At 43.5% G+C, this 72,089-nt stretch overlaps 2 protein-coding genes across 2 annotated transcripts; one reads left to right on the top strand and one right to left on the bottom strand.

Moving 5' to 3' along the window:
* Window positions 1–20,274: 20,274 nt before the first annotated feature.
* Window positions 20,275–53,686, bottom strand: LOC109896207 (protein prenyltransferase alpha subunit repeat-containing protein 1). Its single transcript, XM_020490505.2, has 7 exons — window positions 53,584–53,686; window positions 48,956–49,125; window positions 46,610–46,676; window positions 39,095–39,199; window positions 32,390–32,630; window positions 25,086–25,456; window positions 20,275–23,437 (listed from the first exon to the last, which is right to left on the bottom strand). The coding sequence occupies exons 1-7, from the start codon at window positions 53,667–53,669 to the stop codon at window positions 23,047–23,049; spliced, it is 1,431 nt and encodes a 476-aa protein (XP_020346094.2). The 5' UTR covers window positions 53,670–53,686; the 3' UTR covers window positions 20,275–23,046.
* Window positions 53,687–53,752: 66 nt separating this feature from the next.
* LOC109895179 (protein C9orf135) lies at window positions 53,753–64,830 on the top strand. The gene is made up of 6 exons (XM_020488832.2): window positions 53,753–54,156; window positions 54,252–54,363; window positions 54,596–54,729; window positions 57,716–57,787; window positions 63,296–63,356; window positions 64,453–64,830. The coding sequence occupies exons 1-6, from the start codon at window positions 54,107–54,109 to the stop codon at window positions 64,636–64,638; spliced, it is 615 nt and encodes a 204-aa protein (XP_020344421.1). The 5' UTR covers window positions 53,753–54,106; the 3' UTR covers window positions 64,639–64,830.
* The last annotated feature ends 7,259 nt before the right edge of the window (window positions 64,831–72,089 follow it).

Genomic DNA, 72,089 nt, shown 5'->3' with positions numbered 1-72,089 from the left:
TTTAGGAGGGGCTGCCCTGGGGGAAAAAACAACTCGTTGTTGCCATCAAGTTACGAGATGTAGCATATCCCATGGCACCTGAAGCAAAGCCAACGTGTTATATCCGAACTGTCATGCAGACACTTATTATCTGTATTGATAAACAGAGAATAGAATCACAACGAATGCACTTGGTGCGCAACTCAAAGCATCATCTCCGCAATAACGTCACTATGTTTAATCTCCTGAAAGTTAGAAAATAATCTCGTCCGTAAATCAATTGTTATATTTTATTCTATATACTATTTTCTGTTGTTGTAAAATGATCGAATCCGATCAATGCGTTCTGAACACCTGCCAATGATCGGGCCCAGAACAGATTCTAGAATATATTCTATCCCATAGAACGTTTCATGTTATTTAATGTCATGTTTTCCTTCCGATACATTCTAACTAACTATTTTTATATTTCTTATCTGGAACAGTATAATCTCCTGCTGGCCATGACAAACTCAGCAGCAAGATCACGGACTAGGTTGTCCTGGCCCCTCCTCAAGTGGCATTCGATTAGAGTCTATCTCTGCTACTGTTCATTCAACAAAACACTCGTATAGAAAAGTCTCCTTGTTCATAACACCATAATATAGCATGAACGCGCAGCGGTGCGTTCAAAATCAATCAACGCAATTCATCTCACCTCAGGTGTTTCAATATCGGTGTTTCTACTAGAGTGCGGTGAGTCTTCCATGCAATTCCACCGTCTGTCGTTTCGTTCCCCACCTCTCCCTCTCGCTCTACCCGGCTGGGCTAGTCAGCTGTCGGTTGGTCTGTGTGTGCTGTGCGCGCGCTGCCTCAGCCCTTCCTTCCCAGCCACCGGGCGTGACATCAGAGGGGGATTACAAACAATGCCTGCAAAAAGCATCTTTAAATGGGGGGGGGGGGGGTTGTATCCAGCACTGGCCGGCTGCTCCAGCTGTCTTGAACGGGTTCTATTGTCTTCAACTCGACTTCACACATAAAACCCCTAGTCTGTTTAATCTATCCATGCTATTCTGGATGCCAGTTCAATTTGACCCCATTCTTCTTATAGACGAAGCTCTCTAAATCCATGTCATTTCTGTACTAAATGATGGGGAAACAATGGGATTCCATTTATCATTGGTATAAAGTACTTATGTAAAAGTACTTTAAAGTACTACTTACAGTTGAAGTCAGAAGTTTACATACACCTGAGTTTAATACATGTAGAATCTATCTCTGCAACTGTTCGTTCTACAAAACACTCGTATAGAAAAGTGAGTCAGTTAGGATCACCACTTTATTTTAAGAATGTGAAATGTCAGAATAATAGCAGAGAGAATGATTTATTTCAGCTTTTATTTCTTTCGTCACATTCCCAGTGGGTCAGAAGTTTACATACACTCAATTAATATTTGGTAGCATTGCCTTTAAATTGTTTAACTTGGGTCAAACATTTCAGGTAGCCTTCCACAAGATTCCCACAATGAGTTGGGTGAATTTTGGCCCATTCCTCCTGACAGAGCTGGTGTGACTTTGTTGTCCATAAGCCATTTGCCACAACTTTGGAAGTATGCTTGGGGTCAATGTCCATTTGGAAGACCCATGACCTGACTGATGTCTTGAGATGTTGCTTCAATATATCCACATAATTTTCCTTTCCTTATGATGCCATCTATTTTGTGAAGTGCACCAGTCCCTTCTGCAGAAAAGCACCCCGACAACATGATGCTGCTACCCCTGTGCTTCACGGTTGGGATGGTGTTCTTCGGCTTGTAAGCATCCCCCTTTTTCCTCCAAACATAATGATGGTCATTATGGCCAAACAGTTCTTTTTTTGTCAGACCAGAGGACATTTTTCAAAAAAGTACGATCTTTATCTGAGGTCTTGGCTGATTGATTTTCCCATGATATTAAGCGAAGAGGCACTGAGTTTGAAGATAGGCCTTAAAATACATCCTCAGGTACACCTCCAATTGACTCAAATTATGTCAATTTGCCCATCAGAAGCTTCTAAAGCCATGACATCATTTTCTGGAATTTTCCAATCTGTTTAAAGGCACAGTCAACTTAGTGTATGTAAACTTCTGACCCACTGGAATTGTGATACAGTGAATTCTAAGTAAAATAATCTGTCTGTAAACAATTGTTGGAAAAATTACTTGTGTCATGCACAAAGTAGATGTCCTAACCGACTTGCCAAAACTATAGTTTGTTAACAAGACATTTGTGGAGTGGTTGAGAAACCAGTTTTAATGACTTCAACTGTAAGTTGTTTTTGGGGGTATCTGTACTGTACTTTACTATTTAGATTTTTGACAACTATAATTTTTACTTAACTACATTCCTAAAGAAAATAATGCTCCATATATTTTCCCTTACACACAAAAATAGTTGTTTTCAATGCTTAACAGGACAGGAACTTATCAAGAGAACATCCCTGGTCATCCCTACTGCCGCTGACCTGGCAGACTCACTAAACAGAGAACATCCCTGGTCATCCCCACTGCCTCTGATCTGGCAGACTCATTAAACAGAGAACATCCCTGGTCATCCCTACTGCCTCTGATCTGGCAGACTCACTAAACAGAGAACATCCCTGGTCATCCCTACTGCCGCTGATCTGGCAGACTCATTAAACAGAGAACATCCCTGGTCATCCCTACTGCCTCTGATCTGGCAGACTCATTAAACAGAGAACATCCCTGGTCATCCCTACTGCCTCTGACCTGGCAGACTCACTAAACAGAGAACATCCCTGGTCATCCCTACTGCGTCTGATCTGGAGGACTCACTAAACAGAGAACATCCCTGGTCATCCCTACTGCCTCTGACCTGGCAGACTCACTAAACAGAGAACATCCATGGTCATCCCTACTGCCTCTGACCTGGCAGACTCACTTAACAGAGAACATCCATGGTCATCCCTACTGCCTCTGACCTGGCAGACTCACTAAACAGAGAACATCCATGGTCATCCCTACTGCCTCTGACCTGGCAGACTCACTAAACAGAGAACATCCATGATCATCCCTACTGCCTCTGACCTGGCAGACTCACTAAACAGAGAACATCCCTGGTCATCCCTCCTGCCTCTGACCTGGCAGACTCACTAAACAGAGAACATCCCTGGTCATCCCTCCTGCCTCTGACCTGGCAGACTCACTAAACAGAGAACATCCCTGGTCATCCCTCCTGCCTCTGACCTGGCAGACTCACTAAACAGAGAACATCCATGATCATCCCTACTGCCTCTGATCTGGCAGACTCACTAAACAGAGAACATCCATGATCATCCCTCCTGCCTCTGACCTGGCAGACTCACTAAACAGAGAACATCCATGATCATCCCTACTGCCTCTGATCTGGCAGACTCACTAAACAGAGAACATCCATGGTCATCCCTACTGCCTCTGACCTGGCAGACTCACTAAACACACATGCTTCCTTTGTAAATGGTTTGTTGGGAGTGTGCCCTTGGCTATCCGGTACATGAAAAAATAAAAAAAATAATAATTGTGCTTTCTGGTTTTCTTAATATAAGGACTTTGAAATTATTAATACTTTTACGTTTGATACTTGGGTGTATTTTAGCAATTCATTTTACTCAAGTAGTATTTTACTGGGTGACTTTCACTTTTACTTTAGTCATTTTATATTAAGGTATCTTTACTTTTACTCGAGTATGACAATTGGGTACTTAAATCCTGTGATTAACTCAATTAAAATGTTTCATCATTTGACAGCCCTATTTATTATATCCACGGCATTTGGAAAGTATTCAGACCCCTTGACTTTTTCCAAACTATTGTTATGTTAGGGCCTTATTCTAAAATTGATTACATTGTTTTTTCACCACACAATACCCCATAATGATAAAGCAAAAACAGTTTAGATTTTTTTTTGCAAATGTGTTAAAAATACAAAACTGAAGCATCACATTTACATACATATTCAGACCCTTTACTCAATACTTTGTTGAAGTACCTTTGGCAGTGATTACAGCATCGAGTCTTCTTGGGTATGACGCTACAAACTTGGCACATCTGTATTTGGGGACTTTCTCTTTTTCTTCTCTGCAGATCCTCTCAAGCTCTGTCAGGTTGGAAGACGAGCGTCGCTGCACAGCTATTTTCAGGACTCTCCAGAGATGTTCGATCAGGTTCAAGTCCTGGCTTGGCGGCGCCACTCAAGGACATTCAGAGACTTGTCCCGAAGCCACTCCTGCATTGTCTTGGCTCTGCGATTAGGGTCGTTGTCCTGTTGGAAGATGAACCTTCGCCCCAGTCTGAGGTCCTGAGCGCTCTGGAGCAGATTTATATCAAGGATCTCTCTGTACTTTGCTCCGTTCATCTTTCCATCAATCCTGACTAGTCTCCCTGTCCCTGCCGCTGAAAAACATCCCACAGCATGATGCCACCACCATGCTTTACCGTAGGGATGGTGCCAGGTTTCCTCCAGACGTGACGCTTAGTATTCATGGCCAAAGAGTACAATCTTGGTTTCATCAGACCAGAGAAGCTTGTTTCTCATGGTCCGACAGTCTTTAGGAGACTTTAGGCAAACTCCAAGCGGGCTGTCATGTGCCTTTTACTGAGGAGTGTCTTCCGTCTGGCCACTCTACCATAAAAGCCTGATTGATGGAGTGCTGCAGAGATGGTTGTCCTTCTGGAAGGTTCTCCCATTTCCACAGAGGAACTCTGGAGCTCTGTCAGAGTGACCATCGGGTTCTTGGTCACCTCCCTGTCCAAGGCACTTCTCGATTGTTCAGTTTGGCCGGGCGGCCAGCTCTAGGAAGAGTCTTGATGGTTCCAAACTTTTTCTATGGAGACCACTGTGTTCTTGGGGACCTTAAATGCTGCAAATATTTTGGTACCCTTCCCCAGATCTGTGCCTTGACACAATCCTGTCTCTGAGCTCAACAGACAATTCCTTAGACCTCATGGCTTGGTTTTTGCTCTGACATACACTGTCAACTGTGGGATCTTTACATAGACAGGTGTGTTCCTTTCCAAATCATGTCCAAATAATTGAATGTACCACAGGTGGACTCCAATCAGTTTGTAGAAACATCTCAAGGATGATCAATGGAAACAGGATGCACCTGAGCTCAATTTCAAGTCTCACCGCAAAGGGTCTGATGTAAATAAGGTATGTTTCAAATATAATAAAATACATTTGCAAGCATTTATAAAAACCTCTTTTCGCTTTGTCACTAAAGGGTATTGTGTGGACAAATGGAAGGGGTGTGAATACTTTCCGAATGCACTGAATGTCCTATTACCTGTTTATTCCCCATTTTCCCACCTCTCAGAGTTCCTGTAGATGGTCAGTACCTGTTCTTATTGATGACACTATGTAATTAGATACGGTATTCTCTGTTATTCTACGGTAGTGACATAGTTCTATATTCCAAATGAGCTTTATTATGCTTGGTTAGCAGATGACAAAAACTAGTTATGTGGAGACAGGACACAGAATTCTATTGCTCTATAAATAAATACAACATTAATCAAAGATGGGAGGGGTGTGTACTATGATCATTTTACAATATAAATTAGGAAAAAAGTCATTAAACTCCCAACAAAATAACAAAAAATAACAGAACCTACATAATATAAAGCTCATTGAATCTTTGTAAAAAAAATAGTGTTTCTGCGTAGATGTATAATTGTTATCATATTCTAACGTTTGTGTTCTAATGTCTGCAAATAAATACGCTATATAAATAAATAAATAAATAAATAAATACGCGATAACAACAAACCCCCGTGGTAGTTAGAGGAAGGATATGCTTGTATTCATTCACTCACAACATGGTGACAATGGCAGAACATCTGGACAGATCAGATTAAACTAAAAAATATATATTTTTTAGATTTGATTGTTTCAGACAAATACGTTTCCTCATTCGGGACACAGTGATGTAAAAATGAGCAGTAGAATCTCTTACATAATGCTTAGGTTGTCGTGGCCAAAAGTTTTGAGAATGATAAAAATATAAATTTCCACAAAGTTTGCTGCTTCAGTGTCTTTAGATATTTTTGTCAGATGTTACTATGGAATACTGATGTATAATTACAAGCATTTCATAAGTGTCAAAGGCTTTTATTGACAATAACATGAAGTTGATGCAAAGAGTCAATATTTGCAGTGTTGACCCTTCTTTTTCAAGACCTCTGCAATCCGCCCTGGTATGCAGTCAATTAACTTTTCTTTATTAATGGCTGTGTGTGTCACGTTCTGACCTTTATTTCCTTTGTTTTGTATTTAGTTAGTATGGTCAGGGCGTGAGTTGGGTGGGCAGTCTATGTTTGATGTTCTATGATTTGGGGTTTTCTATGTTTCGGCCTAGTATGGTTCTCAATCAGAGGCAGGTGTCATTAGTTGTCTCTGATTGAGAATCATACTTAGGTAGCCTGGGTGTCACTGTGTGTTTGTGGGTGATTGTTCCTGTCTTTGTGTTTTGCACCAGATAGGGCTGTTGAGGGTTTTCACACGTTTCTTGTTTTGTTGTATCAGTTGTTCATGAGTAAATTTTCATATTAAAAGAACCATGGACACTTACCATGCCGCATATTGGTCCTCTGATCCGTTTCGCCTCTCCTCTTCGGAAGAAGAGGAGGAAATCCCTTACAGTGTTGTTAGGCAAAATTGTGAGTGAGCCCACCCCCTTGGCTGAGAAGCAACCCCAGACATGAATGGTCTCAGGATGCTTTACTGTTGGCATGACACAGGACTGATGGTAGCGCTCACCTTGTCTTCTCCGGACAAGCTTTTTTCTGGATGCCCCAAACAATCGGAAAGGGGATTCATCAGAGAAAATGACTTTACCCCAGTCCTCAGCAGTCCAATCCCTGTACCTTTTGCAGAATATCAGTCTGTCCCTGATGTTTTTCCTAGAGAGAAGTGGCTTCTTTGCTGCTCTTCTTGACACCAGGCCATCCTCCAAACGTCTTCGCTTCACTGTGCGTGCAGATGCACTGCTGTCATTCCTGAGCAAGCTCTGTACTGGTGGTGCCACAATCCCGCACCTGAATCAACTTTAGGAGACGGTCTTGGTGCTTGCTGGACTTTCTTGGGCACCCTGAAGCCTTCTTCACAACAATTGAACAACTCTCCTTGAAGTTCTTGATGATCCGATAAATTGTTGATTTAGGTGAAATCTTACTGGCAGCAACATCCTTGCCTGTGAAGCCCTTTTTGTGCAAAGCAATGATGACGGCACGTGTTTCCTTGCAGGTAACCATGGTTGACAGAGGAAGAACAATGATTCCAAGCACCACCCTCCTTTTGAAGCTTCCAGTCTGTTATTCGAACTCAATCAGCATGACAGAGTGATCTCCAGCCTTGTACTCGTCAACACTCACACCTGTGTTAACGAGAGAATCACTGACATGATGTCAGCTGGTCCTTTTGTGGCAGGGCTGAAATGCAGTGGAAATGTTTTGGGGGGATTTAGTTCATCTGCATGGCAAAGAGGGACTTTGCAATTAATTGCAATTCATCTGATCACTCTTCATAACATTCTGGAGCATATGCAAATTGCCATCATACAAACTGAGTGTCACGTTCTGACCTTTATTTCCTTTGTTTTGTCTTTATTTAGTATGGTCAGGGCGTGAGTTGGGGTGGGCAGTCTGTGTGTTTTTCTATGTTGGGGTTTTGAGTTCAGCCTAGTATGGTTCTCAATCAGAGGCAGGTGTCGTTAGTTGTCTCTGATTGAGAATCATACTTAGGTAGCCTGGGTTTCACTTTTGAGTTGTGAGTGTTTGTTTCCGTGGGAGTGTTTGTCGCCACACGGTACTGTTTCGGTTTTGTAGATTTCACGTTATCATTTATTGTTTTTGTTCGAGTGTTCATTTGTCTTTATTAAATACATTATGGACACTTACCACGCTGCACCTTGGTCCTCCTCTCCTTCTCGCTACTCCTCCTCAGAAGAGGAGGAAAAATGCTGTTACACTGAGGCTTTGTGAAAATGTATATTTGTGTCATTCTCAATACTTTTGGCCTCGACATCGTCTTCATTCTTCAAAACAAAAGGTAACATTGTAATAGGAGTTAAATGGAAGCTCTTGTATGTAAAAAGGTTGAACTAAAAACAAGAAGTGCGCTTTCGCCATATAATGAGAACACCTAGCAACCGAAAGGTTATGCGTTGGAATCTCATCACGGACAACTTTAGAAGCGTTTCAACAACTTACTACTTTGCCACTACTTCCCCTTCCCTTAACCCTTCAACCTAACTCCTAAAACGTAACCCCCTATCCCCTAGCCTAGCTAATGTTAGCCAACTAGATACAATTCAAAACATATCATATGCTTTGCAAATTCGTAACATACAATACAAATTGTAATTCGTAACATATCATACAAAATGGGTGATGGACAACCACAAATTAATACATACCATACTAAATGGAGTGTCTCGGATTTACGTACAAATAGGAAATGCTTTAAGACCAGGTTGATGTCTAGCTGTGCATCTTGGGAGAGTTTAACAGTTGCAAGGTGATTGTTATGTAGTGCTACTAACTCTGAAGAGCCTGCCCCTTCCTGATCCTATGAGGTGCTACTCTCTGAAGAGCCTGCCCCTTTCTGATCCTATGAGGTGCTACTAACTCTGAAGAGCCTGTCTCTTCCTGATCCTATGAGGTGCTACTAACTCTGAAGAGCCTGTCTCTTCCTGAACCTATGAGGTGCTACTCTCTGAAGAGCCTCTCTTCCTGATCCTATGAGGTGCTACTAACTCTGTAGAGCCTGTCTCTTCCTGATCCTATGAGGTGCTACTCTCTGAAGAGCCTGTCTCTTCCTGATCCTATGAGGTGCTACTAACTCTGTAGAGCCTGTCTCTTCCTGATCCTATGAGGTGCTACTCTCTGAAGAACCTGTCTCTTCCTGATCCTATGAGGTGCTACTCTGAGGAGCCTGTCTCTAGCACTAATCCTTCCTTACACTCAAAACAACAGTTTGGTTTTGATCATGTTGAGCTCTGTCACATTTTGTTATCCGGTAGCCGTGAAGAGAACACTGTACTTCCATACCAACTGCCAAGCTCACGCCAGCTCTCTCTGTACCCTGTCTTTGTGTCTGCTTGTGTTGACATTACCTGCCTCGGCCCCATACCGGTGCCTGTTTGGTCAGGAAGACAGTTCTGATCACATCACAGATTCACACAACAGTATTGTTATTTATTTAACTAGACATGTCCGTTAAGAACAAATTCTTATTTACAATGAAGGCCTACCCCGGCCAAACCCAGACGACGCTGGGCTAATTGCGCGCCACCATATGGGACTCCCAATTACGGCCGGATGTGTTTCAGCCTGGATTCGAACCAGCCATTGCAGTAACGCCACTGGCACTGAGATGCAGTGCCTTAGAACGCTACACCACCCAGGAGCCCTGACAGTATCCTGGGCCCATGTCCATAAAGCTTCTCAGTGTAGGAGTGCTGATCTAGGATCAAGTCCCTCCTGTCCATTCAATCTTATTCATTACGATCAAAAAGGCCAAACTGATCCTAGAGCAGAACTCCTACTCTTGAGATTCTTTGTGAATACTGGCCCCGTTGTTTTAAGTAGCACCTCCACAAGAGGGCTCAGACACCTACAGGAACACAGGGCTGTCTCTCTCTCTCTCCTACAAATGGTCTTCCAATCCACTCTATAACCCCTCCCTACCTGGCTGCCCTCTGGGTGAGTCCACTGCTTATGTGTATTTGAGTATCTGTTACTTCAAATACTTTATCAGTACTTTCAAATACACAGTCCGAAACATGTACTTTTATTTGAGTATTCCAATGGTTATTTGTAAAAAACAAATAGTTTAACAGACTCAAAAATAATGCCATGCATTTAACCCAGGTATTTTAAAATAGTATTTGAAAATACTGTCAAATACTTTCCAAGTGTATTTCCAAATACGTAAAAAAATATTCAACTAATTGTCTTTGCAAATAAAATATATTTGCATACTTACTTCAGAATGTACAGTACCAGTCTAAAGTTTGGACACACCTCATTCCAGGGTTTTTCTTTATTTGGACTATTTTCTACATTGTAGAATAATAGTGAAGACATTAAAACTATGAAATAACACATATGGAATCATGTAGTAACCAATATGAATTAAACCATTCATCACATCTCTCCCTTTAATAAAACATTCCCAAACGGTTTATCAATGGTATGTTTACAATCAATCCCTGTCTACTGCTATTACATAATGTAGCTTTCAAGAGGACCGTTTACAACCTTTACTGTGAGTCTAACCCATAAAGTAACGTCTGATCTTCTCAAAACTATACCTGTAACTATAATGTTAAACACCACAGTTTCATTTTAAACTGAACTGTTCCGTGTTTGGCCAATCAACAAGCAAGCTCATAAACAGAACAAACAACAGTCAATGTCTCTTTCAGCCGCCATCTTTCTTTTTAAAGTTGTACAAGTCCAGTCTCTCTACTGGCTCTCTCAGTGGTCCTGAACGTGTGACATTAGTCCCTATTCTTGTGACATTAGACCTTATTCCTGTGACATTAGTCCCTATTCCTGTGACATTAGTCCCTATTCCTGTGACATTAGACCCTATTCCTGTGACATTAGTCCCTAGTCCCTATTCCTGTGACATTAGTCCCTATTCCTGTGACATTAGTCCCTATTCCTGTTTGTGGAAGAGGCACTTCCCTGTGAGGAGAAACAGTTGGTCTCACCGCTGACTCACCAGACACCTCAGAGGTCATGGACACGGTCTCTGTGACCTGGTCTGGTGTCGTTCTACTTGGCACTAGCTGTAGATGACGCAAGTTCCTTCTGAACTGCCCCCCTTGGGCAGTTTCCACCCGGTATGAAGCTGGGGCCTTGAACAACAGCTGGTGTCGTCCAGTGTTTTTTGTCCATCAAGTTTTTTTAAAATGCCTAGGTAAATAAAGAACAAATTCTTATTTTCAATGACGGCCTAGTAACAGTGGGTTAACTGCCTGTTCAGGGGCAGAACGACAGATTTGTACCTTGTCAGCTCGGGGATTTGAACTTGCAACCTTCCGGTTACTAGTCCAACACTCTAACCACTAGGTTTCATGAGCACCGTGTCCCCAGGGCTCAGTGATGGAAGATGTCTGACTCCATTCCTGCGGTTGTAGTAAAACATCTGTTTTGCAGGAGCGTCTACCGGTTTGACCTCCTCCTGATCAGGACAGTTTGGTTTCAGGAAGGGAGGGTTTGTCCTTTCTCCCCATCAGTAGATCGCTAATCAAGCTCTCAGGGACTCCGAACCTAGCAAAGGCTGCTTTGAGCTTGGCTATGACCTGGCTACTAGTCCTGGTTGGAAGGTGGAGGATTTCTAGGAATCTAGAATAGTTGTCTGACACTGGGTAGCTTTGCTTTTCGTAACTCACACAGATCTATTGCTATTTTCTGACATGATCTGGAAGAAGGCTCACTAGGCATTAATGACTCTTTTCTCGGTGTGCTCCTAGTTTCACAGAAAAATGCACACATTTGCACCTGTGAGATTTAAGGCCACCACACTGACTGGTTAGCTCTCTCCCTGCACTTAACCAGCCCTTGGTGTCCATCATGAATCCTATGTAGGAATGACTATACGGTTTCCCTTGATCACTAGTCCATGTGTCTCTGGTTGTTCCCCTCTCACCTGATAAAAGTCTCATCGATTCAGGGATTCTCGAAGTACTCAGGCCACCCATTTCTGAAGAACCACAGAGCTGACTACAGCTGTGGGTCGGATTCTGTGTTCGGTCTGATGTCCTCCATTCTCCGTGTGGGGGAGCAGGTAGATTACTTACAACTGATGTCACGTCACTGTGGGATTCTGCTGTACTCTCGTGGTTTCTCAGTGGACCCCTGGACAGAGCAGCAGCTGTCTTTCCTGGTGCGTACTCTGCGATTCCTCTAACACAATCTCATTTAGAGTCTTTGACACCTGATAGGAACATAGTCCACGTCCTTGCTAATGAGGGGCACAAGAGGTTTGTGGTCGTGACCAGCCTGAAGCTGTCTAGTCCATAGAGGTACATCTCAAAGCGTTCACAAGCCCATAAGCTTGCTAAAACACTTTTTCAATCTGAGCGTACCTCGTCTCTGCATCACTCAGATGCCTGCGGGTCAGGCCTGACACCGTTTGAATCAATGATGTGCCCTAGGAAGCGAAGCTGGCTTTGTTTGAGCCTACACTTGTAGAGCTTGATCCCACTTCTGACACCATTTAACGACCTTGTTTGTATCTAATATATACAATACTTTTATCTGTAGGTTCTTTTCATGTGACTGAATGCTAAGTAGCCATGATTCCCACTTCCCTCATGATCTAGCGCAAGTAACAATATGAATTAAGACCAATTCATCACAATGTCCGTTCAGTCTATTGGTTAGGTTTCCAGTGACGATCCCCCTCGCGCAGTCTTTTTGTTCTGTATCTTTGCTAGGTTCGACCCAGTCATTCGTTCTAAATGTGCCGTTGCCATGCTGCCTGGCAATGTTCTTATCCTTTGCTTGTCCAGTCACCGTACAGCTGGAATAACAAAGTAGCGACGTTTAATTTTCGTTTGACTTGTTTTTCTATTTACATTTCTTTGTATAATCCATAAAAATGATGCCAAATGATGGCTGAGAAAAGATGTCCGTCTCGTCCAGACACGTTCATTCTCAATAGGACAGTGGAGATAGACATAAATGTTTCTACAAACCAAATGTTAGGCTAGAAGCAGGGGGAGATAATGTCTAGATGCCTTTTTACACTTGGAGATCAAGTTAATGAATTGGCTGGCTGAGCTGAGGGATTTCTCAGATGGAACAGGAAAAAAAATTCCTATTTTTTGCGTTATAGCCGTGCTAAACAGGTTTTTTAGTATGGCTTACACAATGCTTGTTTTGACCAACCCGTTGTAAGAATCAGATTTTAGGACTTTGTGGCTGCACCAGTTAGTGACCACTATACAGAGCTGACTCCAGAACATTCATGGTGATACCTGATACTACTGCACTGTATAATAACCACTTTGACAAATGAGCTGGTGTGACTCAGGTGACTCAGGGGCAGATCACCAATCAGATCATAAGCGGAAGGTTTAAGAGATGTTAAAGTAGGTTAACCATTCCCTTTAATAAGAGAGACACAGGTGGTGAACTATCCCATTTAAAGATAACCAGTTTATAATAGCAATAAGGCACCTCGGGGGTTTGAGGTATATGGCCAATATACCACAGCTAAGGGCTGTGTCCAGGCACTCTGCTTTGCGTCGTGCATTAAGAACAACCCTTAGCCGTGGCATATTGGCCATATACCACACACCCCCGTGCCTTGTTGCTTAAATAATCCCTTAACCTTATGTGCTGAACTGCGTGTTACGTACGCCTCTAGGAAGAGGGAACGCAATACCCTGCTACAACTCAACTCCCCGTGGAGTGAAAGAGTTACGGGACTGTAGGTGCGAGTAAGAATGACAAAAACGCAGAGAATTACCGTTTACAAGGAATGTATTCCGTCACACAGTAATTTGGAGGAAATGGGGCTGGACGGAACCAAAGAAAAGAAAGTAAGTATCAAAGCCCCCTCTCCTACCTTACCTGCCTACCCACTACTTACCTAACTAGCACCACCTGGTGCACTGACCAAAATACAGGGGTGGTCCGCCCAGGTCTTACCTAGTGTGCATAGACAGAGTATATACTATGGGTATATGTATGCCCGCAGGCCTCTTGCCTAAGTACTCCCTAGGTGCCTTCCCCTTCCCCCCTGGAAACAAAAACAGAATAACAAAAACAATTTAAAGAATCAAAACCACTACATCCTATTGGCACACACTTACCTCAGAAGCAGTGGCTATACAACACTTAACAAAACTCTGAGCAACAACTAACACAGAATTTACCCATCAGCTCTATTCTCTGCAACAACCAAGACAGGACGTCAAATAAGGTCCGAGCAACAACCCACACATGACATACCAATCAGCTCCCCAGCAACAATCAACACAGGACACACTCATCTCCCTTCAGAGCAACAGAACACTGGCTTATATTGCTTCAGAAGGAGTCTGTAATTGAAGACAGATGCGTCCTCTGACGAGAGGACGGGGTCAGCTCCAATTTGCCATGGAGTCGACCAATCAGCTGCTTGGGGGATTCCAGGAAGCCATTTATCTGAAACACACATATACAAAACCACAACACAGGAACTGGGGAACGTAACACACCCACTACAAAAAATGCAAACATACAGTTTGCAATAACAAAACCCAGTTCAAGTCTCTTTTCCTCTGACAACCCTAAGAGTTTTCATGAAATCCGAATCTTTTTACTGTCACCAAAAGGGTCACGTGATTGCGGACTGTACAGTTTTGAAAAATAAACTGAAACAGTCCCTGTCACCGTCCCCTAAAATGAAAAGTGTGGGTTTAGTCAAGTCTTTGGCTCATCTGTTGGACTGAGTTATTGATTCAACATTTGAGAAACCGGATCCTATCTATGCTCCGTTTATCTCTGCTGGTTGTGTTTCCTTAACTGGGGAACAAGCTGATCAAAAGCCTATAACAAGTCTTACGAGACACCTGGGTGGCGCAGTCAGTAATTGTTACTGATGTTTTACCCTGGTCTCCTGAAACGTATTGTGGCTCGCATGTCATATTACAGGGGATAGAGACAAAAACAGTACCTGTACCATTACACTGGGTCCACTTAGTGTCAGACTTGGTATCAGGACGTTTCCGTGTTGGTGTAGTGTCTACACTGCAAGTAAAAGGAGTCACCTTGTACTAGGGAACGATATCGCTGGTGGTAACGTGACTCCTGTGTTAGAGGTTGTTTGACAACCCAGAAATCAAAACTAGAGATGAGGAATTGGTTTAAGCATTTTTCCTGCTTGTGTGTTGAGGGCACCATCTCGCAAGCTAGGAGATGTGGTGGATTTGTCTACTTCCATTTTTGAGAATGTTGAGGTAGAAGACAATGCACCGAGTATTCCTTCTGCAATGCCGACCGTTTTTACCCCCGTAAAAACTAAGGCAGGGGAAAGCGAAATCGCGCCCCAATTACATGACATTGTTTTGTTTGTCACCCCTGAGAAGGTGATTGAATGTCAAAAAGGAGACACCAGTCTTCAAGTGTTTTGCTTCGGTAATTTCCATTGAGGAAGCAGGAGTTTTGATGTGTAAATGGGAAGCTCATGACACCGTTACTGACTGGAGTGAAGTGTGTCAAGTGGTTGTTCCTACACCGTTCCGACAGCAGGTGCTGAGTCCTTCAAAAAATAATTCTGGCCAGGTTTGAAGTCCGACGTGGTCCGATTGTGTTAAACATGTCACGTATGTCAACTCACTGGGAAAGTGAATCAAACAGTCAACTCACTGGGAAAGTGAATCAAACAGTCAACTCACTGGGAAAGTGAATCAAACAGTCAACTCACTGGGAAAGTGAATCAAACAGTCAACTCACTGGGAAAGTGAATCAAACAGTTCCTCGAGCGCCGCTCTGCCCGATTCCTGTGGTGGGGGAACTGTTTGAAAGAGTGATAATCGATTGTGTAGGTCCGTTGCCGAAAACCAGGTCAGGCAGCTCATGACACCGTTACTGACTGGAGTGAAGTGTGTCAAGTGGTTGTTCCTACACCGTTCCGACAGCAGGTGCGGAGTCCTTCAAAAAAGAATTCTGGCCAGGTTTGAAGTCCGACGTGGTCCGATTGTGTTAAATATGTCACGTATGTCAACTCACTGGGAAAGTGAATCAAACAGTCAACTCACTGGGAAAGTGAATCAAACAGTCAACTCACTGGGAAAGTGAATCAAACAGTTCCTCGAGCGCCGCTCTGCCCGATTCCTGTGGTGGGGGAACTGTTTGAAAGAGTAATCGATTGTGTAGGTCCGTTGCTGAAAACCAGGTCAGGTAACCAGGTCTTACTAACAATAATGTGCAGTGCTACTCGATACCCAGAGGCTATCCCCCTCCGTACTATAATGGCTAAGACTGTGGTGAAGGCACTCAAAGTTATTCTCTACGTTTGGACTCCCTAAAGTAATACAAACTGATCAGGGATCCAACTTGATGTCAAAACTGTTCTCATGTGTTAAAGACGCTGTGTATTTCCCATCAGGTCTCCAGTCCGTATCATCCGGAGAGTCAAGGGGCTCTTGAACGCTGGCATCAGATACTGAAGGCGATGCTGCGCAAGTATTGCATGGATACCAGTACCGATTGGGATGGGGGGGTGCCCTTTGTCCTATTTGCTATTAGGGAAACAATACACAAGTCCTTAGGGTTCAGCCCTGCTGACCTTGTGTTTGGACACACCCCACGGGGTCCGCTGAACATTTTGAAGGAGCATATCTCATCTCCTACACCCAGTAGCACCCTAAAAATATGTTGGATTATGTCAGTAAGATACGGGAGACTGCACACCGCATGTACGTTAGCCCAAAAGTCTCTCTCCTCGTCTCAAAAACGCATGAAGTTGCATTACGATAAATAGTTTTCTCAATGTTTTAGGACGTTCAAAGTCGCACGTCCATCTTGGAACATGACGTGGATGTGGGGGAACGCGGCTCCTATACGTCAGCATCCGTTAATGCTAAGAAAAGGGAGGTAGCTTATTTATTACAGAATGACATGGCAAAACCCAGTAACTGCTCTTGGAGTTCCCCGTGTATTCTTGTTCCTAAGCCTGGTGGTACGGCTCGCTTATGTACGGACTATCGTCACGTAAATGCAGTTACAAAGTCTGATTATTTTCCTCTACCTCGCTTAGATGACGGAATTGATAGAATTGGCTCTGCTGCTTACAGCAGCAGTAAGTTAGATTTGCTAAAAGGTTATTGGCAGGTGTCTCTGACCTCTCGAGCTTTGGACATCTCGGCTTTCGTTACGCCTGATAACTTCGTACAATACACTGTGATGCCCTTTGGAATGTGTAATGCACCTGCTACTTTTCAGCGCCTAGTTAACATTGTGTTCGCGGATGTGCCAAATTGTACTGCTTACCTTGACGATGTGGTGATTCATTCGTCTACTTGGTCTGATCATCTCTCCACCTTGAAAAGCGTGTTTCAGTGGTTGGAGAATGCTTCTTTAATTTGGCCAAGTGTGAGTTTGGGAAGGCTACTGTGACTGACTTCGGGAAACAAGTGGGACGAGGTCAAGTGCGCCCAGTAACTGGCAAAGTGGAAGCAATTGTTGCTTTTCCTGCTCCCACGACTCGCCGCCAGTGGCGCAGATTCCTGGGGATGGTAGGGTACTATCAAATGTCTTATATTAAGTAAAGCAGACGGCATCAATTTCTTCATTTAAAAATGTACGGATAGCAAGGGGCACAACTCCAACACTTACAAAAGATGCATGTGTGTTAAATGAGCCAGAACATAGGCAGAAGGGATGACCACATGTTCTCTTGATAATTGCGTGAATTATGGGTTGTCAGGGAAACTTTTATGGAGTTAAAAAGTACAATATTTTCTTTAGGAATGCAGTGAGGTAAAAGTTGTCAAAAATGTGAATAGTAAAGTACATAAACACATTTTCAGCAAACTTAACATATGTAAATGTTTGTATGACCAAAAGATTCAACAACAGACATAAACTGAACAAGTTCCACAGACATGTGACCAACAGAAATTGAATAATGTGTCCCTGAACAAAGGGGGGGTAAAAATAAAAAGTAAGTCAGTATCAGGTGTGGCCACCAGCTGCATTAAGTACTGCAGTGCATCGCCTAATGGACTGCACCAGATTTGCCAGTTCTTGCTATGAAATGTTACCCCACTCCTGGATATTTCTGCGGGGAATGGCCCAAGCCCTCACCCTACGATCCAACAGGTCCCAGACGTGCTCAATGAGATTGAGATCCGGCCCCTTCGCTGGCCATGGCAGAACACTGACATTCCTGTCTTGCAGGAAATCACGCACAGAACGAACAGTATGGCTGGTGGCATTGTCATGCTGGAGGGTCATGTCAGAATGAGCCTGCAGAAAGGGTACCACATGAGGGAGGAGGATATATTCCCTGTAACGCACAGCATTGAGATTGCCTGCAATGACAACAAACTCAGTCCGATGATGCTGTGACATACCACCCCAGACCATGACGGACCCTCCACCTCCAAATCGATCCCGCTCCAGAGTACAGGCCTCGGTTTAACGCTCATTCCTTCGATGATAAACGCAAATCCGACCATCACCCCTGGTGAGACAAAACCGCGACTCGTCAGTGAAGAGCACTTTTTGCCAGTCCTGTCTGGTCCAGCGACGGTGGGTTTGTACCCATGGGCGACGTTGTTGCCGGTGATGTCTGGTGAGGACCTGCCTTACAACAGGCCTACAAGCCCTCAGTCCAGTTGTTACACATAGTCTGCCACTGCGAGGACGATCAGCTGTCCGCTCTGTCTGCCTGTAGCGCTGTCTTAGGCGCTACACAGTACGGACATTGTAATTTATTGCCCTGGCCACCTCATGCCTCCTTGCAGCATGCCTAAGGCACGTTCACGCAGATGAGCAGGGACCCTGGGAATCTTTCTTTTTGGTGTTTTTCAGAGTCAGTAGAAAGGCCTCTTTAGTGTCCTAACTTTTCATAACTGTGATCTTAATTGCCTATAGCTTAGGTATGATCATTTTCTTGTCCCTAAGAAGCTTAATCAATTGGGGCGATGTTTGAGCCGGAGCACAGCCTGGGGAGCACACTATCCTAGTCTACCGGTCATTCCATAATCCGATTATAAAATATATTTCAGTGTAAATTCATTGGGTATAGGCTATTCACTGCAATATTAGGCCTTATTTTCAGCTAATGAATTATGGGTTGCATACGCTTCTACAACTTAGGCTAGCAACACCGTTCTTCACGTTTCTCTTTGCGCAATTACGCACCTGGCCTCTGCTGCCTCTCAGCTCCAGCTATTCCTCTGAGCTTGTGGAGTCCCAGGAAAAGCTACACTACAATAGCTTGTGTACAATTAATTTGAGCATTTTATCTACTAGCCTATCAAGGAGAGATTCCAGAGACAGCGAGAGCGTGCGATCAAGATACACAAAAGTCCTGTCCTCGGAACCAGAAGTATGTGGACATCTGCTCGTGGAAAAATCTCATTCCAAAATCATGGGCATTAATATGGAGTGGTTCCCCCCCACCCCCCGCTATAACAGCCTCCACTCTTCTGGGAAGGCTTTCCACTAGATGTCACCACAGCAATGATCCAACTTGCTTCCATTCAGCTACAAGAGCATTAGTGAGGTCGGCGTTCCAATTCATCCCAAAGGTGTTTGATGGGGTTGAGGTCAGGGCTCTGTGCAGGCCGGTCAAGTTCTTCTACACAGATCGAAAACCATTTCCGTATGGACCTTGCCGGGGCGGCAGGGTAGCCTAGTGGTTAGAGCGTTGGACTAGTAACCGGAAGGTTGCAAGTTCAAACCCCCGAGCTGACAAGGTACAAATCTGTCGTTCTGCCCCTGAACAGGCAGTTAACCCACTGTTCCTAGGCCGTCATTGAAAATAAGAATTTGTTCTTAACTGACTGTAAAGTTTGGTGGATGAATAATGGTCTGGGGCTGTTTTTCATGCTTCGGGCCACGCCCCTTAGTTCCAGTGAAGGGGAATCTTAATGCAACAGCATAGCTAAATAAAGGTAAAAATAAATAAATAAATTGTGCACGGGGACATTGTCATGCTGAAAAACAGGAAAGGGCCTTCCCTAAACTTTTGCCACAAAGTTGGAAGCTCAGAATCATCTAGAATGTCATTGTATGCTGTTGCATTAAGATTCCCCTTCACTGGAACTAAGGGGCGTGGCCCGAAGCATGAAAAACAGCCCCAGACCATTATTCATCCACCAAACTTTACAGTTGGAACTATGCATTGGGCCTGGCATCCGCCAAACCCAAATTAGTGTGTAGCCCAAACTGCGTGGACGCTGCAGATTTTCGGGATGTCTCCTGGTCTGTAAAAAAAACGCTGTAGCTTGGCCACCTTCCACCGCAGAAGTCCGACATTGGTGGATGGATTTTGACAGGGATGTAAAAAAATAAATAATGGCATAATATGCCTCAAGTGGAGAAATGCATTTGTTTTATGCCCAGCTCACGAGACCCCTTGATGAGGCCCGAGGCAGTTACCTCTTCTACCTAATGGTAAGTCCGCCAGTGCAAACAGGCTGGTCATAAATTCTATTATGCTTTGACTCAGTCGTTCATTCTATTCATTCCACTTTGCTATGTTAAACAAATCAATGGCATGTAGCTAGCTAGCAGAGGTTCAATGACGACAAGAGACAAGAACTTCAATAAATAATGATTTTAATAAATATTTTATAAATAGGCAACAACCAGCTGATTGTCGAGTCAATAAGATATTTATGGGATAGCTAGGCTAACGTTACTTCTCCTTATGGGATAGCTAGGCTAACGTTACTTCTCCTTATGGGATAGCTAGGCTAACGTTACTTCTCCTTATGGGATAGCTAGGCTAACGTTACTTCTCCTTATGGGATAGCTAGGCTAACGTTACTTCTCCTTATGGGATAGCTAAGCTAACGTTACTTCTCCTTATGGGATAGCTAGGCTAACGTTACTTCTCCTTATGGGATAGCTAGGCTAACGTTACTTCTCCTTATGGGATAGCTAAGCTAACGTTACTTCTCCTTATGGGATAGCTAGGCTAACGTTACTTCTCCTTTGTTAGCCAACAAAAGCTAACACAGTCACATCAAGCAGCTGAAATGATAAACTATGTGCACTTTCATTGGTTTCAACTTTGTTTATATTGGCATATCTTTGGATATATTAATTTTAAATAGTCATGATAAATTAATTTGCCCTGGATCAGAGAAGCTGTCAGTCTCGTCACGTTCATATATGCGTGACATGGTGGAGATCACAAAAAAACTGCAACATGTTGCACAAGTCAGATAGTCACACAGCGAGACTTAGCTATTACCCCGCTGTACCCAAACCAATGCTAGGCTAGTAGCATGGGGAAATATTGTCTAGACGCTTTTTTCGAAGGTTGATTGACTGGCTGGGCTGACCATGTAATAGAAACCATTATGATCTAAGGGCCAAACTGATCCTATATAAGGACTCGTAATATAACACTTTGTGAATACAATCCCAGGTATCATTGACTCGGTACCCTGTATATAGCCTCGTTACTGTTATTTTGTGTTACTTGTATTTTTTACTTTAGTTTATTTGGTAAATATTTTCTTAACTCTTTCTTGAACTGCACTGTTGGTTAAGGGCTTGTAAAGTAAGCATTTCACAGTAAGGTCTAAACCTGTTGTATTCGGCGCATGTGACTGATAAAGTTTGATTTGATCACTAAGAGTAAGTACCACTAACAGGGTGAAACAGAACAGACAGAAACAAAGCAGCAACCACTCCTGGAGAGTCAATAGGGTGCCTCCAAATGACACCCTATTCTCTATATAGTGCACTACTTTTAACCAGAGCCCTATGGGTAGTAGTGCACGAAGAAGGGAATAGGGTGCCATTTGGGACACAGCACAATGAAGATCAAACCTATAAGGGCAATTCCACAGCAGCAGGAGTGTGAAATGTATTTTTTTGGGTATCTCAGATTGGTCTCACATAGGACCTCCACTGGGAGGAAGTATGGTTATTAACATGCCTTTTTAAAACATTTGTATCACAACCCCTTTTTTTTTTTTTTTTTTTAAATCAGGATGAAATTTAATTGAATAAGGCCCTTTTTTAGACTTCTACATGCCTCCTGTAAGAACCTTATGATCTGTGAACCGTACACGATACAGACATCTTGGTGTCGTTATAGTCCTTCGTGTTCTGAAATACACATTTTCACATTCATTTATTCAACATAAAAAAATATTAATCTCAACTACCCTTATTGATTTTTCAACAATAAAAAAATTACAATATACTCTTCAAACGTCACATTTCCAGAGTTGGATCTCTGATACTTTTAATAATAAGACCCATTTTACACAGAAATTGACATTGGTTCATGAACCAATCCCAGCCCTTCAGCAAGTCACCAGCAGAGGGCGTTCCCTTTGAATCCATTTCCCATTCAATGTGCTGGTGGTGATAATACCATTGCTAAATTTGAAGGTATGATCAGAGAGCCCACTCTGGAAATGTGATGTACTAGTAGAGTATATTGTTCCAAACAAGTCTTAAAATGAACTAAAAGGGGGTAGTTAATGTTGAATAAATGAATGTGAAAATTGTATTTTAGAATCTAGTCATACTCTATATTTTAGAGCACACTATAAGGTTTATTAGGATGACACCAAGATGGCTAACTTGTACGGTTCACGGATCATAGGGTCTTAGAGTTTGGTTGGTTCATGATTGTGCTCTGTCTTAAGGTTTTATAGTTGTACGGTTGTCCGTAGCGACACATCAGTAATGGCTTGACTAGTTTTTCCTTCCTTGTTTTTGTATGTTGACAATTCATTATTTGCTGCACTGCTCATCTCAAAGTATGTCAGCAGAACTGACTAGAAAAATGACAAGATTAGTGATGGATAACCATGGCAGCTTCACATAGGCTATTCTTCTACAGTTAGTGGGAGAACAAAAGGAATGACACGATGAATGAAACCGAGACATAGATCTCATAAGTGAAACAACTAAAAGGACTGACAGAATGGTTGTTCTAGTCCCTAACATTGAGAGAGAGACCTGAACTACAAACAGATAAACAGGCCAAGGTGACACACTGTACTATTCCAGAGAATAGCCCTTCTCAGATATCCATTCCCAGACAAAGCTCTGCGGATGAATCAGAGTCCAGGCATTTTTGGGAGGGGCCACAAATGACTTGACCTATCAGAGACCCCCAGCCCCCTTCACGAGTATTGAAGAATAGGATGAATTGACCAGGCCCTAGACGCTGATCTAGGGACAGTTCTTAGTAGTTCTCGCCCTAATGGTTAAGGTTAGGGGTTGTGTAAGGGTGAGAGGATGCTAGATCTGTGCAGGTGGGCAACTTCTAACCGCTGCCCATCTCCGGTGGAACAGGAAGTATAGCCTCTCACTGACCAATGACAGAGTTAGTCTATATATCTCACTGACCAATAACAGAGTCCAACCACTTCCTGTATGCGAGGGCGAAGCGTCCCTGCTCAGGGGAGCGGCAGCTGTCCAGGACACTGGCTACGAAGCTGTGCTCTGAGGGCAAAGCAGGGGGGCAGGGGCCAGGGGGACCCCTCTTCAGGCGCTTGGTGTCACGGGGGTCCGGGACCCCAACCCCGTCCACTTCCATGGCATCCTGACCCTCCTGAGCCTGTCCATTCCTGCGCTGCACCCTGTCTAGACCCACACCTCCAGGGCAGGCCGTGTGAGGGTGGCTGCTCAGCCCAGCATCGGTGTGGTTCGGTTGGGGAGACTCGCTGCCGAAGCCCTGGCCGTAGTGGTGGTCCCTCCTCCAGTGGTGCCAGAGGTAGAAGACGTGTCGCCTTGAGAAGATAGTTGTTATGAAATACTGCATGAGCATTAGACTGGAATCATGTCAATGTGAACGAGTACGCTACACTGCAAAGCCTTTAGGGTGCTTTATTATTTATTTATCTGTACGGAATGAGAAGCTAAAAAAATAAATAAGCACTTGATGTTTTTAAAGGGGGAAAAGATACAAAACTATGTAGGCTAAAAAATAATATCCTTATAAGGTATTTGAGGAAGAGCACAACTGTTGTGACGTAAAAAAAAAAAAAAACTAATCTACTTTTCGACAATCATCTTTAAAACCTAAGATATATCTATCTATACGTGTCTCACACATTCAACAAGGATGTGAACACTGTTGCCATGGCACCACTCACTTCTCCCTATCAGAAAAAAGCTGGTCAGGATAAACACTTGACTGTGCAGCTGGTCTTTAGCCTCGGGGCAAAACATCTCCCTCCCTCCCTCCCTCCTCTCCCTCCCTCCCTCCCTCCCTCCTCTCCCTTGCTCTCTCCCTTTGTTTTCCCCCTCTAGAAGGAAGAATGTTCCACAGCAAAACAACATCAATGTCATGATAACCCCCAACACATCTACTCCTGAGAACATTGTCATGGTCTAACAGATTATAAACTGGGTGGTTCAAGCCCTGAATGCTGATTGGCTGACAGCCGTGGTATATCAGACCGTATACCACGGGTATGACAAAACATTTACTTTTAACTGCTCTAATTAGGTTGGTAACCAGTTTTATAATAGCAATAGGGCACCTCTGGAGCTTGTGGTATATGGCCAATATACCACGGCTCAGGGCTGTATCCAGGCACTCCGCGTTGCGTCCTGCCTAAGAACAGCCCTTACCTGTGGTATATTGGCCATATACCATACCCCCTCGCACCTTATTGCTTAAATAAACATGATTGTCGTAATAAAGCATTTGCCAACAATATGGAAGGTAGAGAGACAAACTCTGTACAGTATCTATGACTAAGGCTATGGCTGGAGTTAGGCCACACCCTAGATAAAGAGACATGGAGTTCCTGTATGCTCTTACCTGTGACGCCAGAGCATGTCAATATAAAATGTGTTCTGTGATTGGCTAACATTGTAGTCCCAGGTTGAGTGACAGTAATATCTAAAAGACACTAATAACTAACCCAAGATTGGTGTCGTATTGGTGTCGTTTCCAATGGATAGAAATTAAGCATAGATCATAGACCAAGAAAGGAGACGGGCACAGCCAATCACGAGCGAGTGAGATCCAATTGGCCTGTTTTAGCATTTGCACATTTCCATTAGGCAAAGTCTACTCTGAAGTGTGTGTGGGGAAATAACTCAATTCACCCTCGCACTCCTTCTAAACAATGCAATTCCTTCAAACTTGTAAAAAGGGGCATTTTCCAAAGTGCACTGTTTGTAACAGATTATAGTTTTGGGAACAGAAAATGGTATTGATATCAAATGTTTCATTGATGACAATTTGCAGAATGTCGGACAGGTTTTATCTAGCTCCATTTTATCCCACTTCCCGCCACTGGACTTCCTCTCATGACCATATTTGGTGGTGAGTGGAAGTTCTAAACGCATGCTTCAGATTTATGCCCCGTGACATGTCTGGGTTTCCCTTTTGGTCTGTGGTAATATTGTCCTGTAGGCTCGTACCTGTGACACCAGAGTGTCTCGTGTCCCGGGAAGGACTTGATGAGGTCAGTACATAGTTCCACCTCCTGGTGGAAGAGCTGGGGCAATGCCGGCACCAAGGCCAGGTCCTCTGGGGAGGGGGGAGAGGGGCAGGGGCCTGCTGCTGTGGCCTCTCCGTTGGCCTGGTGGTGGGGGTTGGCTTTGTGGGGGCTGTGGCTAGGGTTAGAGCTGGGCTGAGGATGGTAGTGCTGGGGAGAAGAGGAGGAGGACAGGGACTGGCTGAGCTCCCTGACCAGGGCCTTGAGCAGGAACTGGCGGTAGTGGAAGCCACTGTGGTCCGACACGTGCATGGAGACCCACTGACGCATAGAGGAGAGCTCATCATGGAGGACCTGGAAGGAGGAGACAGGTCTTACAGCGCTAACCAGTGTAGCCTAGTGGTTAGAGCATTGGACTAGTAACCGAAAGGTTACAAGTTCAAATCCCCGAGCTGACAAAAGGTACAAAATCTGTCGTTCTGCCCTTGAACAGGCAGTTAACCCACTGTTCCGTCATTGAAAATAAGAATTTGTTCTTAACTGACTTGCCTAGTAAAATAAAGGTTAAAAAAAAAAATATATATATATGCATAACCATTAATCACATGGTATGTTCATCATCATGGGTGATTTCATTCACCAGTTTCATTCACATGGGAGTTTTTTTTACAAGCGAAGGGCACAGCATTATTCTGGAGCAGAATACAATAGCAAATTCACAGAGAAGAGAAGGAAATTAAAGATTACGTTTGACGATATTTGGATGAAACCAGATCAAAGTATGATGACAAAATTATAAAAAATGTATGTTGGTTCTAAACTGATAAAGTTGATCATATAGTTACACACACACACATCTTCCCCCCCTTAACTCTCATTTTAATACACCAATGGTAACATGATATTCTATTACCTAGTTTAAATACCGCTTTGTAACCAACATCGGACATGGGCCTGGGCTGTGGCGTTACATTATGTCAGCCAGTTATTGTAATGCAAATAACTGCCGGTTTCACAGTAACTGACCGTTATTTAACATAAACATGTTTAGCATTTGCGTGCCTTGGAAAATACACATAAAATTCTATATGATATCCACCGTTACAATAAATCCATTATTTTAGGCAGAAACATTATGATATGAAGAAAATGCACTTCAGAAGAACAGAATATTATAAATAAAATAGAAAGGATATTTTTTCCCCATTCTGGAGCGAGTTATATATATGATGTGGCTGTATTTTTGTAAAATATTTTTAAAATTATTCTCCCCAATTTCGTGGTATCCAATTGGTAGTAGTTAGTCTTGTATCATCGCTGCAACTCCTGTACGGACTCGGGAGAGGCGAAGGTCGAGAGTCATGCGTCCTCCGAAACACAACACAACCAAGACGCACTGCTTCTTGACACAATGCAGATCCAACCCGGAAGCCAGCTGCACCAATGTGTCAGAGGAAACACCGTACACCTGGCGACCTGGCCAGCATGCACTGCGCCCGGCCCGCCACAGGAGTCGCTTGTGCACGATGAGACAAGGATATCCCTGCCGGCCAAACCCTCACGACGCTGGGCCAAATTGTGCGCCGCCCCACGGGCTTCCCGGTCGCGGCCGGCTGCGACAGAGCCTGGGCTCGAATCCAGAATCTCTGGTGGCACAGCTAGCACTGCGATGCAGTGCCTGAAGTGGCTATGTTGAGCATTAAAGTGATCATTAGAAACAGGTCCTATATGCTATATTTAGAGTTATTTGGCTACTTAAGTTGTGAATGATACAAACCTTAGAATGTCTTAGAAATCTACGCATATATGGGCTGCATGATGCGACTATATTGATGATCTTAGAAGGTTGCGGGAAAAAAAAGAAAAAGAAAGCTTGCTCTCTGTTCCTCGCCTCAGGCTGCACAGCTGTTCTCTCATCAAGTGATCACATTTTCACCCATCAGACTATTCTCACCGTAATCTTGTCTTTACTAATATGTAAAATTAGTTTTGATTTAGTATGGCCTGTGATCAAATAGACAGGATCAGAGGCAGGGGAAAAATACATGTCAGCCGTGTGCACTCGAATAGCGACTTGGTGTTTGATGTGGTTTTCCAATGCATTTGCATTGATGTCAGAGTGGTTAGAGGGACAATAGAGCCTTGAGTACCAGGCCGTCAGGACCTGATGGTCATTAGCAAGTTGGGTACTACCAAAGCATGTTCAGAGTGCATAAAAGGAGATTATCGTGGAATATTTACTGTGGTCATGACCACAGACCTATATCTATCCAACCCTGCCTTTCTAAGGTCATCGAAAGCCAAGTAAAACAGATCACCGACCATTTCGAATCCCACCGCACCTTCTCCGCTATGCAATCTGCTTTCAGAGCTGGTCATGGGTGCACCTAAGCCACGCTCAAGGTCCTAAACGATATAACAGCCATCGATAAAAGACAGTACTGTGCAGCCGTATTCATTGACCTGGCCAAGGCATTCTCGTCGTCAGACTCAAAAGCCTTGGTTTCTCAAATGACTGCCTCGCCTGGTTCACCAACTACTTCTCAGATAGAGCTCAGTGTGTCAAATCGGAGGGCCTGTTGTCCGGACCTCTTGCAGTCTATGGGGGTGCCACTGGTTTCAATTCTTGGGCTGACTCTCTTCTCTGTATACATCAATGATATGGCTCTTGCTGGTGGTGAGTCTCTGATCCACCTCTACGCACACAACACCATTCTGTATACCTCTGGCCCTTCTTTGGACACTGTGTTAACAAACCTCCAGACGAGCTTCAATGCCATACAACTCTCCTTCCATGGCCTCCAACTGCTCTTAAATGCAAGTAAAACTAAATGCATGCTCTTCAACCGATCGCTGGCCGCACCTGTCCGCCCGTCAAGCATCACTAATCTGGACGGTTCTGACTTAGAATATGTGGACTATTACAAATACCTAGGTGTCTGGTTGGACTGTAAACTCTCCTTCCAGACTCACATTAAGCATCTCCAATCCAAAAGTAAATCTAGAATCGGCTTCCTATTTTGCAACAAAGCATCCTTCACTCATGGTGCCAAACATACCCTCGTAAAACTGACTATCCTACCGATCCTTGACTTCGGCAATGTAGTTTACAAAATAGCCTACAATACCCTACTCAGCAAATTGGATGCAGTCTATCACACTGCCATCCATTTTTTCACCAAAGCACCATATACTAGGTCATCTATAAGTCTTCGCTAGGTAAAGCCATGCCTTATCTCAGCTCACTGGTCACCATAGCAGCACCCAACCGTAGCACGCGCTCCAGCAGGTATATTTCACTGGTTACCCCCAAAGCCAATTCCTACTTTAGCCGCCTCTCCTTCCAGTTCTCTGCTGCCAATGACTGGAACGAACTGGAAAAATCACGGAAGCTGGAGACTCATATTTCCCTCTCTAACTTTAAGCATCAGCTTACAGATCATTGGACCTGTACATAGCCCATCTGTAAAACGCCCACCCAACTACCTCATCCCCATATTATAATATTTTTGCACCCAAGTATCTCTACTTGCACATTCATCTTCTGCACATCTATCACTCCAGTGTTTAATTGCTAAATTGTAATTATTTCGTCACTATGGCCTATTTATTGCCTTACCTCCCTAATCTTACTTCATTCGCAAACACTATGTAACATTCTCTATTGTGCTATTGCGTTTGTTTATTTCATGTGGCTCACTGCTTTGCTTTATCTTGTTCAGGTCGCAGTTGTAAATGAGAACTTGTCCTCAACTAGCCTACCTGGTTAAATAAAGGTGTTCTCAACTAGCCTACCTGGTTAAATAAAGGTGTTCTCAACTAGCCTACCTGGTTAAATCAAGGTAAAATATGACTTTTATTTTTGAATGACTGCCAGTGAAGCAGTAATATGGTCACTAATCAAATCAAATCAAATGTATTTGTCACATACACATGGTTAGCAGATGTTAATGCGAGTGTAGCGAAATGCTTGTGCTTCTAGTTCCGACAATGCAGTAATAACGAACAAGTAATCTAACTAACAATTCCAAAAAAAACTACTGTCTTATACACAGTGTAAGGGGATAAAGAATATGTACATAATATGTACATGGCTAGTGATACATGTATTACATAAGGATGCAGTCGATGATATAGAGTACAGTATCTACGTATGCATATGAGATGAATAATGTAGGGTAAGTAACATTATATAAGGTAGCATTGTTTAAAGTGGCTAGTGATATATTTACATCATTTCCCATCAATTCCCATGATTAAAGTGGCTGGAGTAGAGTCAGTGGCATTGACAGTGTGTTGGCAGTAGCCACTCAATGTTAGTGGTGGCTGTTTAACAGTCTGATGGCCTTGAGATAGAAGCTGTTTTTCAGTCTCTCGGTCCCAGCTTTGATGCACCTGTACTGACCTCGCCTTCTGGATGATAGCGGGGTGAACAGGCAGTGGCTCGGGTGGTTGATGTCCTTGATGATCTTTATGGCCTTCCTGTAACATCGGGTGGTGTAGGTGTCCTGGAGGGCAGGTAGTTTGCCCCCGGTGATGCGTTGTGCAGACCTCACTACCCTCTGGAGAGCCTTACGGTTGAGGGCGGTGCAGTTGCCATACCAGGCGGTGATACAGCCCGCCAGGATGCTCTCGATTGTGCATCTGTAGAAGTTTGTGAGTGCTTTTGGTGACAAGCGACCTCTTCCTGAGGTTGAAGAGGCGCTGCTGCGCCTTCCTCACGATGCTGTCTGTGTGAGTGGACCAATTCAGTTTGTCTGTGATGTGTATGCCGAGGAACTTAAAACTTGCTACCCTCTCCACTACTGTTCCATCGATGTGGATGGGGGGGGTGTTCCCTCTGCTGTTTCCTGAAGTCCACAATCATCTCCTTAGTTTTGTTGACGTTGAGTGTGAGGTTATTTTCCTGACACCACACTCCGAGGGCCCTCACCTCCTCCCTGTAGGCCGTCTCGTCGTTGTTGGTAATCAAGCCTACCACTGTTGTGTCGTCCGCAAACTTGATGATTGAGTTGGAGGCGTGCGTGGCCACGCAGTCGTGGGTGAACAGGGAGTACAGGAGAGGGCTCAGAACGCACCCTTGTGGGGCCCCAGTGTTGAGGATCAGCGGGGAGGAGATGTTGTTGCCTACCCTCACCACCTGGGGGCGGCCCGTCAGGAAGTCCAGTACCCAGTTGCACAGGGCGGGGTCGAGACCCAGGGTCTCGAGCTTGATGACGAGCTTGGAGGGTACTATGGTGTTGAATGCCGAGCTGTAGTCGATGAACAGCATTCTCACATAGGTATTCCTCTTGTCCAGATGGGTTAGGGCAGTGTGCAGTGTGGTTGAGATTGCATCGTCTGTGGACCTATTTGGGCGGTAAGCAAATTGGAGTGGGTCAAGGGTGTCAGGTAGGGTGGAGGTGATATGGTCCTTGACTAGTCTCTCAAAGCACTTCATGATGACGGATGTGAGTGCTACGGGGCGGTAGTCGTTTAGCTCAGTTACCTTAGCTTTCTTGGGAACAGGAACAATGGTGGCCCTCTTGAAGCATGTGGGAACAGCAGACTGGTATAGGGATTGGTTGAATATGTCCGTAAACACACCGGCCAGCTGGTCTGCGCATGCTCTGAGGGCGCGGCTGGGGATGCCGTCTGGGCCTGCAGCCTTGCGAGGGTTAACACGTTTAAATGTCTTAGTCACTTCGGCTGCAGTGAAGGAGAGTCCGCATGTTTTCGTTGCAGGCCGTGTCAGTGGCACTGTATTGTCCTCAAAGCGGGCAAAAAAGTTGTTTAGTCTGCCTGGGAGCAAGACATCCTGGTCCGTGACTGGGCTGGGTTTCTTCCTGTAGTCCGTGATTGACTGTAGACCCTGCCACATGCCTCTGGTGTCTGAGCCGTTGAATTGAGATTCTACTTTGTCTCTGTACTGGCGCTTAGCTTGTTTGATAGCCTTGCGGAGGGAATAGCTGCACTGTTTATATTCAGTCATGTTACCAGACACCTTGCCCTGATTAAAAGCAGTGGTTCGCGCCTTCAGTTCCACACGAATGCTGCCATCAATCCACGGTTTCTGGTTGGGGAATGTTTTAATCGTTGCTATGGGAACGACATCTTCAACGCACGTTCTAATGAACTCGCACACCGAATCAGCGTATTCGTCAATGTTGTTGGCTGACGCAATACGAAACATCTCCCAGTCCACGTGATGGAAGCAGTCTTGGAGTGTGGAGTCAGCTTGGTCGGACCAGCGTTGGACAGACCTCAGCGTGGGAGCTTCTTGTTTTAGTTTCTGTCTGTAGGCAGGGATCAACAAAATGGAGTCGTGGTCAGCTTTTCCGAAAGGGGGGCGGGGCAGGGCCTTATATGCGTCGCGGAAGTTAGAGTAACAATGATCCAGGGTCTTTCCACCCCTGGTTGCGCAATCGATATGCTGATAAAATTTAGGGAGCCCTACGTGTGCTTTATATAGATTGGTGCCAACATTGTACTGTAGGGTGTCAGCAAAAATAATTAAACATCTACCCTATTTGTTTACAAAGATAAAAAATATTTGGTTGATTGAGAATTTCTAACCCACAGAATATTATTGTAGATATTTTAGCCACTCAAAAGGCTATTTTACATGGGAATCAGAATGACTGTTCGAACCTTTTAGACAATGTAGAGACATTCGACCAATCAAATGTCATCAGCCATCACATAACCCAAACACCAATGGCTGATCAGAGAGCAGGGCATCTTACCAATAACAGGAAGTGCCTATTGCAGTTCCATATCCCTGGCCCTACCATCGCTCCATATCCCTGGCCCTACCATTGCATCACTCCATATCCTGGGAATGCCACTGCGGCTTAAAAACAAGCCATGTGTTCACTGAGGCACAACAAAACACTCTCCATACACCTTTAAATCCCTAGGGCTCAGTCCAGAGGGGTTGGCTGTTCCCAGATCAGATCAGTGGACCAGAAAGGTCCTATCGTCATGGTCACACAGCGACAGGCCAGAGAGAGATGAGACGTGAGGCAGAGAGGCTGGAGACACACTGTCCTTGTTGGTGATACACTATAGACCCTACTGACTGACACACAGAGCGGCCGGTCGGTCAGGATTCCTTACCTTCCTGGCAGTATAAGACCTGCAAGCTGCCTGCCTTGCTAGAACCCAGAGAGGTTACGTTGAAAGAGCAGTTGTTTTAACAGAGACCGTGTAGAATTAACATAAATATAGCCTAAGAGGCTGAGGGAGATGAAGATAGAGAAAGAGACAAGGGAGAGAGAGACATATGTCGAGCCCATCTCGTCCTACCTTGAGGTTGCCCGGGGCCATGTTCTGCAGAACCCAGATACGATGCGACCAGGCATTGTAGTTGCTAGGGTAACGGCCGGCGGCGTCGGCACACACCTTCATCTCTTCGTGTAGGACCCTGTGGAGGTGCTCACTCAGACGTGTCTTCTCTGCTGCGTCATGCCGATCACCGTCCCCCTGCTCCTTCCTGTCCGGCCCGGGGGAAGAGCACTCCCGTAACACCTGCTGTAGTATCCAACGTCTGAAAACACAGGGGACATGTTGGAGTCACGCAGGCACACACACACACACGCACTTCAATCACCCTCGGCTAGCTCCCTAAACACAGAACCAACCACAACCTAAGCATCTGGTTAAACAACAGAGCCAGGACACAAACACAACATGGATAACATCAATACAAGATGGCTACTTCAGTGAAATATCAACTCCCATAGCATTTCTCTGTATACATGGGGCAATCGCAGTCTTCTCACGCTGCTAAACCCTTTGCTGGTAAGATGAGGTGTCGTTTGGAGTTAGGGCTGACCCAAATTAGTCGACTCGTCAATTGTTTGGTGATAGGCTGTTGTTTTTTGCTTTGACATTATGGGGTATTATGGGGTATTGTAGAAAGCCAAAAAGGCTTTAACGTAACAAAATGTGGAAAAGGTCAAGAGGTTTGAATACTTTCTGAAAGCACTGTGTGTGTACACACACACACACACACACACACACACACAGTACCAGTCAAATGTTTGGACACCTACTCATTCAAGGTTCTCCATTTTTACTATTTTCTACATTGTAGAATAATAGTGAAGACATCCAAACTATGAAATAACACATATGGAACCATGTAGTAACCCCCCCAAAAAGTGTTAAATCAACATTTGATTTTTCAAAGTAGCCACCCTTTGCCTTGAGATCTCTGCACATTCTTGGCATTCTCTCAACCAGCTTCACCTGGAATGCTTTTCCAACAGTCTTGAAGGAGTTACCACATATGCTGAGCACTTGTTAGCTGCTTTTCCTTCACTCTGTGGTCCAACTCATCCCAAACCATATCAATTGGGTTGAGGTCAGTTGATTGTGGAGACCAGGTCATTTTATGCAGCACTCCATCACTCTCCTTCATAGTCAAATAGCCCTTACACAGCCTGGCGGTGTGTTTTGGGTCATTGTCCTGTGGAAAAACAAATGATAGTCCCACTAAGCCAAACCAGATGGGATGGTGTATCGCTGCAGAATGCTGTGGTAGCCTTGCTGGTTAAGTGTGCCTCGAGTGTCACCAGCAAAACACCCCCACACCACCTGTGTGAGCCACCGCCGGTTGGAACCAAAAATATCAACTTTCCACTGGTCTAATGTCCATTGCTCGTGTTTCTTGGCCCAAACGAGTCTCCTCTTCTTATTGGTGTCCTTTAGTAGTGATTTCTTTGCAGTAATTTGACCACGAATGCCTGATTCACGCAGTCTCCTCTGAACAGTTGATGTTGAGATGTGTCTGATACTTGAACTCTGAGGTGCAATCTGCGGTGCGGTTAATTGCTGATTTCTGAGGCTGGTAACTGTAATGAACATATCCTCTACAGCCAGGGTAACTCTGGGTCTTCCTTTCCTGTGGTGATCCTCATGAGAGCCCATTTGATCATAACGCTTAATGGTTTTTGCGACTGCACTTGAAGAAATGTTGACATTTTCCTGATTGACTGACCTTCATGTCTTAACGTAATGATGGACTATCATTTCCCTTTGCTTATTGAGCTGTTCTTGCCATAATATGGACTTGGTCTTTGTCATGCCTTTGGCCTGTTTGGGGAGGTTTTTGACCCACATAAATACCCCCCCCCCCCGTTTCGCACTCTCTACTCTATAGAGTTGACTCTTGAAAAGCCCTTTGCTAACATAGAGATTCTGGTAACATCAAAAGGTGGGAAACGGAACCATATTTCGGTAATCCAACCAGTTGAAAATATGCGTTGGTACTTGAATATGATGTCCGATCAGTTGGCGTCTGAGACATGATTACTGATGGTAGGACGACAAACTGTATCTTGGAAAATCTATACATTCTAGTTATCAGATTCACATGGAATTGTTGTGCAATCTAAATGTTTAAATATGAATCTATTTGTGAAAAGATTAAATGTAATTTTAGCTTCTTAAATGAGAGAATGGTTTGTCAGAGAAACGCTGCTCACTCAGAGGCCCCGCCCAAGTGAACAGACACTGGTTGTAAACTCTGCTCACTCAGAGGCCCCGCCCAAGTGAACAGACACTGGTTGTAAACTCTGCTCACTCAGAGGCCCCGCCCAAGTGAACAGACATGGGTTGTAAACTATGAAACACGCCTTTCTTTCACCACTATATAAACCCGTTGATGAAAATTCAACTTCCTGTTCCGAGGATGACGGTCCCATGTTAAAAGGGCTCAGATAATAACCTAACGAAATTAGCATCGTGTTCAATGCGAAGGTGATGATCGATATGCCGAAAGGATGAATTTCGACTATACCAGCCAGAATATAGCACGAGCTTAAAAGTATGGCAACTTGGTATGAACTTTGAACTCTTACTCACTCCAGAAGTGATACCTCCTAGCCGTTGAGTTAGCCGCTGTAAACGTGGGCTAGGAGAGGTCGGACAGAGGATCCATTCTACCACCCTCCAGTTCACCATTAGACATTCTTCAGAGGACAAGAAATCCATGCTGGACAACCCGGCCTTCTATCTACGACCAATCTACCGAAGCTCAGCTCAGAGTAAATATTTATTGCATTTTCCTTCTTCAAATGGCTGGTTATTTAGAATGCATAAGATACTGTATTTACGATAGCATAGCTGCCTATGGCCCGATAGAGGCAAAATGTTTTTGATCCTCAGTCTTCCCGCTCTTTCATTCAAAACCCTGCCGCGTTTGTGTAACCAGCCGTCATATCTGTTCCGTCCGCTAGGGACGTTTTCCTTTATGACATATATTTAGTACAAATTATGATCCATTCTGTGTAGATGTAATTCTGTGTGATTATTTAGGTATTTAGTAAATAAATAAATAATTCAACTTGTTAGCCAGGGTTCATGAAGATAACCAAGAATGTACAACTTTCAGATGAGACTGAATAAATTGACAATTAAATATTGACTGCTACTGATGTAAAAGATTACTAGGTCTTTAAGAGTTTATTCGGAAGGTAACAGCTCTAAACATTATTTTGTGGTGCCCCGACTTTCTAGTTAATTACATTTACCTGAATAGCTTAATCAGGTAATATTAATTACAGAGAAATTATTTTATAGAATAGCATGTTATATCACTTAATCCGGCATAGCCAAAGACACAACAGTCTTTTACCAAATAGGGATGGTATACAGAAGATTGCCCTACCTTGTCACAACACAACTGATTAGCTCAAACACATTAATGGAAAAAATTCCACAAATTAACTTTTAAACAAGGCACACCTGTTAATTGAAATGCATTCCAGGTGACTACCTCACAAAGCTGGTTGAGAGAATGCCAAGAGTGTGCAAATCTGTCATCCAGGCAAAGGGTGGCTACTTTGAAGAATCTCAAATATATTTTGATTTGCTTAAGACTTTTTTTTTGGTTCCTACATGATTCCATATATGTGTTACTTCAGTTTTGATGTCTTCACTATTATTCTCCGATGTGGAAAATAGTAAAAATGAAAAAGCCCTGGAATGAGTAGGTGTCCAAACTTGACTGGTACAGTATGTGTTCGTCCTCCATTACTATGACATAATAATCCCTCTTCACATGCTACTGCTAGATCAGTGGTAGTCAAACTTCTAATTTTCCCTCGAAATTATGAGTACCACATTTTTTGGGGCAAAAACAATCCCGCAACCCCACCGCAAATCTAATGACAACCTTAAAAATTGTACATTTAGATTTTTACATCAGCAAATAACCTTCAATTCAATATATTTTCATCTCTTATTAAAATTAAAATAAACCAAATAAATAAATTGACTTGATACGTTGTATTTTTCTAATTATCTTTAAAATATACATACATACATACATACATACACATATACATACATACATACATATATACATATATACATACATATACACATACATACATATATATACACATACATATATATATACATATATATACACATACATATATATATACATATATATACATATATATATATATACACATATATATACATATATATACACATACATATACATATATATACACATACATATATATACACATACATATATATATACATATACATATACATATACATACATATATACATATTTTTTATTTATTTTTTTTATTTTTATTTTATTTTACCTTTATTTAACCAGGTAGGCAAGTTGAGAACAAGTTCTCATTTACAATTGCGACCTGGCCAAGATAAAGCAAAGCAGTTCGACAGATAAAACGACACAGAGTTACACATGGAGTAAAAACAAACATACAGTCAATAATGCAGTATAAACAAGTCTATATACAATGTGAGCAAATGAGGTGAGAAGGGAGGTAAAGGCAAAAAAAGGCCATGATGGCAAAGTAAATACAATATAGCAAGTAAAATACTGGAATGGTAGTTTTGCAATGGAAGAATGTGCAAAGTAGAAATAAAAAAAATAATGGGGTGCAAAGGAGCAAAATAAATAAATAAAAATTAAATACAGTTGGGAAAGAGGTAGTTGTTTGGGCTAAATTATAGGTGGGCTATGTACAGGTGCAGTAATCTGTGAGCTGCTCTGACAGTTGGTGCTTAAAGCTAGTGAGGGAGATAGGTGTTTCCAGTTTCAGAGATTTTTGTAGTTCGTTCCAGTCATTGGCAGCAGAGAACTGGAAGGAGAGGCGGCCAAAGAAAGAATTGGTCTTGGGGGTGACTAGAGAGATATACCTGCTGGAGCGTGTGCTACAGGTGGGAGATGCTATGGTGACCAGCGAGCTGAGATAAGGGGGGACTTTACCTAGCAGGGTCTTGTAGATGACATGGAGCCAGTGGGTTTGGCGACGAGTATGAAGCGAGGGCCAGCCAACGAGAGCGTACAGGTCGCAATGGTGGGTAGTATATATATAGTAGTATAGTAGTATATAGTATATATATATATACATACATATATATATACATATACATACATATATATACATACATATATATACATATATATACACATATACATACATATATACACATATACATATACATACATATACATACATATATATACACATATACATACATATATACACATATACATATACATACATATACATACATATATATATATATACATACACATACAATAATCTGTGAATTTAAAATTATGGTAATTATTATTTTTGGTAATTATGGCAATTAAAATTATTTGGGGGCGACCACTGAGCTAGAGGTGGAACCCCCATCTGGAACCTCCTAACCGGCAGGCAACACACAATGACAGGATGTAGCAATTCCCACACAACAGCCACGCCATGACCTTGCATGGCACAGATGTTTTGGGGTAATATAGCTCTACCTCTCTCTCTCTGGTAAACTGTGGGAATTAGGCAGACCTGCTCCATTCAGTCTCAAAATAAATATCTTACTCATCGCCCTCTCCCTCTTTCTGTTTCTCTCGCTCTTTCTTATTCTCTGTCCTTCTCCGCCCTTTTTCTCTCCATCACCCCCTCTCCCGTCCCCCATCTGTTGCTTACGAGCTCTTTCCAACAATGCAGAGTTAAATGAACATTTGGACAAAATAAAAACAGGTACGAGGCAGTTGAGGTAATATGTACATTTAGGTAGGGGAAAAAGTGACGAGCCAATCAGGATAAATAAACAGCACAGTAGCAGCTGCATGTGAAGAGTGTGAAAGATCGTCTGTGTGTGAATTGTGTGTCATATACAGTGGGGAGAACAAGTATTTGATAACCTGCAAAATCGTCAGTGTTTCCTACTTACAAAGCATGTAGAGCTCTGTAATTTTTATCATTGGTACACTTCAACTGTGAGAGACGGAATCTAAAACAAAAATCCAGAAATTCCCATTGTATGATTTTTAAGTAATTAATTAGCATCAGCACTCGGCGGTCCAGTTCTGTGAGCTTGTGTGGCCTACCACTTAGTGGCTGAGCCATTGTTGCTCCTATACGTTTCTACTTCACAATACCAGAACTTACAGTTGACCGGGGCAGCTCTAGCAGGGCAGAAATTTGACAAACCGACTATGACGGTGCCACATTGAATGTTACTGAGCTCTTCAGTAAGGTCATTCTACTGCCAATGTTCGTCTATGGAGATTGCATGGCTGTGTGCTTGATTTTACACGCATGTCAGCAACAGGTGTTGCTGGAATAGCCAAATCCACTCATTTGAAGGGGTGTCCAAATATATATATATATATACTCTATTTTGGTCCACTGGCGACGAGACGTGCATCGTAAACTCGCCACAGTTACTAGGGCTGGGAATTACCAGGGACCTCACGATACCATATCACGATACTTGTGCATTGCGATTCTATATATGTATTACGATTTAATACTGCGATTCAATGTTCCAAACATATTGCTCCCCATACGCTGACAACATAAATTGCTTCATTTAAGAAGATGAGAACAACCTATGAACGAAAAATCTTGGAGATTTGGTGCCGGTACAGCTAACTAGCTAAAAGTTACCAAAAAGGATGGTAACGTGGAAACTCCCCCCCCCCCCCACCCCCACCAGTCCTACCTGTGTATCCATGTCTCAGGGCTCTTGGGGAACTTGGTGAGGGCCAGTTTTCCCAGGTACAGGTCTCTCTCTGGACTCAGGGCTCCACATTGTAGCAGTTCCTTCCTGTCAGAGCAGACAGAGGAACTATTTAATGACATTACATCTAAATGCTCCTGATGTGAATCTTATGTTACCGCACTGTAGTTTTGTGTGTGCTATTTGCGTACTTTTGTTTGTTTTAAGAAACACTGCATTAAAGAAATTCCCAAAAGAATAGATCAATCATCTCACACACACACACACAAACACCCCCCAAAGATGGTTAGGAGGTCGAAAACAGAAAAATTGTCGCATATTTTTTATGACTACATAGACCATGGCAGGGCTGCAGACTGTGGTTATATTCTCTGGATAAGGTCTTGGTTTAATCAAATACAACAGGCACAGATTAGGTTGTGACCATGACAGTTGGATACGGCATTTGGTATGACAGAATGATTTGACCCGGGCGTTGTCTTTGAAGGGAGGACCTGTGTCTTAACGATGTTGGTTCACTCAGGGGAACACGTAGCTGAGCTGACTGGTGTTAAGACACAGGGCAGTGGAGTGTTGGGAGTCAGGTCAATGTGTTACAGGAAATGTCATCAACAGAACAACAGGTCAGGAGACACAGATTAAACCTAGTCCTGGTCAGTTGATAATCTCCTTTGAGCCTATTCCAGGACTAAGTTTAATCTGTGTCTGGGAAACTGGTCCACAGAGTCACACACCCTTAAAATACCTCCCTGGAATGGTCTTCAACCCTAGTATTACAACCCAACACTAAATCACCTTGGTGACTAGTGATTAGCTGAATTAGGTGTGTTAGTGCCGGGTTTTAAAACCCTGCAGCTCTCCAGGAAGAGGGTTGAATAAGACTGCTGTTATGTTGAGCCACTAACCACTGCATGTGGTTAAAATATGATATTTAGCTCCATCTCCTGGCCAAAACTGGAAGCACAAGTTGCAGGTATCAGGTGTAATTTCAGTGTGCAAACACCCCTTGATATAAAATCAACTGCATTTATGAACTTAAGTACTAAGCTTATAACGACAACTGCCTGAAACAAGAATCAACTACCAAGTCAAACATTGAGGCCAGGCTAGTCTAGTTAAAGAAAGTCTACTGTGACAAAATATATGAATCAAATCAAAGTTTATTTGTCACGTGCGCCGAATACAACAGGGCCTTACAGTGAAATGCCGAATACAACAGGGCCTTACAGTGAAATGCCGAATACAACAGGGCCTTACAGTGAAATGCCGAATACAACAGGGCCTTACAGTGAAATGCCGAATACAACAGGGCCTTACAGTGAAATGCCGAATACAACAGGGCCTTACAGTGAAATGCCGAATACAACAGGGCCTTACAGTGAAATGCCGAATACAACAGGGCCTTACAGTGAAATGCCGAATACAACAGGGCCTTACAGTGAAATGCCGAATACAACAGGGCCTTACAGTGAAATGCCGAATACAACAGGGCCTTACAGTGAAATGCCGAATACAACAGGGCCTTACAGTGAAATGCCGAATACAACAGGGCCTTACAGTGAAATGCCGAATACAACAGGGCCTTACAGTGAAATGCCGAATACAACAGGGCCTTACAGTGAAATGCCGAATACAACAGGGCCTTACAGTGAAATGCCGAATACAACAGGGCCTTACAGTGAAATGCCGAATACAACAGGGCCTTACAGTGAAATGCCGAATACAACAGGGCCTTACAGTGAAATGCCGAATACAACAGGGCCTTACAGTGAAATGCCGAATACAACAGGGCCTTACAGTGAAATGCCGAATACAACAGGGCCTTACAGTGAAATGCCGAATACAACAGGGCCTTACAGTGAAATGCTTACTTACAGGCTCTAACCAATGATGCGGGAAAAAAAGGTATATATATATATATATATGTGTGTGTAAGTAAAGAAATACAACAACAGTAAAAATATACATACAGACACCTGTTAGTAGCAAGGCTACATACAGACACCTGTTAGTAGCAAGGCTACATACAGACACCTGTTAGTAGCAAGGCTCCATACAGACACCTGTTAGTAGCAAGGCTACATACAGACACCTGTTAGTAGCAAGGCTACATACAGACACCTGTTAGTAGCAAGGCTACATACAGACACCTGTTAGTAGCAAGGCTACATACAGACACCTGTTAGTAGCAAGGCTCCATACAGACACCTGTTAGTAGCAAGGCTCCATACAGACACCTGTTAGTAGCAAGGCTACATACAGACACCTGTTAGTAGCAAGGCTCCATACAGACACCTGTTAGTAGCAAGGCTCCATACAGACACCTGTTAGTAGCAAGGCTCCATACAGACACCTGTTAGTAGCAAGGCTCCATACAGACACCTGTTAGTAGCAAGGCTCCATACAGACACCTGTTAGTAGCAAGGCTCCATACAGACACCTGTTAGTAGCAAGGCTCCATACAGACACCTGTTAGTAGCAAGGCTCCATACAGACACCTGTTAGTAGCAAGGCTCCATACAGACACCTGTTAGTAGCAAGGCTCCATACAGACACCTGTTAGTAGCAAGGCTCCATACAGACACCTGTTAGTAGCAAGGCTACATACAGACACCTGTTAGTAGCAAGGCTCCATACAGACACCTGTTAGTAGCAAGGCTCCATACAGACACCTGTTAGTAGCAAGGCTCCATACAGACACCTGTTAGTAGCAAGGCTCCATACAGACACCTGTTAGTAGCAAGGCTCCATACAGACACCTGTTAGTAGCAAGGCTCCATACAGACACCTGTTAGTAGCAAGGCTCCATACAGACACCTGTTAGTAGCAAGGCCACATACAGACACCTGTTAGTAGCAAGGCCACATACAGACACCTGCTAATCAGGCTTATTGAGGTAGTATGTACATGTAGGTATCGTTAAAGTGACTATGCATATATGATGAACAGAAAGTAGCAGTAGCGTAAAAGAGGGGTTGGCGGGTGGCGGGACACAATGTAGATAGCCCGGTTAGCCAATGTGCGGGAGCACTGGTTGGCCGGGCCAATTTAGGTAGTATGTACATGAATGTATAGTTAAAGTGTCTATGCATATAAGATAAACAGAGAGTAGCAGCAGTGTAAAAGAGGGGTTGGACACACACAATGCAAATAGTCCGGGTAACCATTTGGTTACCTGTTCAAGGAGTCGTATGGCTTGGGGGTAAAAACTGTTGAGAAGTCTTTTTGTCCTAGACTTGGCACTCCGGTACCGCTTGCCATGCGGTAGTAGAGAGAACAGTCTATGACTGGGGTGGCTGGGGTATTTGACAATTTTTATGGCCTTCCTCTGACACCGCCTGGTGTAGAGGTCCTGGATGGCAGGCAGCTTTGCCCCAGTGATGTACTGGGCCGTATGCACTACCCTCTGAAGTGCCTTACTGTCGGAGGCCGAGCAATTGCCGTACCAGGCAGTGATGCAACCGGTCAGGATGCTCTCGATGTTGCCAAATATTTTTAGTTTCCTGAGGGGGAATAGGCTTTGTCGTGCCCTCTTCGCGACTATCTTGGTGTGTTTGGACCAATCTAGTTTGTTGTTGATGTGGACACCAAGGAATATGAAGCTCTCAAACTGCTCCACTACAGCCCCATCGATGAGAATGGGGACGTGCTCGGTGCTCCTTTTCCACAATCATCTCCTTAGTCTTGGTTACGTTGAGGGATAGGTTGCTATTCTGGCACCACCCGGCCAGGTCTCGGAGCAGCGAGCAAGAGTATAGGCAACCAGAGACCTACAGCAGGGAAGAGAGAGGCCCGACTAGACTCTGAAGATGATGGGCCATATCGGGGCGGCAGGTAGCTTAGTGGTTAGAGCGTTGGGCAGGCAACCGAAAGGTTGCTAGATCGAATCCCCGAGCTGACAAAGTAAAAATCTGTCGTTCTGCCCCTGAACAAGGCAGTTAACCCACTGCCTTGTTCAGGCCGTCATTGAAAATAAGTATTTGTTCTTAACTGACTTGCCTGGTTAAATAAATAAAAAATGGGTCAATACCATGCATTGCCTTGTTAGTCTCTCTGATCCACCTCTACACAGACGACACCATTCTATATACTTCTGGCTCTTCTCTGTGTTAACAAACCTCCAGATGAGTTTCAATGCCATATGCTCTTAAAATGCAAGTAAAACTAAATGCATGCTCTTCAACCGATCACTGCCCGCACTTGCTCGCCCGCCCAGCATCACTACTTTGGACGGTTCTGTGGACAACTGGTTAGATGTGTGTTAGAGGTGTTTGGTTCGTCTGTAAACTCTCCTTCCAGACTCACATTAATCATTTCATTTCCAATCCAAAATTAATTATAGAATTGGCTTCCAATTTCACAACAACTCATGCTGCCAAAAATACCCTCGTAAAACTGACTATCCTACCGATCCTTGATTTCGGCAATGTAATTTACAAAATAGCCTCCAACACTCTACTCAGCAAATTGGATGTAGTCTATCACAGTGCCATCGGTTTTGTGACCAATGCCCCATATACTACCCACCACTGCGACCTATATACTCTTGTTGGCTGGCCCTCGCTTCATATTCGTCACCAAACCCACTGGCTCCTGGTCATCTATAAGTCTTTGCTAGGTAAAGCCCTGCCTTATCTCAACTTACTGGTCACCATAGCAGCACCCACCCATAGCACGCGATCCAGCAGGTATATTTCACCGGCCAAAGCCAATTCCTCCTTTGGACACCTTTCATTCCAGTTCCTCTGCTGCCAATGACTGGAACTAATGACAAAAACCACTGAAGCTGGAGACTCATATCTCCCTCTCTAACTTTAAGCATCAGCTGTCAGAAGAGCTCACAGATCACTGCACCTGTACATAGCCCATCTGTAAATAGACCATCCAACTAACTCATCCCCATAATGTATAACATGTTTTTGCTCCTTTTCCCCCCAGTATCTCTACTTGCACATTCATCTTCTATCACCACATCTATCACTCCAGTGTTTAATTGCTAAATTGCAATTATTTCACCACTATGGCCTATTTATTGCCTCACCTCCCTTATCTTACCTCATTTGCACACACTGTAAATATACTTTCCTATTGTGTTATTGACTGTATGTTTGTTTATTCCATGTGTAACTCGGTGTTGTTGTTTGAGTCGCACTGCTTTGCATTTATCTTGGCCAGGTCGCAGCTGTAAATGAGAAATGGTTGTCAACTACCCTACCTGGTTAAATAAAGGTGAAATAAAATAAAAAACGTTCCTGACTGTACACACAATGGACAGTAGTAAGACTTTAGAAAGGTAAATGATTTATATGATATTCTGAGTTGAGTAGATTTAAGCAAAACTCAGAGTTGCGGGCCTCCCGGGTGGCGCAGTGCTAGCTGTGCCACCAGAGACTCTGGGTTCGAGCCCAGGCTCTGTCGCAGCCGGCCGTGACCGGGAGGTCCATGGGGCGACGCACAATTGGCCTAGCGCCGTCCGGGTTAGGGAGGGCTTGGCCGGTAGGGATATCCTTGTCTCATCACGCACTAGCGACTCCTGTGGCGGGCCGCTAACCAAGGTTGCCAGGTGCACGGTGTTTCCTCCAACACATTGGTGCGGCTGGCTTCCGGGTTGGATGCGCGCTGTGTTAAGAAGCAGTGCAGCTTGGTTGGGTTGTGTTTCGGAGGACGCATGGCTCTCGACCTTCGTCTCTCCCGAGCCCGTACGGGAGTTGTAGCGATGAGACAAGACTGTAACAACTAACAATCGGATACCATGAAATTGGTGAGAAAAAGGGTGTAAAAAGTCCAAATTTAACTCAGAGTTACACACATTTATCTTAACTCTGAATCAGGCCCGAACTAACAGACTATAGCTCCAGCATTTATGATGGTAGCTCCAGCATTTATGATGGTTGCTCCAGCATTTATGATGGTTGCTCCAGCATTTATGATGGTTGCTCCAGCATTTATGATGGTTGCTCCAGCATTTATGATGGTAGCTCCAGCATTTATGATGGTTGCTCCAGCATTTATGATGGTTGCTCCAGCATTTATGATGGTTGCTCCAGCATTTATGATGGTAGCTCCAGCATTTATGATTGTAGCTCCAGCATTTATGATGGTAGCTCCAGCATTTATGATGGTAGCTCCAGCATTTATGATGGTAGCTCCAGCATTTAAAGGCTTGTGTGGGGTATGAGAACACTGTGAAATAAGACAATTCCTTAGAGGATAATCAAATATATAATTTACATGGAGTAACTCAGAGTTCACCCTGTCAAGATACAAGTTACCACAGAGATCATACATCCATATAGAGAGCATCAGAGTTCACCCTGTCCAGATACAAGTTACCACAGAGATCATACATCCATATAGACAGCATCAGAGTTATACTGAGGACAAGTTACGACAGAGATCATACATCCATATAGACAGCATCAGAGTTATACTGAGGACAAGTTACCACAGAGATCATACATCCATATAGACAGCATCAGAGTTATCCTCAGAGGACAAGTTTCAGACACGGACACTATAGTATTATTCTGTCACAATAGTCGTCTGGATTAGAGGTCAACCGAATATGATTTTTCAACGCCGATACCGATTATTGTAGGACCAAATAAAAGCAGACACCGATTAATCGGCCAATTAAAAAAAATGTATTTGTAATATTGACAATTACAACAATACTGAATGAACACTTATGAATGAACACAAAGTTGGCTGTCTTCATTAGGAAGAAATAGTCTTCACAGAGTTCGCAACGAGCCAGGTTAGCAGGCAATATTAACTAAATGTGCAGGCTTAAAAATATACACTTGTATTGATTTTAAGAAAGGCATTGATGTTTATGGTTAGGTACACATTGGAGCAACGACAGTCCCTTTTCGCTAATACGCACCGCATCGATTATATGCAACGCAGGACACGCCAGATAAACTAGTAATATCAACCACCATGTGTAGTTAACTAGTAATTATGATTGATTGATTGTTTTTTATAAGATAAGTTTAACGCTAGCTAGAAATGTACCTTGGCTTCCTACTGCATTCGCGTAACAGGCAGGCTCCTCGTGGAGTGCAATGTAATCAGGTGGCTAGAGCGTTGGACTCGTTAACTTTAAGGTTGCAAGATTGAATCCCCGAGCTGACAAGGTAAAAATCTGTCGTTCTGCCCCTGAACATCGTTTAACCCACTGTTCCTAGGCAGTCATTGGAAATAAGAATGTGTTCTTAACTGACTTGCCTAGTTAAATAAAGGTGAAATTTTTTTTTTGACATACTTAATATCTACTTTTACATGTTGAAGAGTGGCCTGGAGTGTTTTTTTAGCCCCAAATAATAATCACCCCCACACACAAAAAAACATCAAACCTCCCACGGGCAATATGTTGCCCACCCCTGGCCAATGGGGAGTGAGGATGGAGTGGGGTCTATTTAGAGGGCTTATTATTGTGTCTTCAATGTGGCCACAACGTATACAGATCAGAATGGTGTGAGCCGGAGTTCTTACCTGACATTCCAAGCAGTGGTGAAGTCTGGGTTGAGCAGCAGCAGAGTGCAGGTGATGTCTACCAGAGCTTGAAAAGGGAGAGGCAGGGCAGTATATCAACTGATTCTTTTCAGTAAAAGTAAAGTCATTTATAATGCTCATTTTGTTAGGTACAATAATTTCTTTCTGTACAAAATGGTAACGAAAGGATTTTGCCACATCCCCAAAAAGCTCATTTATACGAAGTAGACTGAGTTCAGCCTTTCTCTAGAAACCAACATGTTTTAGGTATAGGCCAGAGCTGTGTTCGAATACTCATACTAACCGTACTATTTGTGGGGTAAATTGAGTATATAGTATTGCTTATTGGTCATAGTGTTGGTAGGCCAAAAGTTCCCGGATGTCGTACTACATTCGCCAAAATACAAAGAACACAAGCAGTGGACACTATTTTCGTGCTTTTAGGACCCACAATGCAATTCTTCGGAAAATAGGCGTGGCTTCACATCATTTTCAGATTTGAAGAAAATTGTGTTAAATATGCAGCCGAAGTCCGACGAGAGCCCCTACAAATTCATTGCTTTAACTAATTATGACAGATGTTAAGAAAACGTTGGGAAATGTAATAAAGTAATTACTTTTCAAATAAGTTACCTTATTACGTTATGTTGGCTGACAATTTGTTAGCAAAGCTATCTTTACGAACCACAGAGCATTACAGCAGTATGTACCAGTATGTTAGCTAGCTACCTAACGTTAGTTGGCTACTAATACATCGAACTTGCCAATATATTAACTATAGGCTAACTACCCAACGTTTATTTGCTTGATTATTCCTGTTATTCTTAGCTAAGTGGTATAGTCGTTGGGCGTTCTCAATGGACATTCGGGTGCTTTCGTAAATTCGCTCTGGCTGTCTGACTTGCCTAGTTAAATAAAGTGTACCAGAGCGCAGAATAACTGATGAATTTACAAAGGCTCAACACCCGTTGAATATGGCCTGTGTCAGTAAACGTCGGCAAAACGTGTAATTAAATTGTTGCCAGCAGCAGTTACAGTCACCAACGTTCTGGATAACATGAAAACAGCCTAACAACCAGCTCTGCTAGGGCAGGTAAAATGGTCAGAGTGGGGTGTTCTCTTATTTGTCTGGAAGTAGCTAGTAAGTTAGCTTGGGTGCCGTTGTGAGGTCAAAACGTTGGAATCAACCCTACTCCTCGGCTAGAGCATCCAGTTTGCACCCTGGACGCTCCCAAAGCGAAACACTATGAATTTACAAATGGACAATCTGACAACACTCTGAATTGACGAACGCCCAGAGTGCACTCTGGCACTCCAGATTGAATTTAAGAACACACCCGAAGTCGTAAAATGTCTAGCTAGTAATTTGTTATGCTAACAAGCTAGCAAGTGGTTGCATAGCAATAGCATCAACTTCCGGTAGACCGGCAAAGCGTTAGTACTCTCAACTGAAAGGATACCGTTTGTTTACAGTATACTAAAATGAACTAATAGTATGTAGTATATATTCATTAAGTATGTGGTATACAGTATGTTAGTATGGGTATTCAAACACAGCTCAGGACTTCAGAGTACAGTAAGCCTTGCAATCTACAGTGAGGAGTCTCCAAGCCAGCAGCTGTACAAAAGGTTACTTCCCCTGTCCTAAAAGCAGCATCTCTGAAAACGTGTTGATGCCATCACCAACCGTTGAGCCCTTGAGCAAGGAACTTAACCTCAAACTGTTCCAGAGGGCCTCCCGAGAGGTGCAGTGGTCTAAAGCACTGCATCGTAGTGCTAGCTGTGCCACTAGAGATCCTGGTTCGAGTCACAGCCGGCCGCGACCGGGAGACCCATGGGGCAGCGCACAATTGGCCCAGCGTCGTCCGGGTTAGGGTTTGTCCAGCCGGGATGTCCTTGTCCCATCACGCTCTAGTGACTCCTGTGGCAAGCCGGGTGCATACACGCTGACACGGTCACCAGGTGTACGGTGTTTCCTCCGACACATTGGTGCGGCTGGCTTCCGGGTTAAGCAGGCATTGTGTCAAGAAGAAGCAGGGTCGTATTTCGAGGGACGCACGGCTCTCGACCTTCGTCTCTCCCGAGTCCGTACGGGTGTTGCAGCGATGAGACAAGACTGTAACTACCAATTAGATACACAAAATTTGAGAGAAAACGTGGAAAAAATAAATAAAAATAATCACTGAAAAACTGTCCCAGAGGGTAGAGCTGCACCATGCCTGACCTGTGCTTCCAACCCCTCTGTGGAAATGTGTGTGTATCTTGGGGTGTTGGCCAAAAAAAAAAAAAAAAAAAAAAAAAGACATTTCTGAGGACAGTAAGGAAACAGGACAATAAAGTTCTTACCTTCCCTGTCCAGCCACTGTTTGCGTTGCCTGTAGAGCAGTAGCTTGTTGTGGACGTAGGGTAGCAGGTATTTGACACACCAGCTCTCCACCCCCAGCTTGTTCTCTACCAGCACGATGGGGCTGCGGTTATACCTGACCTCTGGACACGGGATCAGACCTATCTCATCACTGAGGGAGGGAGGGAGAAAGGTGAGTGAAAACCCGCCTGCTATTTGCTCTAACACTACAAGGGCACAACACTCCACTCTCGTTGGGATAGGCAGAAAGCAAATGTTTTCAGGGATACAGTATTTCAACGTAACTTCCGTTTCCCCTGAAAAACTGGATGTGGGTGGACTCAGCTCAGGCGTCGTTTTTCGGCTGCAACGTTAAGTTAGACAGACACACAGTAATAACAACCTCCAGCCCAGTCTAATGAGGGCTTTATTGACTGTCTGGTGTAGGGTTGTATTTAGCCCAAATGGGTCTCTAGTTGAAAGAGCTTTTATATGCACAACTAACACTGGTCTGGACGGGAGACAAGCCTTGTAGAGAGCAACCTAGTTCGCACACATGCATCACCAGAGAGTCTACGCCGTGAGCACACAGCAAAACTGCAGCACGCACACACACAGAGTCCCTTTTGCATTAGGGTCATGTATACTAGGAGGTCGACCGATTAATCGGAATGGCCGATCAATTAGGGCCGATTTAAAGTTTTCATAACAATCGGAAATTGGTCATTTTGGACGGCGATTCTGCCGATTTTTTTTTACACCTTCATTTAACCTTTATTTAACTAGGCAAGTCAGTTAAGAACACACTCTTATTTTCAATGACGGCCTAGGAACGGTGGGTTAACAGTCTTGTTCAGGGGCAGAACGACAGATTTAGACCTTGTCAGCTCGGGGATTCAATCTTGCAACCTTACGGTTAACTAGTCCAACGCTCTAACGACCTGCCTCACGAGGAGCCCGCCTGTTACGCGAATGCAGTAAGAAGCCAAGGTAAGTTGCTAGCTAGCATTAAACTTAATCATAATCACTAGTTATAACTACACATGGTTGATGATATTACTAGTTTATCTAGCGTGTCCTGCGTTGCATATAATCGATGCTGTGCGCATTCGAGAAAAAGGACTGTCGTTGCTCCAACGTGTACCTAACCATAAACACCAATGCCTTTCTTAAAATCAATACACAGAAGTAGATATTTTTAAACCTGCATATTTAGCTAAAAGAAATCCAGTTTAGCAGGCAATATTAACCAGGTGAAATTGTGTTACTTCTCTTGTGTTCATTGCACGCAGAGTCAGGGTATATGCAACAGTTTGGGCCGCCTGGCTCATTGCGAACCAATTTGCCAGAATTTTACGTAATTATGACATAACATTGAAGGTTGTGCAATGTAACAGGAATATTTAGACTTATTGATGCCACCCGTTAGATAAAATACGGAACGGTTCCGTATTTCACTGAAATAACAAACGTTTTGTTTTCGAGATAGTTTCCGGATTCGACCATATTAATGACCAAATGCTCGTATTTCTGTGGGTTATGTTATAATTAAGTCTATGATTTGATAGAGCAGTCTGACTGAGCGATGGTAGGCACCAGCAGGCTCATAAGCATTCATTCAAACAGCACTTTCGTGCATTTTGCCAGCAGAGCTGCGGTTTATGACTTCAAGCCTATCAACTCCCGAGATGAGGCTGGTGTAACGATGTGATGTGAAATGGCTAGCTAGTTAGCGGGGTGCGCGCTAATAGCGTTCCAAACCCCACTCGCTCTGAGACTTTGAGTAGTTGTTCCCCTTGCTCTGCATGGGTAACGCTGCTTCGAGGGTGGCTGTTGTCGTTGTGTTCCTGGTTCGAGCGAAGAGAGGTACGGAAGCTATACTGTTACACTGGCAATACTAAAGTACCCATTAGAACATCCAAAGGTATATGAAATACAAATGGTATAGAGAGGAATAGTCCTATAATTCCTATAATAACTACAACCTAAAACTTCTTATCTGGGAATAGTGAAGACTCATGTTAAAAGGAACCACCAGCTTTCATATGTTCTCATGTTCTGAGCAAGGAACTTAAACGTTAGCTTTCTTACATGGCACATATTGCACTTTTACTTTCTTCTCCAAACACTTTGTTTTTACATTATTTAAACCAAATTGAACATGTTTCATTATTTATTTGAGGCTAAATTGATTTTATTGATGTATTATATTAAGTTAAAATAAGTGCTCATTCAGTATTGTTGTAATTGTCATTATTACAAACAAAAAAATAATAATAAATATTATTATTATAATTGGCCGATTAATTGGTATCGGCTTTTTTTGTCCTCCAATAATCGGTGCCGGTATTGAAAAATCATAATCGGTCGACCTGTAATGTATAGTACGCAAAATGTCACAAATAGAACTGAAGTGATTTCTAATTCTATATGCTAGAGAGGAATGTTCTACACAACTATATCTGAACGTTCCACAATGTTGTTATGCTGAACACAGCCCAGCTCTGGCACAGGCAGAGGGGGACACAGAACAAGGGTGGAATTTAAACTTTTGAGGGTGTGTGTACGTAGTCTAGCTATGCATCAACATGAGTCAGGTGAATGGTATCAAACACAGACAGTCTCAAAGCACTGCACTCAGTGCAGCTGAGCACAGCCCAGGTCACTTCCAATAACACCAGAGGGTTGGAGAAGCCTATGCAACATTATACACACCAACACTACAAATCAAGCTTAGATGTTGTTTTTTTGCCTCTTAACCTTATCATATAAAGTAGAAATGTAGGTTATCAATCAGAGAAGTTCAGGCATGGTCTGACATCGTTCTACTTTTTGATAATTATTTGGTGGGTGCTATGGTTACTTGATATTTGTTCTATTTCATGTGTCAGTGTGTATCAATAAACATGTGATGATTGGAAATGTGTTTTTTTGCATATCCCAACTCTCCCTGAGACACTCTTGGAGAGTGGCAGACCTGGCTCTCAAGAGAAGACAAACTAGGTGCACACTGCCCACAAAATATAGTGGAAACTGAGCTGCACTTCCTAACCTCCTGCCAAATGCATGAGCATATTAGATACACATATTTCCATCAGATTACACAGACCTACAAAGAATTCGAAAAAACAAACCCAATTTTGATAAAACTCCCATATTTATTTTCGTGAAATACCACAGTGTGCCATCACAGCAGCAATATTTGTGATCCGTTGCCACAAAAGGGCAATCAGTGAAGAACAAACACCATTGTTTATTTATATTACAATGGCGACCTACCCGAACACGGGTCTGAGTGACGCCTCTAGCACGGAGATGCAGTGCCTTAGACCGCTGTGCCACTCGGGAACTTATTGTAAATACAACCCAAATTTATTTCTGTACTTTAATTCTTTGCACATCGCTACAACACTGTATATAGATATAATATGACATCTGAAATGTCTTTATTCTATTGGAACTTTTGTGTAACTGTTCAATTTGATTGGTTATCTATTTTACTTGCTTTGGCAATGTTAACATATGTTTCCCATGCAAATAAAGCCCCTTGAATTGAAAAGCGTCACAGCCAAGGTCTGGATAAACTAACTGAACTGTATCAAATGAAAAGTTATTTTCCCACATTTCGTTGTGCGGCATACAGCGTTCTCTCTCTTTCTTTTAAATATGTGTATAGGCTTGTGCTCTGAGCGGACTGTCAAAACAAACACAAACGAGGTCTGGGATGTTCAGAATTAAAGTAAAAGCATCCACACCCTGTTCTTAAATGAGAATGTAGGCCAGTTCTAATTTAGAACACTCACTCAAGGACGCTTCTACACAGAAGCTAGTTACATTCCAGTTCTATTCTGCATTCTACATCTGTGTTCCCCAACTGGTGGCCAGCAGGTGATTTTATTGTCCCCCAAGTTTTCTGAGCAAAGAAAATAAAAAATACATGTTACTATTAAAAAAAAATAAAAAATAATAATAATAATTAAAAACATTGTTGGACATAAGACTAAAAACACCACGAAATCAGCTCCAAGTGATTTTGATTCTGGAAATATGTTCCCAACAGAACTGAGGAAACACTGACAAAGCTACCCTGCTATGACATGGCATGTTAGAGTCGCAAGCCGAGGATGGTATGACTCTTCCAACAATATTTGGCCGACTGGTTAAGTTACTTGTATGTGGTGAAAAGCGCTTTCTGATCACATGATTTGTGCATACCATTCCAGAAATAGGAACAACAACAAGGCTGTGTTATCCGTTTCTGCTAATCAAGCTAGATAGCTATGGCGAATCGCCTAGCTAACATTATTTGGCTAACGAATAGCTACTGTAGATAGCGAACTAGGTAAATGGCAAACAAATTCAGCAGCAAAGTCAAATATATTTCCTCAGCTATTTGTGGCTCAATGTAAGCAAAGACACTAGCTAGCTACCTTGCTATTTTTGCAAGCCTATACTGCCCTGGCTAGCCTTTTATCCTGCTAGCTAGTTAACGGTAGCTGACCAACAATCTGTGATGACTAACGTTAGCTAGCTTGCTAATGTAATGATATAGCTTGTTAGCACACCACGCAATGATTCATTTGATGTTATAGTGTAGCTAGCTTATCTTCGATAAAGTGGATATACGTACATATTGGGGTTTCTCTTGAAGGCGTTATTGATATCTTTTACAACTCTCTGAACCAATACCTCCACCTCGTTCTCCGTCTCTGCCATTTTTGTACACTGATGACGTCAACGGATTATCTCAAATTCATCCGGGTCATTAAAAATGAACACACTTGGCTAGGCAAAGTGCGCATGTGTAAAACAGGTTTCACCATGGTAACATTGTTGCAACATTTGTGAAAAAAATTGAAACGCCACTCCGCCTACAATGTTTTTACAGTCCACAGTAATTAATTAATTAATTAGTTAATTTCATACAATTTGCGGGACTATGCTACACTCTTCCATCGATCGAATGTTTTACTGCTGTGGAATGTTACTCACGTTCTAATCTAACTGTCCCGTTCTATGACGTCACAGTAATTGGAATGGAATTTGGAAGCCTCTTAATTTTGTTCGCTGAGAATCCTGAGTGCAAAAGGCTTCATTCAGTTCAGTGGAAGTTTTATTGGTGAATCACGGTTCAGTCTTCAAACTCAGTCACCATGTCTGATACCAAGATGTATTACAGCAGACCAACTCTTATTTCCAATTGGTAAGTAGACTAGCCAACTATTCATTCTAAAATATCTCTCAACATCACAGCTATCTGCAGATCACATGAATGATGTACATATTATTTCCATCTAGGCATAAAAACAGAGAGGCAGAACCCAAAGACTATGACTTCACTCTGTGTCCAGATGGAAAGAAGAAACTCAGTAAATCTACCTACAAACACTTTGGAACCTACATGGATGCTGTGAGCAATACCTCTCCTTTGTGAAGCAATAGAAGATTATATATCAAGGCTTTTTATTTGATCTTGGTTGTTCATGTATCAGTTGGCCTTTAAAACATTTTTTTTTGTTGTTGTTGTTGTTGTTGCTGCTGTAACACAATCTCTTTACCGAAGTTCCCTTTGGGGGAAAAAAAACAATATATTCTAATAGTTCTATTCTATGCTATTCTATTCTATTCTGTTTAACCTCCAGGATTGGAGCACAAGCACAGAAACACAAATGTCACAGTATCTACTGAAGAGAGATTATGAGCCCAAGAAGATGCTCAAGTCTATGGTAGAGGCTGACCACTTCCAGTCTGCAGACTTTGACAAACGTACCGTCAGGTAGGCTGTAACTGTAGAACTGTAGCATGGTGCCGTCAGGTACAGTAGCTGGCTATAGGAGGACTATAGCATGGTGCCGTCAGGTACAGTAGCTGGCTATAGGAGGACTGTAGCATAGTGCCGTCAGGTACAGTAGCTGGCTATAGGAGGACTATAGCATGGTGCCGTCAGGTACAGTAGCTGGCTATAGGAGGACTGTAGCATAGTGCCGTCAGGTACAGTAGCTGGCTATAGGAGGACTATAGCATGGTGCCGTCAGGTACAGTAGCTGGCTATAGGAGGACTGTAGCATAGTACCGTCAGGTACAGTAGCTGGCTATAGGAGGACTATAGCATGGTGCCGTCAGGTAGGCTGTAACTGCAGAACTGTAGCATTGTGCCATCAGGTACAGTAGCTGGCTATAGGAGGACTGTAGCATAGTGCCGTCAGGTACAGTAGCTGGCAATAGGAAGACTGTAGCATAGTGCCGTCAGGTACAGTAGCTGGCAATAGGAGGACTGTAGCATAGTGCCGTGTCAGGTACAGTAGCTGGCTATAGGAGGACTGTAGCATAGTGCCGTCAGGTACAGTAGCTGGCTATAGGAGGACTATAGCATGGTGCCGTCAGGTAGGCTGTAACTGTAGAACTGTAGCATGGTGCCATCAGGTACAGTAGCTGGCTATAGGAGGACTATAGCATGGTACCGTCAGGTACAGTAGCTGGCTATAGGAGGACTATAGCATGGTGCCGTCAGGTACAGTAGCTGGCTATAGGAGGACTATAGCATGGTGCCGTCAGGTACAGTAGCTGGCTATAGGAGAACTGTAGCATAGTGCTGTCAGGTACAGTAGCTGGCTATAGGAGGACTGTAGCATAGTGCCGTCAGGTACAGTAGCTGGCTATAGGAGGACTGTAGCATAGTGCCGTCAGGTACAGTAGCTGGCAATAGGAAGACTGTAGCATAGTGCCGTCAGGTACAGTAGCTGGCAATAGGAGGACTGTAGCATAGTGCCGTCAGGTACAGTAGCTGGCTATAGGAGGACTGTAGCATAGTGCCGTCAGGTACAGTAGCTGGCTATAGGAGGACTGTAGCATAGTACCGTCAGGTACAGTAGCTGGCTATAGGAGGACTGTAGCATAGTGCCGTCAGGTACAGTAGCTGGCTATAGGAGGACTGTAGCATAGTGCCGTCAGGTACAGTAGCTGGCAATAGGAGGACTGTAGCATAGTGCCGTCAGGTACAGTAGCTGGCTATAGGAGGACTGTAGCATAGTGCCGTCAGGTACAGTAGCTGGCTATAGGAGGACTGTAGCATAGTACCGTCAGGTACAGTAGCTGGCTATAGGAGGACTGTAGCATAGTGCCGTCAGGTACAGTAGCTGGCTATAGGAGGACTGTAGCATAGTGCCGTCAGGTACAGTAGCTGGCAATAGGAGGACTGTAGCATAGTGCCGTCAGGTACAGTAGCTGGCTATAGGAGGACTGTAGCATAGTACCGTCAGGTACAGTAGCTGGCTATAGGAGGACTGTAGCATAGTGCCGTCAGGTACAGTAGCTGGCTATAGGAGGACTGTAGCATAGTGCCGTCAGGTACAGTAGCTGGCAATAGGAGGACTGTAGCATAGTGCCGTCAGGTACAGTAGCTGGCTATAGGAGGACTGTAGCATAGTGCCATCAGGTACAGTAGCTGGCTATAGGAGGACTGTAGCATAGTGCCATCAGGTACAGTAGCTGGCTATAGGAGGACTGTAGCATAGTGCCATCAGGTACAGTAGCTGGCTATAGGAGGACTGTAGCATAGTGCCATCAGGTACAGTAGCTGGCTATAGGAGGACTGTAGCATAGTGCCATCAGGTACAGTAGCTGGCTATAGGAGGACTGTAGCATAGTGCCATCAGGTACAGTAGCTGGCTATAGGAGGACTGTAGCATAGTGCCATCAGGTACAGTAGCTGGCTATAGGAGGACTGTAGCATAGTGCCGTCAGGTACAGTAGCTGGCTATAGGAGGACTGTAGCATAGTGCCATCAGGTACAGTAGCTGGCTATAGGAGGACTGTAGCATAGTGCCATCAGGTACAGTAGCTGGCTATAGGAGGACTGTAGCATAGTGCCATCAGGTACAGTAGCTGGCTATAGGAGCACAAAAAACACAAACACTAAAAGCTACATCTACTTTGTCATTCTCACTGACCATTCAGGAGCACATTCTCACTGACCAATTAGGAGCACATTCTCACTGACCAATTAGGAGCACATTCTCACTGACCATTCAGGAGCACATTCTCACTGACCAATTAGGAGCACATTCTCACTGACCATTCAGGAGCACATTCTCACTGACCAATTAGGAGCACATTCTCACTGACCATTCAGGAGCACATTCTCACTGACCATTCAGGAGCACATTCTCACTGACCAATTAGGAGCACATTCTCACTGACCATTTAGGAGCACATTCTCACTGACCATTAGGATTATATTTTCACTGACCAATTAGGAGAACATTCTCACTGACCAATTAGGAGCACATTCTTCTCCTTCATGGGGAAACCCATAGCAAGGTTGCACCTTGTTTTTACACTCACAGACTCTTTATTCAATTTATTTCAAATAATCTTTGTTTCCCGGAGAGTGAACTTCATGTGTTGGGAAGGATTGGTACGTACAAGTACACATAACACTGAGTACACAAATGTAATATACACGTATGCCGTTACAGGCTGTACACCAGTGGAGGCTGCTAAGGGGAGGACGGCTCATAATAATGTCTGGAACGGAGCGAATGGAATGGTATTTGATACCATTCCACCTTTTCCCCTCGAGCCATCACCACGAGCCCGTCCTCCCAAATTAAGGTGCCACCAGCCTCCTGTGCTAGACACATACAGTATATTCTTGATGATGTTGCAGTAGAATGTTGAGATGCTATGTATGCTATGTGCAGAGATTTACAAATGACATTTAGGTGTACACAATGTGTTGATCCAGTGTTGTTTTACTGCAGAGACACAGCAGGACATGTGACTGGTGTGACCAATAGCATCCTGCCACATCATCGCCCCGGGCATGACAAGATGTAAGAGGCTGTTTTTTGTTCTTCTTGCTTCTACACACACTCAGTAACCAGTTTTCTCTTGTACTAGAGGACAGTGAGAACGGTGACCTCACGCTGTGTGAACTGTCGACTCCAAATGGTGTCGCTCCTACTCTCTGCCAAAAGAGGGCGATATGACTGTTTGGTCGTTGAGGCCCCATTCTTCTTGTTGAATAAATCACATTATTTTACAACAACAACAAAAATCTCAAATGTTGATATTGACAAGTTTCAAATATGATAACAGCAGAGAACACAGTGTTGTAAGCAACGTTGCAGAGGTTTTGAACAACCTTTGTTTAGAGGGCAGGAGCAAACACATGACTTTTTGCACCAATGGAATCCCTTTGTTTCCAACTTAAAGCAGTCCAATAGGCCTGTGGTTAACATTCATTTCAAACACAACTGCATAAGACATGGAGAGCGCCTGTGGAAACAGTGATGTATTCCTGATGTCGTCGTCCATCCTTACTGTGTGGGAGGCTAGGGCTACAGCTCACGGCAACATTTGAAGTGTGTCTCAAACACCACTCCGTTTTTAGAAGGCTTGGCAACACTTAACACAACATTCACTTAACAACATTTGAATCATGCCAAGAGACCTTTCATGAACATCTGTCTGTATTTTTTGGTGTAGCCTATAAAATATCTCCCATTCACACACAGTCTGGGCATAGTGGCAATTTTATTTTACCTTTATTTTATTAGGGAGTCATACTGAGACCAATGTCTCTTTTACAGATGAGCCCTGAATTACATAAATGACAGCAAATACACACATCAATATAAATACAAAATGCACGCAGAAATAAAACAATTATACACTCAGTTGTTTATCAAATCAAACTTGATTTAAAGTTAATTTCAAATCAGAATAGACTTTACAGTAGAACAACAAATTGAAGGAGACAAGATGCATTAGTAATGGGCAGCACATGTAACAGATGATAAACACCATGTTGACTAGAGCCTGGGAGTTTGCCTCTGGGGGTCTGCCCAAAGAGAGTTATTCAGCAGTAGATTCTTTCAGGTTGTTGTGAGGGTACCCATAGACCGGGTACCCATAGACCGGGTACCCGTAGACCGAGTACCCGTAGACCGATGCAGACTGCTGAGGGGAGGACAGCTCATAACAACAGCTGGAACAGAGCAAATGAAATGGCATCACACCATGTGTTTGATGTATTTGATACCGTTCCACTGATTCCCTTCCAGCCATGAGCCCGTCCTCCCCAATTAAAGTGCCACCAACCTCCTGTGCTTTAGACCTAATAGGATGTAAATCAAATCATATCAATCAAATGAAATGTTATTGTTCACATACACATGGTTAGCAGATGTTAATGTGAGTGTAGCGAAATACTGGTGCTTCTAGTTCCGACAGTGCAGTAATATCTAACAAGTAATCTAACAATTTCACAACAACTACCTTATACACACAATGTAAGGGGTTGGAATAAGAATGTGTACATATAAATATATGGATGCGCGATGGCCATGCGGCACAGGCAAGATGCAATGGATGGTATAAAATACAGTATAAACATATGAGATGAGTTGTGTAGGATATGTAAACATTATTAAAGTGGCATTATTTAAAGTGACTAGTGATACCATTATTAAATCAATTTATTAAAGTTGCCAGTGATTTTAGTCTATGTTAGTGATGGCTTTTTAACAGTCTGATGGCCTTGAGATAGAAGCTGTTTTTCAGTCTCTCAGTCCCAGCTTTGATGCACCTGTACTGACCTCGCATTCTGGATGATAGCGGGGTGAACAGGCAGTGGCACGGGTGGTTGTTGTCCTTGATTATCTTTTTGGCCTTCCTGTGACATCGGGTGCTGTAGGTATCCTGGAGGGCAGGTAGTTTGCCCCCGGTGATGCCTTGTGCAGACACACTACCCTCTAGAGAGCCTTGCGGTTAAGGGCTTTAGAAGTTTGTGAGTGCTTTTGGTGACAAGCCAAATTTCTTCAGCCTCCTGAGGTTGAAGAGGAGCTGTTGCACCTTCTTCACCACGCTGTCTGTGTGGGTGGACCGTTTCAGTTTGTCTGTGATGTGTACGCCGAGGAACTTAAAACTTTCCACCTTCTCCGCTACTGTCCCGTCGATGTGGATAGGGGGGTGCACCCTCTGCTGTTTCCTGAAGTCCACGATCATCTCCTTTGTTTTGTTGATGTTGAGTGAGAGGTTATTTTCCTGACACCACACGCCGAGGGCCCTCACCTCCTTCCTGTAGGCCGTCTCATAGTTGTTGGTAAACAAGCCTACCACTGTACTGCCGTCTGCAAACTTGATGATTGAGTTGGAGGCGTGCATGGCCTCGAGGTCATGAGTGAACAGGGAGTACAGGAGAGGGTTCAGAACGCTCCCCTGTGGGTCCCCAGTGTTGAGGATCAGCTGGGTGGAGATGTTGTTTCCTACCTTCACCGCCTGGGGGGCGGCCCGCCAGAAAGTCCAGGACCCAGTTGCACAGGGCGGGGTCGAGACCCAGGGTCTCAAGCTTAATGATGAGTTTGGAGGGTACTATGGTGTTTACTGCTGAGCTGTAGTAAATGAACAGACAGCATTCTTACATACAGTTGAAGTCAGAAGTTTACATCCACTTAGGTTGGAGTCATTATAACTCATTTTTCAGCCACTCCACAAATTTCTTGTTAGCAAACTATAGTTTTGGCAAGTCGGTTAGGACATGTACTTTGTGCGTGACACAAGTAATTTTCCCAACAATTGTTTACAGACAGATTATTTCACTTATAATTCACTGTATCACAATTCCAGTGGGTCAGAAGTTTACATACACTAAGTTGACTGTGCCTTTAAACAGCTTGTAAAATTCCAGAAAATAATGTCATGGCTTTAAAAGCTTCTGATAGGCTAATTGACATAATTTGAGTCAATTGGAGGTGTACCTGTGGATGTATTTCAAGGCCTACCTTCAAACTCAGTGCCTCATTGCTTGACATCATGGGAAAATCAAAAGAAATCAGCCAAGACCTCAGAAAAAAACCTCCACAAGTCTGGTTCATTCTTGGGAGCAATTTCCAAACTCCTGACGTTCATCTGTACAAACAATAGTACGCAAGTATAAACACCATGGGACCACGCAGTCGTCATACCGCTCAGGAAGGAGACATGTTCTTTCTCCTAGAGATGAACATACTTTGGTGCAAAAGTGCAAGTCCATCCCAGAACAACAGCAAAGGACCTTGTGAAGATGCTGGAGGAAAGTATCCATATTCACAGTAAAACGAGTCTTATATCGACATAACCTGAAAGGCCGCTCAGCAAGGAAGGAGCCACTGCTCCAAAACTGCCATAAAAAAAGCCAGACTATGGTTTGCAACTGCACATGGGGACAAAGATTGTACTTTTTGGAGAAATGTCCTCTGGTCTGATGAAGCAAAAATAGAACTGTTTGGCCATAATGACCATCGTTATGTTTGGAGGAAAAAGGGGGAGGCTTGCAAGCCGAAGAACACCATCCCAACCGCGAAGCGTGTGAAAGGAAGGAGGCCTACAAACCTGACTCAGTTACACCAGCTCTGTCAAGAGGAATGGGCCAAAATTCACCTAAGTTAAACCCAAGTTAAACAATTTTCAAGGCAATGCTACCAAATACTCAATTAGTATATGTAAACGTCTGACCCACTGGGAATGTGATGAAAAAATGAAAGCTGAAATAAATCATTCTCTCTACTATTATTCTGACATTTCACATTCTTAAAATAAAGTGTTGACCTAAAACAGGACATTTCTACTAGGATTAAATGTCAGGAATTGTGAAAAACTGAGTTTAAATGGTGTATAGTGTATGTAAACTTCCGACTTCAACTGTAGGTATTCCTCTTGTCCAGACGGGATAGGGCAGTGTGGTGGCGATTGCATCGTCTGTGGACCTATTGTGGTGGTAAGCAAATTGGGGTGGGTATAGGGTGTCAGGTAGGGTGGAGGTGATATGGTCCTTGACTAGTCTCTCAAAGCACATCATGATGACAGAAGTGAGTACTACGGGCGATAGTCATTTAGTTCTGTTACCTTAGCTTTCTTGGGAACAGGAACAATGTTGGCCATCTTGAAACATGTGGGGACAGCAGACTGGGATAGGGATTGATTGAATATGTCCGTAAACACACCAGCCAGCTGGTCTGCGCCTGCTCTGAGGACGCGGCTAGGGATGCCGTCTGGGCCGGCAACCTTGTGAGGGTTAACACGTTTAAATGTTTTACTCACGTCGGCCACGTTGAAGGAGAGCCCACAGTCTTTGGTAGCGGGTCGTGTCGATGGCACTGTATTGTCCTAAAAGCGCGCAAAGAAGTTGTTTCATTCGTCTGGGAGCGAGACGATGTCCATGACGGGGCTGGTTTTATTTTTGTAATCCGTAATTGTCTGTAGACTATACTTTGTCTATATACAGACGCTTTGCTTGTTTGATTGCATTGCGGAGGGAATAACTCAACTGTATTCGGTCATGTTTCCAGTTGCCTTGCCATGATTAAATGCGGTGGTTCGTGCTTTCAGTTTTGCGTGAATGCTGCCATCAATCCACAGTTTCTGGTTAGGGAAGGTTTTAATAGTTACAGTGGGTACAACATCTCCAATGCACTTCCCAATAAACATACTCACAGAGTCAGCGTATACGTCAATGTTATTGTCTGAGGTTACCCGGAACATATCCCAGTCCACGTGATCGAAGCAATCTTGAAGCGTGGAATCTGATTGGTCAGACCAGCGTTGAATAGACCTAAGCACGGGCGTGACCTGTTTTAGTTTCTACCTATAGAATGGGAGCAACAAGATGGAGTCATGGTCAGATTTGTCGAAGGGAGGGCGGGGGAGGGCCTTGTATGCATCGCGGAAGTTAGAGTAGCAGTGGTCCAATGTTTTGCCTGTTCTCAAATTCGCTTTGTTAAAATACCCAGCTACAATAAACGCAGCCTTGGGATATATGGTTTTCAGTTTACATAGAGTCCAATGAAGTTCTTTCAGGGCCGTCGAGGTGTCTGCTTGGGGGGGGGGAATATACACGGCTGTGACTATAATCAAAGAAAATTCTCTTGGAAGATAATTCGGTCGGCATTTGTTTGTAAGGAATTCTAGGTCAGGTGAACAAAAAAACTTGAGTTTCTGTATGCTGTTGTGATTACACCATGAGTCGTTAATCATGAGGCATACACCCCCGCCCTTATTCTTACCAGAGAGATGTTTGTTTCTGTCGGCGCGATGCATGAAGAAACCCGGTGGCTGTACCGACTCTGACAACATATCCTGAGCGAGCCATGTTTCCGTGAAACAGAGAATGCTACAATCTCTGATGTCTCTCTGGAAGGCAACTCGTGCCCTAATTTCATCCACCTTGTTGTATAGAGACTGGACTTTGCAGAGTAATATGATCGGAAGCGGTGGACGGTGTGCTCGTGCTGTATGATGTAATGAGTCCTTTCACTCTGCAACTTTCAAACCTGTTTTAAAGTGTCGGTCTCCAATTCCAGGAAGTTGGACTCCACATATGCAGTGGATTACCTGCCCCCATGGGACTCCAGCAAAGAGACGGTGAGATTGAGCGTCAAACATAATCAGTGGACACCCCCCGTTCAAACCTCAAAAACACCTTTTCAAACGGACATCACCATTTCATAGTCTTCTGCTATTATTATTCAATTACTATTCCTTACTTCTTCTCCTCCTGTACATACCGTTTCCTCTCATCTGACACACATCAACCATGTGATGAAATATACATTTTCGTGTACCGTCATGCATAGAATTTTATTAGCCGTTCCAGAAGCACTTGTGATAGGCTGCTCTGTCAGCAGTGGCAGGTTTCTAGTGTCATGTGTTTAATGTGTGGTTTTATTTTTTTCCTCAGTATAACTGTTCCCAGATGTGTAATATAGTGTCTAATGCTCTACAGGAGGACTAGTCTCTAGGATTCTGAGCTCTGGGCTTACCCTGCAGGGAGCTGCATACGTTTCATATTCAACTTTTCATTCCATTATTATTTATTTTTTATTTCTCATTTTCAACAGGAAATAAAAGCAAAGTATGGATTATAGTGCAATAGATTTCCCATGTGGAGAGATTGTTGTGTGGATTTCTGATTCCCCTATTTTGTTTTTTTTAGATGAATACATTTGAGGACATGTGTGTGCTGATTACTGTTATCAATGTCCACCTGTTGCAGAGGTTGGCTACCTGTTCTTAGAAGACTATACTGCTGTTCAAGAATCTTGGCAATACTTTGAAAAGGGACCAAATCTGAAACTGTTATGTTTTAAGCTTTGATAAATGTAACTCCATAGAACCATGTTGAGGCCCACATTATTAAGCTAGTGTGCGATCAAAGCACAACTCTTTGTCTTGAGCAAAGAACTAGTGATATACTCAAACCTTGTCACATTTATACCCAAGGGTTTTACACTGGTGCCTGGCCTAACCCCAGGGTTTTACACTGGTGCCTGGCCTACCCCCAGGGTTTTACACTGGTGACTGGCCTAACCCAAGGGTTTTACACTGGTGCCTGGCCTAACCCCAGGGTTTTACACTGGTGCCTGGCCTAACCCAAGGGTTTTACACTGGTGCCTGGCTTAAAGCCTCAATCCTGTGAAAAAGCAGCATCTACATCCACACATTGTGTCTCCCCCTCCAGAGGACCATGAAGAGCCGAGCAGCAGACAGCATTCCTGACTACAGGAAGCCCAAGTCCCAGTTCACAGACACCGCCGACTACCGTCGCGGGGGCAGGAACACCTGGCAGGATGAGAGCGGGGTCTATGGTACACTGGGGGCCACATCCAGGGCCCAGGCTCAGCCATCCAACCCTATCTGCCCCTAGAACCCTCACCCTCCCTGGGGAACCACCACAGCATGGCCTCCTTAACCTGGTTCTCACTGACCAAGACTATTCTTCTCACTACAGACTTTACTGTAGCAACTTTTTACCTCGGTATTTCTCTTTCTTTCATCTCGAGCTATTGCTGTTTTGTCATTGTTATATGAATAAAGCAAGTATTGCATGTCCAACGTTTATGTTTTCCTACAACAGTGTTTCATAGGAGTGGTGTCAGTGGAAATGGATACACTGCTGTGCTCACTATTGGTGTTGCATCCCTCAGTGTTCAGTCTTTTAGCATCTGGTGTCTCTCTGTGAGGTTTATAATATACATCTCCTGGTGTTTTCCCCTCCCATCTCCCAGGGCTAGGGTTGTCCAGTCATTTATAATGTGTATGTCCCAGGGCTAGGGTCGTCCAGTCATTTATAATGTGTATCTCCCAGGGCTAGGGTTGTCCAGTCATTTATAATGTGTATGTCCCAGGGCTAGGGTCGTCCAGTCATTTATAATGTGTATCTCCCAGGGCTAGGGTTGTCCAGTCATTTATAATGTGTATCTCCCAGGGCTAGGGTCGTCCAGTCATTTATAATGCGTATCTCCCAGGGCTAGGGTCGTCCAGTAATTTATAATGCGTATCTCCCAGGGCTAGGGTCGTCCAGTCATTTATAATGCGTATCACCCAGGGCTAGGGTCGTCCAGTCAATTATAATGTGTATCTCCCAGGGCTAGGGTCGTCCAGTCATTTATAATGTGTATCTCCCAGGGCTAGGGTCGTCCAGTCATTTATAATGTGTATCTCCCAGGGCTAGGGTCATCCAGTCATTTATAATGTGTATCTCCCAGGGCTAGGGTCGTCCAGTCATTTATAATGTGTATCACCCAGGGCTACGGTCGTCCAGTCATTTATAATGCGTATCACCCAGGGCTAGGGTCGTCCAGTCATTTATAATGCGTATCTCCCAGGGCTAGGGTCGTCCAGTCATTTATAATGCGTATCACCCAGGGCTAGGGTTGTCCAGTCATTTATAATGTGTATCACCCAGGGCTAGGGTTGTCCAGTCATTTATAATGTGTATCACCCAGGGCTAGGGTTGTCCAGTCATTTATAATGTGTATCACCCAGGGCTAGGGTTGTCCAGTCATTTATAATGTGTTTCACCAAGGGCTAGGGTCGTCCAGTCATTTATAATGTGTATCTCCTAGGGCTAGGGTTGTCCAGTCATTTATAATGTGTATCTCCTAGGGCTATGGTTGTCTAGTCATTTATAATGTGTATCTCCTAGGGCTAGGGTCGTCCAGTCATTTATAATGTGTATCTCCTAGCGCTATGGTTGTCCAGTCATTTATAATGTGTATCTCCTAGTGCTAGGGTTGTCTAGTCATTTATAATGTGTATCTCCTAGTGCTAGGGTTGTCTAGTCATTTATAATGTGTATCTCCTAGTGCTAGGGTTGTCCAGTCATTTGTAATGTGTATCTCCTAGTGCTATGGTTGTCCAGTCATTTATAATGTGTATCTCCTAGTGCTAGGGTTGTCTAGTCATTTATAATGTGTATCTCCTAGTGCTAGGGTCGTCTAGTCATTTATAATGTGTATCTCCTAGTGCTAGGGTTGTCCAAGTCATTTCTTTCTTTTGTTATTTCTACATCCCATCCTATTACCTCATTGTCCTAAGTTCCTCCAACAAAAGCGTCCGTGTTCGTTTTCTCTCAGCAGGGGCAGAAAAGAACAAACCAATAATTCAACAATAACAGTCCAAGCAGGGTTGAATGCCTCTAGGTGTGACGCTTTCAGACTCCTCTGGGTCTCTCTTCAACTTTTAAAACGTTCTTATTGAATTACACAGGTTGTTAGGCTGAACGTGAGCGAACTACCCTACCTCCCTCCTGGGGTTTGACCTGCACGTGACCTGGAAACAAACCCTCCTGTCGACCCTTAAAGCGCGCGTGTGTGTGTGTGTGTGTGTGTGTGTGTGTGTGCATGCATGGAGTGTGTGGGAGCCTGTTAACACGTCTCTATACACCATGGACATGGCGGTGCTTTGTGTAAATTGTATTTACATGAAATTGTGAACACACCCCCCTCCTCCCCATGGGATCTGAACCATTTCCGTTGGCCTGTAAAGCACATGTGTGTGTGGGTGTCTGCTTACTGTGACCCTACCTAGCCGACACCTTGGACATGAGAGAAAACACAACACATCCTGCCGTGTCTTCTTCTTGTCTTCTTCCAATGTGCAGTCAGTGGAACTGTGCTCATTATACTGTCTCTGTATAATGTCTATACTGTATATCTCTGCTGCTGGGTGAAAAACGACAGTCGGAATTGTTCACGTTAAAATAAAACGTTTTGAGGGAACAAGTCGGTGTGTGGGTCTCCTTTATGCATTTAGAAAAGCAGTGGATGAGTGATAGTGTAACTAGAGAGAGAGAATAAAAAAATATCCTCTGTGTCCAACATAAAACACCAAATCATGCAGAGCAGAATTAGGACGATACCCGCTAATGATCTAAATCCAGAAAAGAGACGTTAAATTCTACAACCACCTAAAAGGAAGCAATTCACAAACCTTCCATAACGAAGCCATCGCCTACAGAGAGATGAACTTGGAGAAGAGTCCCCTAATAAGCAAGCTGGTCCACAATTAGACCCAACCAAATCATGAGAAAACAAAAAGATAATTACTTGACACAGTGGAAAGAATTAACAAAAAAACAGAGCAAACTAGAATGCTATTTGGCCCTAAACAGAGAGTACACAGTGGCAGAATACCGGACCACTGTGACTGACCCAAACTTAAGGAAAGCTTTGACTATGTACAGACTCAGTGAGCATAGCCTTGCTATTGAGAAAGGCCGCCGTAGACAGCCTGTTTTCTCTTGAGAGCCAGGTCTATGTTCACACTGCCATAAAATGAGGTGGAATCTGAGCTGCACTTCCTATCCTGCCAAATGTATGACCATATTAGAGACACAGATTTCCCTCAGATTACACAGACCCACAAATAATTTGAAAACAAATCCAATTTGATAAACTCCCATATCTACTGGGTGAATTACCACAGTGTGCAATCACTGCAGCAAGATTTGTGACCTGTTGTTGGCACAAGACAAAATCAACCTGTGACGAACAAACACCATTGTTATCAGGTTTCAGGTATGACCCAGATGCAGACAGTGTCGAAGAAACAACAGTTTATTTCTAGTACAGGGGCAGGGTCAGGGTCAGGGCAGGCAGAAAGGTCAAAGCCGGGAAGGACTAGAAAACAGGCGCAAGAACAGACAGGCGCAGGGGCACAAAGGTTTCATGAAACAAAATGAACTGGCAACAGTCGAACACGGGTACAAATACACTGGGGATGATGGGGATGATGGGGAAGATGGGGATGATGGGGAAGATGGGGATGATGGGGAAGATGGGGAAGATGGGGATGATGGGGTGATGGGGATGATGGGGAAGATGGGGATGATGGGGAAGATGGGGAAGAAGGGCAACACCTGTAGGGGGGTGGAGACAAGCACAAAGACAGGTGAATCAGATCAGGGTGTGACAATTGTAAATACAACCCATGTTTATTTTCCCTTTTGCACTTTAACTATTTGCACATCGTTACAATACTGGACATAATATGATATTCGAAATGTCTTTATTATTTTGTAAATTTGTGAGTGTATCGTTTACTGTTCATTTTTTATTGTTTATTTCACTTTTGTTTATTATCACCTTCACTTGCTTTGGCAATTGAAACATATGTTTCCCATACCACAGCCTCTTAAATTGAAATTGAATTGATAGAGAGGGAGAGGGAGAGAGAGAGAGAGAGACAGGTAGACAGGCATATCTACAGTATATTGATCTGCTAAACATGTTTTTGGAGTTCTCTACCAACACAACGTTGTCTTTAACTCCTGGGGTGAGTGACATCATGTCCCCATGGTAACTCTTTTTTTTAATGTGAAATAACAGGGCTGTGAATGTGATATAACTGTGGAGAGGGACATCCACAGAACACAAGCCTGAACTTATATCATCACTCCCCTAGAGCTGTGATAAGAGTATTTTGAGGCTTGTGTCTGTTAAACACATCATGAAAAACATAACGGTCAGTTTGGTTGACAGAAACATTCTGTGCTGGATGTGTAATACGTTTGTCTTTACGAGTTACTATGAGAAACGGTTCACTTTGAAGCTGAAGCACTCAGTTGAAAGCTTAATAAGGGCTTCACTATACATGCAGTAATTGAATACATACTGTATTGAACTTCCATGTTGTTAAAAATATTTGTTAGTCTGATGTGATTAATAAGGAGCATCCAGACTTGATGAATTTATGAAATTACTTCTTCCAATTATTGATAAACATGCACCTGTTAAGAAACTGACCGTTAGAACTGTTGAGGCTCCATGGATTGATGAGGAATTGAAAGACTGTCTGGTTGAAAGAGATGGGGGCAACAGGAAGTGGATTGATGAGGAATTGAAAGACTGTCTGGATGAAAGAGATGGGGGCAACAGGAAGTGGATGGATGAGGAATTGAAAGACTGGATGAAAGAGATGGGGGCAACAGGAAGTGGATGGATGAGGAATTGAAAGACTGTCTGGTTGAAAGAGATGGGGGCAACAGGAAGTGGATTGATGAGGAATTGAAAGACTGTCTGGATGAAAGAGATGGGGGCAACAGGAAGTGGATTGATGAGGAATTGAAAGACTGTCTGGATGAAAGAGATGGGGGCAACAGGAAGTGGATTGATGAGGAATTGAAAGACTGTCTGGATGAAAGAGATGGGGGGGCAACAGGAAGTGGATTGATGAGGAATTGAAAGACTGTCTGGATGAAAGAGATGGGGGCAAAAGGAAGTGGCTAAAAAGTCTGGCTGCACATCTGACTGGCTGACTTACTGCAAATTGAGAAATGTTGTGACTAAACTCAACAACAACAAGAAGAATAAACTATATTATGAAGCCAAGATCAATGATATAGAGAAGTAAGGAAGAAAACTTCTGAGTACTTTAAATGATATTATGGGCAGAAAGACAAATGTAACTTTTATTGAATCAGATGCCTTATTCATCACACAACCATTTGATGTTGCCAATTATTTAATTATTTATTTATTATTTATTTATTTATTCATTGGCAAAGTGGGCAAACAGGCAGGAAAACAAGAAAACAGTGAGCCATCGTACTCACGCATTAAAAAAAACGAATAATGAAAGGAAAGCAGTGCAAGTTTGAATTTTGTAAAGTTAGTGTGGGAGAGGTGGAACAATTATTGTTATTGATCAATAATGACAATCCTCCTGGCATTGACAACTTAGATGGAAAACTACTGAGGATGGTAGCTGACTCTATAGCTGTCACTCACTCCTATCTGTCATATAAACTCAGCGAATAAAGAAATGTCCTTTATTTTCAGCAAACTTAACATGTGTAAATATTTGTATGAACATAAGATTCAACAACTGAGACATAAACTGAACAAGTTCCACAGACATGTGACTAAAAGAAAAGGAATAATGTGTCCCTGAATAAAGGGTGAGTCAAAAGTAACAGTCAGTATCTGGTGTGGCCACCAGCTGCATTAAGTACTGCAGTGCATCTCCTCCTCATGGACTGCACCAGATTTGCCAGTTCTTGCTGTGAGATGTTACCCCACTCTTCCACCAAGGCACCTGCAGGTCCCCGGACATTTCTGGGAGGAATGGCCCTAGCCCTCACCCTCTGATCCAACAGGTCCCAGACGTGCTCAATGCGATTGAGATCCGGGCTCTTCGCTGGCCACGGCAGAACACTGACATTCCTGTCTTGCAGGAAATTACGCACAGAACGAGCAGTATGGCTGGTGGCATTGTCATGCTGGAGGGTCATGTCAGGATGAACCTGCAGGAAGAGTACCACATGAGGGAGGAGGATGTCTTCCCTGTAACGCACAGCGTTGAGATTGCCTGCAATGACAACAAGCTCAGTCCGATGATGCTGTGACACACCGCCCCAGACCATGACGGACCCTCCACCTCCAAATTGATCCCGCTCCAGAGTACAGGCCTTGGTGTAACGCTCTTTCCTTCGACGATAAACGCAAATCCGACCATCACCCCCGGTGAGACAAAACCGTGACTTGTCAGTGAAGAACACTTTTTGCCAATCTTGTATGATCCAGCGATGGTGGGTTTGTGCCCATAGGCGATGTTGTTGCCGGTGATGTCTGATGAGGACCTGCCTTACAACAGGCCTACAAGCCTTCAGTCCAGCCTCTCTCAGCCTATTGCAGACAGTCTGAGCACTGATGGAGGGATTGCGCGTTCCTGGTGTAATTCGAGCAATTGTTGCTGCCATCCTGTACCTGTCCCGCAGGTGTGATGTTCGGATGTACCGATCCTGTGCAGACGTTGTTACACGTGGTCTGCCACTGCGAGGACGATCAGCTGTCTGTCCTGTCTCCCTGTAGGTACTGTCTCACAGTACGGACATTGCAATTTATTGCCCTGGCCACATCTGCAGTCCTCATGCCTCCTTGAAGGATGCCTAAGGCATGTTCACTCAGATGAGCAGGGACCCTGGGAATCGTTATTTTGGTGTTTCTCAGAGTCACTAGAAAGGCCTCTTTACTGTCCTGCGTTTTCATAACTGTGACCTTAATTGCCTCTGTTTGTAAGCTGTTAGTGTCTTAACAACCATACACAGATGCATGTTCATTCATTGTTTAAGCATGGGAAACAGTGTTTAAACCCTTTCCAATGAAGATCGGGGAAGTTATTCAGATTTTTACGAATGATCTTTGAAAGACAGGGTCCTGAAAAAGGGACGTTTCTTTTTTTGCTGAGTTTATTTAATCTCAGCCTAGAGGAAAGTCTTTGTCCTCGGGCCTGGAAGGAAGCCAAAGTCATTTGTGTTTTGACCAAATACAACGCAACTCTGTAAACAAATTAACAACAGACTCTCAGCATGCTTATAGAGAAAGGCACTCAACATGTACCCTATTGACACAAATGACTGATGATTGGTTGAAAGAAATGAATAATAAATAGATTGTGGGAGCACTTCCGAGATTACATTTCCGTGAAGCCTTTCATATTATTGACCATAACAGTTAAGAAAATCTGTGTTATGACTTTTCAACCTCTGCCATATCGTGGATTCAGAGCTTTCTAAAAGAACTCAGAGGGTTTTCTTTAAATGGAAGCTTCCGCAAGGCAAATCTCTAGGCCCTCTACTCTTTTCTATGTTTACCAATGACCTGCTGCTGGCATTAAACAAAGCATGTGTGTCAATGTATGTAGGCATCAACAACCAACAACAACCAGCTAACAAAGAGTTGCAGTATGTTTTGGAATGGGTGGCCAGTAATAAACTGGTCCTGAATATCTCTAAAACTAAGAGCATTGTATTTAGTACAAATCATTCCCTAAGTTCTAGAGCTCAGCTGAATCTGGTAATGAAGGGTGTGACTG

This window comes from Oncorhynchus kisutch, linkage group LG8 (assembly GCF_002021735.2).
Source record: "Oncorhynchus kisutch isolate 150728-3 linkage group LG8, Okis_V2, whole genome shotgun sequence".
Classification (NCBI taxonomy): Eukaryota; Metazoa; Chordata; class Actinopteri; order Salmoniformes; family Salmonidae; genus Oncorhynchus; species Oncorhynchus kisutch.
Note: the sequence above shows the minus strand (reverse complement) of the source record. Positions and strands in the feature narration are given on the sequence as shown.

Coding starts and splice junctions, on each gene's coding strand:
- LOC109895179 (XM_020488832.2), top strand. CDS start 54,107: ATGTCTGATACCAAGATGTATTACAGCAGACCAACTCTTATTTCCAAT. Junction 54,364..54,595: donor TTGGAACCTACATGGATGCT/GTGAGCAATACC, acceptor TTTAACCTCCAG/GATTGGAGCACAAGCACAGA. Junction 63,357..64,452: donor GGGACTCCAGCAAAGAGACG/GTGAGATTGAGC, acceptor CTCCCCCTCCAG/AGGACCATGAAGAGCCGAGC.
- LOC109896207 (XM_020490505.2), bottom strand. CDS start 53,669: ATGGCAGAGACGGAGAACGAGGTGGAGGTATTGGTTCAGAGAGTTGTA. Junction 32,631..39,094: donor CCTGAGACATGGATACACAG/GTAGGACTGGTG, acceptor CTGTGTTTTCAG/ACGTTGGATACTACAGCAGG. Junction 25,457..32,389: donor TGGCCCCGGGCAACCTCAAG/GTAGGACGAGAT, acceptor TCCTCCTTCCAG/GTCCTCCATGATGAGCTCTC.